The 69,437-nt window shown below is 41.6% G+C and overlaps 5 protein-coding genes across 9 annotated transcripts; 4 read left to right on the forward strand and 1 right to left on the reverse strand.

Annotated features, from left to right (window-relative positions):
* Window positions 1-2,592: 2,592 nt before the first annotated feature.
* Window positions 2,593-10,403, forward strand: LOC124862368 (ER membrane protein complex subunit 10-like). 2 transcript variants are annotated; one of them, XM_047356241.1, is made up of 8 exons: window positions 2,593-2,750; window positions 2,880-2,946; window positions 4,103-4,215; window positions 4,386-4,499; window positions 4,678-4,862; window positions 6,147-6,240; window positions 9,532-9,629; window positions 10,098-10,403. In XM_047356241.1, exons 1-7 carry the CDS (start codon window positions 2,613-2,615, stop codon window positions 9,616-9,618), a joined length of 798 nt encoding a protein of 265 aa, XP_047212197.1. In that variant the 5' UTR covers window positions 2,593-2,612; the 3' UTR covers window positions 9,619-9,629; window positions 10,098-10,403. The 2 variants fall into 2 exon arrangements, with proteins under 2 accessions (XP_047212197.1, XP_047212196.1); XM_047356240.1 differs by lacking the exon at window positions 9,532-9,629.
* An 11,842-nt stretch (window positions 10,404-22,245) lies between these two features.
* LOC124862508 (tripartite motif-containing protein 16-like protein) lies at window positions 22,246-29,633 on the forward strand. Of its 3 annotated transcripts, none has more exons than XM_047356463.1 (5): window positions 22,246-22,546; window positions 27,004-27,030; window positions 27,134-27,196; window positions 28,565-28,704; window positions 28,910-29,633. In XM_047356463.1, exons 1-5 carry the CDS (start codon window positions 22,501-22,503, stop codon window positions 29,312-29,314), a joined length of 681 nt encoding a protein of 226 aa, XP_047212419.1. In that variant the 5' UTR covers window positions 22,246-22,500; the 3' UTR covers window positions 29,315-29,633. The 3 variants fall into 3 exon arrangements, with proteins under 3 accessions (XP_047212419.1, XP_047212420.1, XP_047212421.1); XM_047356464.1 differs by lacking the exon at window positions 22,246-22,546 and adding an exon at window positions 23,277-23,313; XM_047356465.1 differs by lacking the exon at window positions 22,246-22,546 and adding an exon at window positions 26,216-26,879.
* A 1,297-nt stretch (window positions 29,634-30,930) lies between these two features.
* Window positions 30,931-39,541, reverse strand: LOC124863471. Its single transcript, XM_047357853.1, has 6 exons — window positions 39,399-39,541; window positions 36,760-37,446; window positions 36,413-36,674; window positions 35,687-35,770; window positions 35,424-35,599; window positions 30,931-32,817 (listed from the first exon to the last, which is right to left on the reverse strand). Exons 2-6 carry the CDS (start codon window positions 37,150-37,152, stop codon window positions 32,680-32,682), a joined length of 1,053 nt encoding a protein of 350 aa, XP_047213809.1. The 5' UTR covers window positions 37,153-37,446; window positions 39,399-39,541; the 3' UTR covers window positions 30,931-32,679.
* A 4,267-nt stretch (window positions 39,542-43,808) lies between these two features.
* Window positions 43,809-55,550, forward strand: LOC124862196 (TBC1 domain family member 17-like). Of its 2 annotated transcripts, none has more exons than XM_047356017.1 (17): window positions 43,809-43,953; window positions 46,174-46,269; window positions 46,345-46,422; window positions 46,513-46,624; window positions 46,708-46,891; window positions 49,291-49,399; window positions 49,484-49,651; window positions 49,742-49,867; window positions 49,944-50,047; window positions 50,120-50,214; window positions 50,321-50,437; window positions 51,532-51,632; window positions 51,831-51,930; window positions 52,155-52,252; window positions 53,044-53,160; window positions 53,254-53,340; window positions 54,959-55,550. In XM_047356017.1, exons 1-17 carry the CDS (start codon window positions 43,840-43,842, stop codon window positions 55,109-55,111), a joined length of 1,959 nt encoding a protein of 652 aa, XP_047211973.1. In that variant the 5' UTR covers window positions 43,809-43,839; the 3' UTR covers window positions 55,112-55,550. The 2 variants fall into 2 exon arrangements, with proteins under 2 accessions (XP_047211973.1, XP_047211974.1); XM_047356018.1 differs by having other exon boundaries at window positions 43,810-43,953; window positions 49,291-49,396.
* Window positions 55,551-62,765: 7,215 nt separating this feature from the next.
* Window positions 62,766-66,631, forward strand: LOC124863462 (G1/S-specific cyclin-D1-like). Its single transcript, XM_047357838.1, has 4 exons — window positions 62,766-63,838; window positions 63,936-64,151; window positions 65,852-66,163; window positions 66,244-66,631. Exons 1-4 carry the CDS (start codon window positions 63,572-63,574, stop codon window positions 66,391-66,393), a joined length of 945 nt encoding a protein of 314 aa, XP_047213794.1. The 5' UTR covers window positions 62,766-63,571; the 3' UTR covers window positions 66,394-66,631.
* The last annotated feature ends 2,806 nt before the right edge of the window (window positions 66,632-69,437 follow it).

Below are 69,437 nucleotides of genomic sequence, written 5' to 3' on the forward strand. Positions count from 1 at the left end.
CATATCAATTTAGCTAAATTTAAATAGAGTATTTATCACATCCATCCATCGTCTATCCGCTTATAAGGGCAGTGTGCTGGTGCCTCTCTTCAAAGGTAATTGGCCAGCCAGCACCCGACAGGCCGCCAGTTCATCACAGGGCAACACAAGGACACACAGGACAAACTACCATGCACACACACTCATACATAAGACCAACTAACCTGACCTGCATATTTTTGGATGGTGGTAGAAAGGTCGAGTAGGGAACCCATGCATTCAAAGGGAGAACATGTAAACATGCAGAAAGGCTCTTCTCAGGAAGTAGAGCAAAAGACTTGCTATAAGACAACAGTGTTAACAACTGCACCACCATGCAGCCCCGTTTTTCTTACATTCATAGAGATGTTTTATGATCTCATAGTGTAATATTTAAAATACAGTATCATGATCTTTCAACACGTGCAGCTTTCATCTGGGTGTTTCATTGTCTTGGTAAATGTGTTAAAGTCTATTATTTTGTGCTGCAGGAATAAAATAGTCACGATTTCCCACAGTAAGAGAAGTTATTTTATCCAGGCAATAGAGCTGCAAAAGTCTCTTGGGACAGATGCCAGATGTGCACAGCTGTTCTTTCCAGCTTAATGTGAACATGTCACAGTAACACTCTCATCCAAGGCTTGGGATTAAAGCAGCTAAAGCCAGGAGCTCAATCAGCTTGAGTATAAACTCACCCCTTGAGTGTGACAAACTAAAATGTTGGCACAAGCAAAGCACCGAGTGCTGACTAATGGATTTTAAAACACGAATAACTTTCCTTCCAACAGGACATAAATATTTAGTATTTCTTGTGAAAAGGGCCCTTGGAGCAGTGAGGGGTTGAGAGAAAGGTTGAGGAGGTCTTTTCTGGTCTGTTAGCAGCCTCTGCTGGTTCTGGATGTGTCTGTGCATGCAAATGCAATAAGAATCTCCAGGTTTGAACTGATAGGTATATTATCATGGATTTCACAATATTAATCTTTATTCATACATCATGACCAAAGTAAACCTTTATATTTGCCCATTAGGTAAATATTCTAAATATTCCAACCTTTTACAACAAATTATTTAGAACATTTACAGTTGCACAAGTGCAATTTATTCTAGTACGTTTTAATGTTATACACTCAGACTCAGATTCAAACCCTGTTACACTTCAATCCAAATATAATACAATACAGTAATGCTGCATGATTTATCCACTCATAATCGTGATCGCAATATCAGCAGTACAACACGGCAATCACAACGCATGGATGCCGCGCTTGCTATTATATTTCAAGTGGGGCTCGTTCAAGTTCTGCATCACAATAATATACTTGTCCAGTGGGATGGATTTTCCTCACTGCCCTTGATTTCCAAAGCCAATCGAGATTTTAATGTGTGAGATGATAGGTGGGGGGAACACCAAGAAGACAGAAAAGATAGAGAAGATTAAGGAAAACATGGATTAATTGCAGCAAATATTGTCATATTACTACTGGACAAAAGTATCAAACTTTTATGTTGCAACATCTCTTGATATTTTGCAGCCCTTAAAGTTTTAGTAAATCAAATGCCAAATACAAAAAAATGGATTCTCAAAAGAAAAGAGATGATTGCAATCTTCGCTTTAATAAGACTACATCCTAATAAAGCATGTGGTGACAGTGGAGAGGAGCCACTTGCTTGTAACAGGAAGTGACTGCTAGTGGAACCTGACTCTTTAGAAGAGTCCGTCTTTTATGACCAGCAGAGGACTGACAGGACTAGAAATACTAACAGACAAGCAAAGAAGTTATCAGCCAGGTTTCAGATTATGTAAAAAAAAAAAAGAAAACTGAGAATAAATGTGGTTAAAGGCCTGAACTCCATCTAGAAAAGAGACACAGCTAAACAGAGACATCTAAACTGGGTAGACTTTATATGTGAAATTAAAACAGAGCACATCAAGTTAAAGGCAGCAAGTACTCCATCAATGGAAGACAAGGACCACCTTGTGTTACAAACAGAGTACATACAGAACAGCAACAGCTCTGTCTGTGACAAACTCTCAACTAAGCAGTACTCGCTGTCCAAAAGTACTCCTGGCACCTGAGTAGGCCTACTTTCTTTGGGAATAGTGTGGACTATTATAAAGTTAAAAGCAGCAATAACTGCTGGTAGAAAGGAAAGAGAGTAAAAAGAGGAGAGTAAGGTAAAGGTGGCCCTTTCTCTTCTAACCTATAGCAGCATAACCAGCTAGATAGATGGTCATTATGTCCTAGATAGCTCAGGATAATCTAAACCATTTTAACTATCAGCTTTATCAGACTTATCCACATCCACATTTATTTGAACTTGAGTATGATATTTTTGATAACTGCAGAATAATTTTTCTTATGTTGTAAATTTGCCTTTACTATACAGTCTCTTGCTTCTCATTTTGTTATATTATATTTTACCAGGTGTGAATCTGCATGCCAGATACTTTGTTGCAGGTATACCTGAATTTCCCCACTGAAAAATAAAAATAAAATGTAAAAGTAAAAAAAAAAAAAGATTTACCCTCCTGGCCGGGGATCAAATGTGATCATCTAATGCACCGCTTTTATTCTGAAAATCCGGATGTTGCTATGTTGCTACATTTCAGCCAACTTCCGCTATCCACATTTGGCAAAATGACTCGTCTGTCACCGTTTAAAATTGCTCTTATTTTCATGGTTTTGTTCGTCGTATGCGCAGATTTTGTTTGCTGTAATAACGGCCGAAGGGTAAGAGTTAAATAAGTGATTATTCGGAATATTTTTTACAATAAGCCAAACAGGTTATTTTATTTTTGCTCAGGCTTTAGCATTAGCACTGAGGCTAAACGCAGATTTTTGTTTTTTTACTATTTTCAGGTTGGTGATCCGTTGGAGACTGAGCTGAGTGGTTTCTCTGTGCCTCTTGAGCACTCATTTGAACTCGGTGAGTAAATGTTTTAATTGTGAAGGTATATTATGTAGATCATTGCTCATGCTAATTTGCTAGATAAGCAGCCTTGTGCTCATCAAGCTAACACATTCCATCTTTTATTTTTCTAGATATGTTTATTACCCGGGGTAAATCAGGCATTATTTTCAGGCTTACCTTTGGGTTCTGTAATTTGGGCGTGTAAGAAAGTCGTTAACTTTTGTCTTTCTTTTATTTCACATTTACCTATTAAATTGATCTACACATAAATCAGAATACATTTAAGTTACTTTAATATAGCTTTGCACTTAAACTGCTTTAAATACTTTTAAAGATGTTCAAATTAGTGGACCACATAAATGAATGCCTGTATAGCTGCATGTTTGCCACTGTTATCTGTGGGGCCACCTGTAGTTTTGACAGTTTGGAGCAAACAGGTGTCTGTTAACACAATGCCGAGGTGTTAGTAATTAGCAGTTACCTTAGAGAAAGGACAGCTGTTTCCCATCAACTTGAAAGGGTTTAATGGGACAAAAAGTCCTTTATTCTGCAGTGAAAAGGATTATTTACAAGCAGACAACATTTAAGACAGCTGCTAATCTTCCCAGTAGCGGATATGACAGCAAATTCACACTAAAATTATACAACACTCAAAGAAACAAAAAATAAACCGTTTAATTTCAGACTTTACTGTTAGCCTGGTAAAAGTTCATGACTGAACAAGTATGTCTTGTTTGGAAGAGCTGAAGGAGAAAGCATCTTCTCTCTAAAAATAATATGGTGGCATGACTTTGGTTTGCAAATCTGCATCTGAACGAAAGACGAGACTTCTGGGACAATTTGTTTGGACAGACTGGACCAAAGTACCGTTGTTTGGCTATAATGCATACCACCACGTTTGGAGGAAATCAAACACAGCATATCAGCTCAAACGCCTCATGCTAACTGTCAATCACGGTGGTGAAGGGTTGATGATGATTGGTTGGGCGCCTTGCAGTCGTGGAGTCAATCATGAACCCTTTGTGTGAGTCAAATGTGTTGAGAGGCAGATAGACAGAGAGCTACCGTTTAAAAAGTAGTAGCCTAGGGAGTCTACAGAAAGTTTATTAATTGTACTGCTTGCATTTTAGTTATTTATGCTCATTGTGTATAAGGCTTTGATTTTCTTCAGATGATGTAGCAAAGTTTGAGTCTCGTGGATCGTTGCTGTTGAAAACGGGTCGGGAGCCGAGCGTCTCTCTGACTCAGAACCAGCTGTCAGAGGAGGACAGAGCCAAACTGAAGGTAAATCAGTGATCTGAAAACAGCAGACTGAATGGCCAAACCCACTGATGTTTCACAGAAATCTTTAGGCGTGGAAAATGACAAAACGTTGCTGGGAGATATATATTTTTTAAGCGAATGGTCTTACAACAGAAACATGGATTTGTGACATGCTTGATTTGTCTCCTCAGGAAGTGGCTGCAGTCGATGGTCTCTACAGAATCAGAGTGCCTCGAGTTTTCCTGCAAGCAGACAGACAGACGGAGTGGCAGATGGAAGGTCATCTCACAGCATTTGTCAGAGCTGTATGTATTTAACTGCTCATCTTCAAAATAGGATCAAAAATGTTGCTCATTACTCAAATAAATCGAGTAGGGTTTTTTCTATGAAAGACTTTATCAAAATGGAGATTTAATTTTATGTTTGAAGACAAATGGTTCCAAGGAAATGAAGTAATCAATCTGTTTGCTTTGTGGTTCTCAGTGTGCGATGGTTGAGTCCCATCTAAGCGACGTGATCACGCTTCACAGTGACGTTTCTGGATACCTCATTGGTGTCTCCATTGTGACTTTACCTGGAGCCTGCAGAGGCACCGAGGTCGAGGACGAAGTTGATCTTGAGGTTTTCAACACCACTCTGAGCATCATTGCTCCTGTAAACGCACCAGGGTCAGTTTACCATCAGTGTTTTCTCTTTTTCTTGTTTACAGCTGATGTGAAGCTTTTTGTGATTCTCGTTTAGAGATACGTTTGTTATTTAGAAACGTTTCAGACATATTTAGTGTTTATTAACGTCTTTGTAATCAGTGTGGTTCTGATTTGGCTGCCTGATGGCTGTAGCTAAAAGATAAATATTGTTCTTGCTGTTAACTGTTAAGGTGACAGTTAGAAGACTTTTTCCCACATGTTGCTGTGAGCTGTCAGTCAGCTGGTCATAGGAGAGGAATTTCATGAAGCTACGACACTATTAAAACATTAGTTTTAACACACTTACGACACGGTTTGGAATTTGGTGTCATTGTTTTCACGTCTGAAAACTACAAAAATAGAAGCATCAGAAATATTTGTACTTTATTCTCTGTCCCATTGTCTAAAACGTATGTCCTACTTCTTTCCTTTTATACTTCCTGTGTCCTTACTCCCTTCCTTCTATACCTCCTTGTTTGCTTCCTTCCTTTCCTTGTTTTATTGTGTCTATTTTTGTTTTCTTCTTTCCTTTCCTCGTGTTCCACCTTCCTTAATTGTGTTCTCCTTCTGTCTTGTATGTCCATCCTTCTATCCTTACCTTTGTCCTTCCTTTCTGTTCCCTCCCTCCTTTGGGTGCTTCCTGTATATTTCCTCCCTCATGCCCTTCCTTCTTTCCTCACTTGTGTCCTTTCTTATTTTGTCCATGTCCTTCCTTACTTTCCTTGAGTCCTTTGTTCCTTTCCTGCTTGCTTCTCTACTTATGTTTTGTGTCCTCCTCTCTTCCATCCATCCATCCAGTTTTTTTTTTTTTTTTTCAGCTCACATATTTAAAACCTGCCCACCATTGATAGTCGACTATTAGGATCGGGATTTCACATTTTAAATTACTACAAACGCAGCTGAATCTGAAAAAGTATGTCAAAAAGTTATGAGGACCAAAACTTTACAACACACCATCGTTGTCTGGACAAATTAGCATTGTGAGGACATTTTGTCCAGGTTCTCAAAATGCAAATCGTGCTAATGCTTAGATTTAGGACTAAGATGTGAATTGATTTTAGGTTACGTTAATGGTTAGCTATGTACCCATGACCTTAGGTTTACGGTTAGGGTATAAAAACCAATAGAAAATGAATAGAAGTCAATACTACGTCCTCACAAAGATATATATATATATATATACCAAAGTGTTTGTGTGCAGATTTTGGTTTTTACTGTTTCAAGCTTTTGTTTGAAAATTTATTAATTGGATTCTTTGTCTTCCAGACCAGAGACGGCTCTGTTCCTGGAACGGATGGAGCTAGAATCTGAGAAGAAAGGGAAGAATACGCAAGAGCAGAAGTCGTTCTTTGCCAAATACGTAAGAGCATGAGGCCTCTGAAGCTGCTGATGAGGCTTGGAGGTTGAACCCGAAGTTCTGGGATGTGTTTTAACTACGCATGGGGTTGTAAAAGCTATCAGGGTTTATAATAAGGTTAATAAAACGACGGTTAATCAGGTCAAATGTTCTGGCATACCATTGTTAGAGTTTAAAGTACTGTTAATAAGAGCTCGGAAGAAAGTGACAAGGTTTTCTCTGGATCATGAAGTAACGCACGTTGCTGTGCACTGCCGGTCTGCTGGCTGACACAAAAAGCACTTGAGAACTATTAAAATTAGTGTTAATGATATATTTTCAATTTATTTATATAGCGCCAATTCACAACACGTCGTCTCAAGACACTTCACAAAAGTCAGGTTCATTTCCAATTAATCCTAATCATTGAACAGTTCAGTCAGATTCAGTTATTTATTCAAATTGGATAAAATGTTTTTCTATCTAAGGAAACCCAGCAGATTGCATCCAGTCAGTGACTTGCAGCATTCCCTCCTCCCAGATGAGCATGTAGAGACAGTGGACAGTCACTGGCGTTGACTTTGCAGCAATCCCTCATACTGAGCATGCATGTAGCGACAGTGGAGAGGAAAAACTCTCTTTTAACAGGAAGAAACCTCCAGCAGAACCAGGCTCAGTGTGAGCGGCCATCTGCCACGACCGACTCTGGGTTTGAGAGAACAGAGCAGAGACACAAAGAGAACAAAGAAGCACTGATCCAGGAGTCCTTTCTATGGGAAGGAAAAGTAAATGTTAATGAATGTAGCTCCTTTAGTCGTTTCACCTAGAAAGAAAGAACAGATAAACTCTGAGCCAGTTTTCAAGGTTAGAGTCTGAAAGAGAGCACATATAATTAGTTACAGTAAAAGCTCAGTCAATCGCCATGTCTAGGAGAGAGAAAGGGTTAAACACTAAAAGACAGGGCCATGTGGATCATCAGTAGAAAGTGAGCATTAAGTTGTTGTCAGCAGAAGCTTGGACGATTCCCCTCTCCAGAAAGGTGTCACAGGTAGACACAGAGTCAGGCCAGGTGTAGCTTCTAGGAAGAGAAAAGAGAGAACAAAGTTAAAAGCTGAAATAACAGCAAATAATGCAAAATTGGAGAGTAGTGTGAGAATGTAGTGAAGAGGGTGAAAGTGGTCATTATGTCCTCCAGCAGTCTAAGCCTATAGCAGCATAACTACAGAGATAGCTCAGGATAAACTAAGCCACTATAACTGTAAGCTTTATTAAAAAGGAAAGTTTTAAGCCTAGCCTTAAAAGTAGACAGGGTGTCTGCCTCACGGACTAAAACTGGGAGCTGGTTCCACAGGAGAGGAGCCTGATAACTAAAGGATCTGCCTCCCATTCTACTTCTAGAGACTCTAGGAACCACCAGTAAACCTGCAGTCTGAGAACAAAGTGCTCTGTTAGGAACATATGGACCAATCAGATCTCTGATGTATGATGGAGCTAAATCATTAAGGGCTTTATATGTGAGGAGGAGAATTTTAAATTATATTCTGGATTTAACAGGGAGCCAATGAAGAGAAGCTAAAATAGGAGAAATATGATCTCTCTTTTTAATTTTCATCAGAACTCTTGCTGCAGCATTTTTAATCAGCTGAAGGCTTTTAACTGCATTTTGTGGACATCCTGATAGTAAAGAATTACAATAGTCCAGCCCTGAAGTAACAAATGCATGGACTAGTTTTTCAGCGTCACTCCTAGATAGGATATTTCTAATTTTGGCAATGTTCCGGAGATGAAAGAAGGAAATCCTAGAAACCTGTTTAATATGGGATTTAAATGACATGTCCTGGTCAAAAATAACACCAACGTTTTTTACTTTATTACCGGAGGTCAATTTAATGCCATCCAGGTTAAGTGATTGACTAAGCAGTTTCTTTTTCAAAGACTCCGATCCAACGACGACAACGTCGGTCTTGTCTGAATTTAGAAGCAGAAAATTTAAAGTCATCCAAGTTTTTATATCTTCAAGACATGCTTGTAGTCTAACTGGTTGGGTTCATCAGGATTTATGGATAAGTAAAGCTGAGTATCATCAGCGTAACAGTGAAAATTTATCCTATGCTGCCTGATAATTTGACCTATTGGAAGCATATATATAGTAAAGAGAATTGGCCCAAGTACTGAGCCCTGTGGTACTCCACAATTAACCCTGGAGTTTAAAGATGATTTATCATTTACATGAACAAACTGGAATCTGTCAGACAGATAAGATTTAAACCAGCCTACCGCTGTTCCCCTGATTCCTACAGCATATTCCAGCCTTTCTAAGAGAATTTTGTGATCGACTGGATCAAATGCATCACTGAGATCTAACAGAACCAGAACAGACACAAGTCCATTATCTGAGGCCATAAGAATATCATTAGTGACTTTCAGCTGAGTTGTTTCAGTGCTATGATGAGCTCTGAAGCCTGACTGAAACTCTTCAAACAGGTCATTGTTGTGTAAATGTTCACACATTTGATTAGCAACTATTTTCTCAAGAATTTTAGATAAGAATGGAAGATTGGATATAGGTCTGTAATTTTTCAAGTCATCTCGATCAAGCGAAGATTTCTTAAGTAAAGGTTTAATTACAGCTAACTTAAAAGCTCGTGGTACATATCCATTTACTAAGGATAGGTTATTTTTTCAGGTAGATTTTCACAAGTCTTTGTATCAAAATGCCAAGAAATAAATGTTATAGTTTACACCAATACATCAACATGTTATTTTAGCAGCGGTGGGAACATTTGTTTTACTTTTCTTCTTTTAAATAAAAGGGATTCATTCATTTTCTATGTTCTTGTTTTAAAACTTTGGTAATACCTTGAAACCGTGATTCCATCTTATTCTTCTTCAAAATGTCTTTCCCGTGTGGAGCTCGTGCAATGAAAGAGAAAGCATGAAACACATGAAGTGTTTTTGGCTGAAATAATAAAATGCTTTCTGTTTTTGGTTCTTAAGGCCATCTTATTAATCTGGGCTTCCATGGCACTCAAACAAAAACAAAAGATTTTAAAACCAGCTTTGAGCTGCAACATTTTCCTTCACTTGTTTTTTTAATTATTTCACTTCTTTCACAATTAAATTTAAAGAAAACAGACATGTTTGTTTGTCTGCTACATTTTGTAGTAAGGTTTTTCACTGGGGTCACATTCGTGTGGTCCGGATCGACTCGGTACTGTGTCCTCTCGCTTGGCTCGTCTGGATTCTGTTCGTGTTGTTCTATGCTGTGTTTGTGCCCTGCTCTGTGTCCAGTGACTGTGTGTTGCTGTGTTCCAGTGGTATTTGATACTGGGAGGTGCCATCTTCCTCATGCTCACCAATTCGGCACAGCCCCCAGCAGGGGGCGGCAGAGAGCAGAGCTGATTCCCACTGAAGTACAGTTTCCTTACTTGTGGCTCATTCTGTCCTTCCTCTTCTTCTCCTCTTCCTGCTCCTCCTCCTCTCTCTGTTTACTTATCAGCCAGACTAACTGAAACAATCTGGAGTTTTTCACTTCCTTCTTCTTTTTTCTCTATGAAGCCTTCTCAGACGTCGAATACCAAATAATTGTTTTGGCTGATAGTTTCTAAAAATGAATTGAATCCCAACATTTAGAAAATTAGTAAAGCTCAAATGTGTTTGGTGTTTGACCTTGAGACCTCGACTATGTAGTCTCTCACCCTCCTGAAGAACGTTAACATTTTCTTCTCTTCTGCTGAGAAAAAAATTTGACCTAATCTGGGATGAAATAAATCAACAACTTTTTCCAAATACATTCAAGTGATGACAGTTAATTCTCATTATTTAAATTATGAATTGTTGTAGTTAGTTATGTATCTTTCATTTCATTTTATGTTCTGCAGTGGATGTACATCGTGCCTCTCGTTCTTTTCCTGATGATGTCTGGTGCCCAGGACCAATCAGGAGGCGGCGCTGGCGGTGGTGCAGCCAACGGAGGAGGTCGATGATCAACAGTGGTGTTTATTTTTTTTCCTGGTAACGCTCACCAAACAATAATGCTCAGATTTGACCTGCTGTACATAATCCTATTTAAGGAAGATAAATATTTGTTGTGCATCTTAAACCTGTACAGTAAAAAGGAGACATTGTGACCCGCAGACGACTGCACTTTTATTACTAATGTGAGAAATAAAGTATTTATTACTTTACTTGTTTGGGTTTTTTGCTTGAATCAACAAAAACAAACAAAAAAAACGATGTTAGTCTGTTTTCTAGAGACTTTAATGTAACGTCATGAAGATGTCATCTTCAGGACGATGCTGTTCCAACACGAAGAAGGTTTTTAAGATTCACATTTAAATGGTTGTTTTTCAATATAAGTCTCAGTTCAGGTGTTGTCAGCCTGTTTTAAACATGCAGTTGTGCAGCCTATGTCTAAAACAAAAAACCTAAGCTTGACTCATCTGTTGTTTCACATTTAGGCCCATTTCAAACCTTCCTATCAGAAATTCTGGAGAGCAAAGTTATTTGTGCAGCTGCAGAGCTTTTTAATTTCACACAATATTCTTGAAAAGTTTTGGTCTCTTTTTAAAGCTCTTCAAAGCTCTTTGAATCTCACCACAGTGTTCACTCTCACTTAAACAGTCAGGAGCACCAAGCTAAATTTCTGAGGTTTAAACAGTTGGAAAAACAAGCTATCCTAGTGTGTCTCCAAGTTGACTTCATTGGGACCATTTTTGAATGACAGCTAACTGGATCTGTCTCTGTATTTTAGGCATGAGTCAACCTCCCAGCATCACAATCCCTGTGTCAACATTACATCACCTCATTTTCCTGTGTCCAGCTGTTTTTAGTCCACACCTCTAACTGTGAGGAACATCCTTTTATTTTTGGGAGGCTCAGTGTTAAGCTTCAGCAGCGTCTGTTCTGATCATCAGAAAGATCCTTCTCAGAATGACTCGCCCTGTTCCTTATGCTCCTCCGTGACGGTTTTCGTTCCCGGCTTCTGCTGCCTGCTTGAAAAACATGAGCTATAGGGCTGCACAACAAGCTGAGAGAAAGAGATTTGGACTGGAATGAACTTCTCTCTGTAAAGAAAATTTAAAACAGAGGATGAAGTTTGGGTATTTATGCAGTTAAATTGTTTGTTGTATGTTTCTCCTAGAATGGTTTGAAGGAATTTCTTAAGCAAAGATGTTCGTCTAAATGCCTTTAAGATTAGAAAAATGACAAACTAAGCCAAAAACGGAATAAGTATGTGGAAAAACCAACTACCCCTTTAATGTAGTGGCTTGTAGATTAAGTTTAACCTTTAAAAGCAATATCTTTCAATAACCATCTTCTGTATAACCTTATCAGTGTCATCATTGCTGAGGAATTTGAGGCCACTTTGTTTTTACAATGTTGCTTCATTTCATTGAGTTTTCTGCTCCATGTCCCCCCACATCATTTTTATCCAGCTGAGGACTGGGTTTTGACTGGGCCGTTGCAATCCTCTAATGCTTTTCGTTTTTCACTTGTGAAAAATTCTAATGATGGACTTCTCCTAGATTGACGTGCAGCAACAGTTGCTCCCCTAGGGTAATTGTGGATTTTGTAAACGCACCCCTGCATCCCGGGAAGCAAATATTTAAGTCAGTTTTTCTGCAGACTTGAGAACTTAATATCTGCACACATTTTAAGGTCATTAGATAACAAAAGATAAATAGTGTGACTTGAGATGTAGAGAAAGGCGAGAGACATGCAGGCTGCTGCTTGCAAAGCAGCAGGGTGTCATAAATCACTGTTGCATGGAGACCAATGTCAGCATTTGTCAGACTGACCCCCCTAATACACACCTCTCATTTGACATCTCATGCTTAGGAGGCAGTTTGAAGGTTTATGTTTCACTGAAAGTGGGGAAGGGGGGTTAATTTGGCCTGTCGTTTTCACGCTATAAATCTGCCCATGTTGACTACAGAGTTTAGTTGGAGCTGATCTGAGATTTACAAATAGTATCTGAGCTTTATTAGACCAACCTCACGCTGAAAGCTATGAAGTTGCTTAAAGATCAGTAATGAACTATTGTTCGTTCACTCAAACTAAAAACCAGGTTTTATTTTAAGAAAAGTCACCCAAAACATTTTACCCAGAGTAGAAATTAAAGCTAACAAATCAAAAATTGGCTACAGAACTACTGGGTATTGCATCAGATTTAGTAAAAGTCACAAACTATTTTGCAGTTAAAAAAAGGGTGAGGGTCAAACTTTGCTCAGTTTCTATTGCTACACCATGAGCTGAGTTTTAATTAGTCTAAAGCTTGATCATGCTGCTGCAGATGAGAGCTGTGGGTTAGATAGAAAGTGTTGAGATATTTCCAGTCTTAACTTAAGAAGTTACTTCAAATAAAATCCTGACATAATATTCAGCAAATTATTTAAAATGTAGAAAAAACTCTAAAAGATTATTTTACACTTAAACACTGACTCTAAAACACTGTTTTACTTCAATAAAGTTAGTCCCCAGTCTGACCCCTGGGTTTAGACTTAAAAGTCCAAAATACTGGACATCAAATTATGAATTTGAATTATAAGATTTAATCAACCTGATCAAAAAACCCAAAATTATTCTGATATAGAAGATTAAAAAATAAGATTTAAATCCACAGGGTGGTCGGACACTCCCTTAGAGATAGGGTGAGGAGCTCTGAGTAGAGCCGCTGCTCCTCCACATCGAGAGGTCCGCTCCCCTGGACGCCTCCCTCAGGATGTGTTTAAGGCATGTCCCACAGGGAGGAGGCCCAGGACACGCTTGAGGGACTATGTCTCTCAGCTGTCCTGGAAATGCCTCGGGCTTCCCCCGGAGGAGCTGGAGGAGGTGTCTAATAAGATGATTGTCAATAGGAGCAACTTCTTGAGTTAAAAATAGACATAAAACTTCTTACATGCCTATTAAAATAACTATTAACTATAATCGATACGGTTATTAAAATTATTAGAAACATTGCTCTCCTCCTTGAACCGCCACCTTAACGTGGTGGAGGGGTTTGAGTGCTTGAATGATCCTAGAGGCTATGTTGTCTGGGGCTTAAATGCCCCTGGTAGGGTCTCCCATGGCAAACAGGCTCTAGGTGACGGGTCAGACAAAGAGCGGTTCAAGAACCCCTCATGGCGACTCCGAAATCGAGGCACGTGACGTCGCCCGGTACGGCGGGGCCGGGGTCCCACTCTGGAACCAGGCCTGGGGTCGGGACTCGTCGGAGAGCGCCTGGTGGCTGGGTTGCTCCTCGCGGGACCCGGCCGGGCCAAGCCCGAACGAGAGATGCGAGACCATCCCCCAGTGGGCCCACCACCTGCAGGGGGAATCGTGAAGGACCGGTGCAAAAGAGGATTGGGCGGCGGACGAAGGTGGAGACCTCGGCGGCCCGATTTCCGGATGCTTAGAATGGCTCTAGGGACGTGGAATGTCACCTCGCTGGGGGGGAAGGAGCCTGAGCTTGTGCGGGAGGTTGAGAGATATCGACTAGAAATAGTCGGGCTCACCTCCACGCACAGCGTGGGCTCTGGAACCCATCTCCTCGAGAGGGGTTGGACTCTCTTCTACTCCCCGTGGGAGTGGCCCACGGGGAGAGGCGGCGGGCTGGGGTGGGTTTGCTTGTCGCCCCCCCAGCTCAGCCGTCTAGTGTTGGGGTTTACCCCAGTGGATGAGAGGGTCGCATCCCTGTGCCTTCGGGTTGGGGAGAGGTCTCTGACTATCATTTCAGCCTACGGGCCGAGTGGTAGTGCAGAGTACACGGCCTTCTTGGCATCCCTGTCGGGGGGGCTGGATAGTGCCCCTCCCAGGGACTCCATTATTCTGCTGGGGGACTTCAACGCCCACGTGGGAAACGACAGTGACACCTGGAGAGGCGTGATCGGGAGGAATGGCCTCCCCGATCTGAATCCGAGCGGTGTTTTGTTATTGGACTTCTGTGCTAGTCACAGATTGTCCATAATGAACACCATGTTCAAACATAAGGGTGTCCATCAGTGCACTTGGCACCAATGATTGACTTTGTTGTCGTATCATCAGACCTTCGGCGGCATGTTTTAGACACTTGGGTGAAGAGAGGGGCTGAGCTGTCCACTGATCACCACCTGGTGGTGAGTTGGATCCGCTGGGGGAGGAGAAAGCCGGACAGACTTGGCAGGCCCAAGTGCATAGTGAGGGTCTGCTGGGAACGTCTGGCGGACCCCTTGGCCAGGGATGTATTCAACTCTCACCTCCGAGAGAGCTTTGACCAGATTCCGAGGGATGTTGGAGACATAGAGTCCGAGTGGACCATGTTTTCCGCATCTATTGTCGATGCTACTGCCCGTAGCTGCGGCCGTACGGTCTGCGGTTCTTGTCGCGGCGGCAATTCCCGAACCCGATGGTGGACACCGGCAATAAGGGATGCTGTCAAGCTGAAGAAGGAGTCCTATCGGCTGTGGTTGGCTTGTGGGACTCCTGAGGCGGCTGACGGGTACCGTGGGGCCAAGCGTGCCGCGGCCCCACGATTCTGGCAAACCGTCTGGCGCCTCAGGAGGGGGAAGCAGTGCTTCGCCAACACTGTTTATAGTGGGGGTGGGGAGCTGCTGACCTCGACTGGGGACATTATCGGGCGGTGGAAGGAGTACTTCGAGGATCTCCTCAATCCTGCCATCACGCATTCCCTGGTGGAAACAGAGGCTGGGGACTCGGGGTTGGACTCTTTCATCACCTAGGCTGAAGTCACCGAGGTGGTTAAAAAGCTCCGCGGTGGCAAAGCTTCGGGGGTGGATGAGATCCGCCCTGAGTACCTCAAGTCTTTGGATGTTGCGGGGCTGTCATGGTTGACACGCCTCTTCAACATTGCGTGGCGGACGGGGACAGTGCCTCTGGATTGGCAGACTGGGGTGGTGGTCCCCCTACCTAAGAAGGGTCACCGGAGGGTGTGTTCCAACTACAGGGGGCTCACACTCCTCAGCCTCCCTGGTAAAGTCTACGCCAGGGTATTGGAGAGGAGAGTCTGGCCGATAGTCAAACCCCGGCTTCAGGAGGAGCAGTGTGGTTTTTGTCCCGGCCGTGGAACACTGGACCAGCTCTATACCCTCTACAGGGTACTTGAGGGTTCATGGGAGTTTGCCCAACCGGTCCACGTGTGTTTTGTGGACCTGGAGAAAGCATTCGACTGTGTCCCTCGTGATGCCCTGTGGGGGGCGCTCCAGGAATATGGAATCGGGGGCCCTTTACTAGGGGCCATCCAATCTCTGTACAAGCGGAGCAGGAGTTTGGTTCGCATTGCCGGCACTAAGTCGGGCCTGTTCCCATGTTGGACTCCTGCAGGGCTGCCCTTTGTCACCGGTCCTGTTCATAACTTTTATGGACTGGAGGGGGTCTGGTTTGGGGACCAGAGGATTTCGTCTCTTCTTTTTGCAGATGACGTGGTCCTGATGGCCCCCTCTAGTCAAGACCTACAGCACACACTGGCGCGGTTCTCAGCTGAGTGTGAAGCGGCTGGGATGAAGATCAGCTCCTCCAAGTCAGAGGCCATGGTACTCGACTGGAAAACGGGGGCTTGTCCTCTTCAGGTTGGAGGGGAGTTCCTGCCTCAAGTGGAGGAGTTCAAGTATCTCGGGGTCTTGTTCACGAGTGAGGGAAGAATGGAGTGGGAGATCGACAGACGAATCAATGCGGCTGCCGCAGTAATGAGGGCGCTGTGCCGGTCCGTTGTGGTGAAGAGAGAGCTGAGCCGAAAAGTGAAGCTCTCGATTTACCGGTCGGTCTACGTTCCTACCCTCATCTATGGCCATGAACTTTGGGTCATGACCGAAAGAACGAGATCCCGGATACAAGCGGCTGAAATGAGCTTCCTCCGCAGGGTGGCCAGGCACTCCCTTAGAGATAGGGTGAGGAGCTCGGCCATCCGGGAGGGGCTCGGAGTAGAGCCGCTACTCCACATCGAGAGGAGCCAGTTGAGGTGGCTCGGGCATCTATACCGGATGCCTCCTGGACGCTTTCCTCGGGAGGTGTACCAGGCACGTCCCACTGGGAGGAGGCCCAGGGGACGGCCCAGGACACGCTGGAGGGACTATGTCTCTCGGCTGGCCTGGGAACGCCTTGGGCTCCCCCCGGAGGAGCTGGAGGAGGTATCTGAGGAGAGGGACGTCTGAGCATCTCTGCTGAGTCTGCTGCCTCCGTGACCCAGTCCCGGATAAGCGGAAGACGACGAGTACGAGTAGAAAAATTGCGTATTTTAATGGACGTTTAGCAATTCTATAGTGCATCCTTTTTAATATGTTATGCAAATTAGGGTTTTACTATTAAATCAGGGATTGACTGTACTAAAGAAAACACTTGATTAACCGATCAACATCTGCCTGACCCGCTCTGCAGCATACATTGGTGTGATAGCACAATGCCATGATGGAAAGACATCAGCATTGACCATTGAGAAGCAGCAGTTGCTGCTGGTCACTCTCTGGGAGGGGTTTAAAGACCCTTTTCAGACTATTTCAAGCTCGTCAGTTGAGAATGAGACAGATTATTCACCAGTGGAAAACATTTATGACAGCTGCTAATCTACCCAGGAGTGGACTCCTTCTCAGACTCTACAGGCCTCCGTTAGCATGTTAAATGTCAAAGTTCAACAAGGGAGAGGTACAAAAAGACTGTAAGGAGTATGGGTTGAAGAAAAAGCATCTTCTTATCCTTTGGACAGATGAGTCCAAAGTTGAGGTCTTTGGTCACAATTAGCAATATCATGTTTTAAGAAAACCAAAAACAGCATGTCAGCATAAATATTCTGTTAAGTATGGAAGGGGAGGGCTGATGGTCTGGGTTTGTTTTGCATCCACAGAACCTCTACACCTTGCAGTCATTGAGTGGACCATTTGCTTTCCAAAGTATCTTAGGTTCAAACATGGCCAGCAGGACCATTGATCACAGTAGCAAATCTACAGCAGAATGGCCAAAAAACTAAAACAATTAAAGTCTTGCAACGGCCAAGTCAAAGTCCAGACCTTAACCTGATTGAGATACTGTGCGGAGAGATCTAAAGAGAGCTGTGCAAAAATAAATACCTCTTGACCTTAATGAAGGAAGGATGTTAAACTTTTGTCCAAGTGAGACAATGTGGGACGCAGTACAACATGCACTGAGAAAAGGCCAGGCGATCCATAACCAACTGGAACATCTGGCCTACCAACAACTGAATCTGTTTCACTTAAAATGTGTTTAAAAAACACTAAAAGACAAGTGAGAAGGTGAGTCTGTCTTGTTAGTCATGTGAGAAAGAAAATACAAGACATCTTATTGAAAGCCTATTAAAAGCATTGCAGCAGGCCTCCTTCGCCTTCCACACATTGTATTCCCCTGCGTGCAGCGATGTCTTTCACCAGGGCCTGATGATATTAACACGTAATAAAGTAGGGGTGTTTAAGGTTATGCAGCAACCAGTCTGGGCGGAAAAGTTCACTGTGATTGTTGAGTGTGTAATCCAGCTCCCATAAGGCTCCGACACAAAACAGCTTGAACTAAATTGCTGACAGCAGTGAGAAGCTGGTGTTGAGATCTCTTTTCATGCCTCACATGGAGGGCATGTTATAATTAAAATGATTCCTCTTATGGTAAACAAGGCACCTTCTGATGAAGCCCAGAAAACGGGCCCAACAACAATCAGGTTTGTTGTTGCCGGGTAATAAATTGGTGTTTTGCTCCTCCATATTTTTCATTTCTAAGTTTGTGCTTTACTTTTTATTCCAAATGTTTCCACAGGTCCAGAATGTAGTCACGAATTGTCAGTTTTATTTGATCATAAATTAATAAAAACAAAGGAGGAAGCATAATGCAATTTTTGTCTATGACAGAATTACATCTAAAGGTGCTTTAGATATTTTACACAACACTTTTATGCTTCGCTACTCATCAGATTGTGACAGTCCTACAATCTCCAGGACCTCCGCGACCATTGGAATGTCGCTGGATCACAACAAATTTGAAAAACGTAATTCAGTGTGAAGGCAGCAATGATGCTACTGTTTGCTTTGAACTAATCAGTTCTCCCTTTAAATATGGGGGGTTTCTGCACCTTCACCATCAGCTTCAGTCTTGCTTCAGAAGAGAAAAAACATTGGCATTTTCATTAACGTTTGGACAAGTGTAGACAGAAGGAATCCTCCACATAATGTCTTAAGTCTCTGTATTTTGCAGTGAGCCCTTTAAGTTAATCACACTGTGGCTCCGAACCCTAGTTTAGTTTTTTCACTGTGACTATTATAAAGTTATGTTATAAACCCTACTGGTGGTTGCTTATGCATGTTTCTTCTCCTCTCTCATCCTCACCAAATATAACACCAGGACTTCTCTTTGATAGTGTCACACATGCATTTGGACTTCCCCCTGAAAAACTCAGATTTCCTGTTGTCTCTTAGCAATCACCCTATATGTGCAATTTGGATATGTATGCAATTCTCCCTATGTGGGAGCAATATTCCATGGGAAGCTGAACTTATTTGAGTAAGTGGCCTGATTCATTGACATAAAGATTGCTGATTGGTGACAATCTCGAGGTTGTGGCCTTGGCATAGACCCAGCATTCCTAGTCTTGCTTCACGTTCTTTGATCACCAATCTACACCTACAGTATGTGCATGGGCCACGTGTTACATGATAAGGTACCACTGCTGCTACCAGACCCCAACACGCTCCACCTACATCCCAGACATGCAGACACTATGAAAATGAACCTCCACTGTATCACATCAAAGGTTTATTTGATTCTGTGCGTTCTAATTTCTTCTCCATCTTTTGGTTTTACTCCTTTTAAAGAGTCTGAAGTCCAATGAGTTTTAAATACTCTCGATAGAAGCAGATCTGCAGATCCTGAAAGGCTTGACCCACTTTTTCTTAAGGATGCTGCTGATGTTATTGCAGAACCATTTATTTTAACTTTTAATTTATCTCTTGCCACCAATGTGATTCCAGAAACATGGAAAGCCGGTGATCCAGACCAATTTCTAAATTGTGTTTTCCTAGCTACAGTCCTGTAAAAGCTTTTTTTAGATTTAAATGACATTGTGTCACACCATCAGTCTGGTTTTAAAAAGAAGCACAGCTTTTGAATCTTTAGATGATAAGAAATATTGCGCTGCTCTGTTTACTGATCTCTTGAAAGCCTTCATCCCTTTAGACTATAATATCCTTGTCAACAGGCTTTCAGAAATTGGATTGTCTAACCAGGCTGTGGGCTGGTTCAGAAACTACTTGTCTGACAGAATGTGGTGGGTCCAGTTTAGAATATAGTATCTAGGTATCATTGCCAATTATCACTGCTGTGCCTAAATCAAAACTTGGTTTCTTCTTTAGGAACAAGTCTTGTTTTTCTCAGCAAGTTAGAGATTATTTAATATCATCAATGTTTAGACCTCTACTGGATTATGGAGACATGTTTTTGATGCATCTGAGCAGTATTTAAAGATGTTAGACTCTGTATATCACTGGGAACTGCATTGTATCACTGGCTGTGGTCACCGTGTCCACTGTTGTCTCTGCTGCTGGTCATCCTTTATTGTCCATCTGCAGACGCTCTCAATGGCTGCTCTTCGTCCATAAATATATATTGAGGCTACTTCCTTTTTATGTGACAACCTTTCTTATAAGGTTTTGATTATTACTTGTCTGTTCCAAGAGTGAGAACTGTTGGGGAACTCGAGGCACTGGTAAAAGACTGCAAACAGGAGATACTTGCTTTTAAGTATGTCTTATATTTTTAACTTATTTTATTTTTGACCTTTTCTGCCTTATTTTATCATGAATGTACTTGTTTGTATTGTAGCTATAAATCATGTGTTTTTTCCCGGTCCCTCTTGAAAAATTTATTTTATTCTCAATGACTTTTTTTTACCATGTTGAATAAAGGTTAAATAAAATAAATAAAAAAGTGAGATGTTTTCATATAATACACTAGCTGTTTTCAGCTCCATCCATCCTACCATCAGTTAATCATCCCCAAGGAATGGTCTGAAGTATTCACACCCCTTGAATTAATTTACAATTTGTCATTTTACAACCTCAGACTTCATTATATTTTATAAGGATTTTATATGATCAACACAAACTAGAGTATAATTGCGAAGTGGAAGAAAATAATACAAGATTTTCAAAATCTTTTATAAATACAATTATGAAAAGTGTTGCATGTATTTGTATTGTTCTTCTTAAGTCAATACTTTATCGAACCACCTTTCGCTGCGATTCGAGCTGCATGTCTTTTGGGTTGTCTCTATCAGCTTATAGATCTACTAACCGGAAATTGTATCCATTCTTCTTTCCAAAAGCTCAGGCTCAGTCAGATTGGATGAAGAACATCTGTTAACGTAAATTTTGAAGTCTTAGCACAGATTCTTAATCGGTATTAGATTTGGACTTTGACTGGGCCATGCATATCCTTTGATGTAAACCATTTCATTGTAGCTCTGGCTGTATGTTTAGAGTCATTGTCCTGCTGGAAGGTAAACTTCTTCTCAAGTCTAACTGGTTTCCTTCCAAGATTGTCCTGTATTTAGCTCCATCCATCCTACCATCAACTCTGACCAGCTTGCCCACAGCATGATGCTGCTACCACCATGTTTCACAAAGGGATAAAGAGCAATAGGTGTGAAAGTTACATTTTTGTCTCATCTGACAAGAAGACCTTCTTCCACATGTTTGCTGAGTCTCCTACATGCCTTTTAGCAAACTGCAAACTGGACTTCTGAAGGCTTTCTTTAAACAGTGATTTTCCTATTGCATTAATAACAGACTACAGATTCTCCTACCTGAGCTGTGGATCTCTACAGCGCCTCTAGAAATATCATGATCTTCTTGACTGCTTCTCTGATTAAGGCTGTCTTTTCCTGACCTGTGAGTTAAGGTGGACGTCCATGTCTTGGTAGGTCGGCAGTTGGTCCATCCTCTCTCCATGTTCAGATGATGAAGCAGGGCTCTGTGGGATGGTTCAAAGTTTGGGATGTTGTTGTAGAACCTAACCCTGCTTTAAACTTCTCCACAACTTTCTCCCTGACCTGCTTGCTGTGTTCCTTGGTCTTCATGATGCTGTTTGTTCTCTAATGTTTTTTAACAAACCTCTGAGGCCTTCGGAGAGCAGTTGTATTGTTTACTGAGAATAAATTACAAACAGGTGAAGTAGTTTTTACTTATTAGGTGACTTGAGTTAGTTTAGAGACATCTGTGTTAAAGGGGCAAAATCCTAATGCTTGACACATTTGTGAATTTTCATTAGTTCAGGTGGTTGTACGTTGTTCATTTAAACAGAGAGGTACTCTGTGTAAATGTACGTTCTTCTTATTGCTGTTCGTAAGTGCTACGCTTAAAGCCGGTCCTTTATAATCCTGATCCAGCACCAACATACATCTCTAATCCTTGTAAGTGCGGTTTCTCCCTAAAACAGAATTAAAATCATGCCAGGCCCACCAGACTTTTTGTTTGGAAATGAAAATACTTTAAAGTAATCTGTGAGGAATGCCTTTAAACTCTAAGTATTCTATTTGATAAGAGCACTAAATCTGTCACAGTTACACATTTTCAATCAGAAATGCTAGAAATGCTCATCGCCCAACCCCCAAACTTGTCCCTGTTCTTGGAAAAAGTAAAAATATACGCTACATGGTTAAGATAAGGCAGAAAGCTGATCTACAGCACTCCACAAACAGGACAATCCACCTGGAAGGTGGAGACCAGCATCCAGCTGTTGACTCCACTATAACATCTACTCACATTTGCACCTCCAGTTTGGTACACTTTGTCCCCAGTTATGTACCAGGGCACACCAGCAGCAGCTACTGATTGATGGGATCTAGGACCGATGACAGCTCCCTGGTGTGAAGCTGGCTTCGTTCTCACATAGTGACGGCTCACCCGCTACAAACAGAAAACAACCCCATAACCCACCGGCTGGAGTCAGGATCAGTTTAATAGTTAGCGGCCATTTTTTCTCAGTTAAAAGGACTCCAAAGGTCACAAGGCTGCAGATTTGTTCCCTCATTTGTCATAAGAAAAACACAATCTTATCATTTCATTAATATGATCCATTTGTGTACCTCCTAAACATGCTCAGGCAATGTGGATGCAAACATGCTAGAATGGTAGGGATGTCCTCCGTACTTCCGTCTGATTCCCATTAGAAAGGATCACGAGTGTCATGTGGCAGGATCATTCTTTTGGAGGACACAAAAAGGGCTTATCAATCCCCCCCACCACTCATCTGGAAGGTAATAAAAGGTGACCCCTGGAGCTACCACGGATCACTTTGACCAGAACTCCACGCCTGATGCCAAACAACACCAACAGAACCATGCCTGTTCCCAAGAAAGCAGGTAAGCATACAGTCCTATCTGAACCAAGCAGGTCCTCCATGCAGTGAAGACTGAAAATATTTCAGCTTAGAGCAAGATTGAAACTCACCTTTTTAACGTAGTTTTACTTGATCTCTGCTAATTCTTTATGACTTTTGTCATCACTTTATTACAGATTTTATGTCTGTTTTTGAATCACTTGGGTCTTTGCATTTTTTTATTTAATCTTAATGCCTTGTTATAATACATTTTTTGTCATCATAAATCAAATGTCATTTTAGTTTTACCTTTATGTGTCTCATGGTTAAACTACATTTAGGTGTTTTAATGTTTATTTTAATGTGTTTATGTTGTTTAGATCAGTCTCTGATGTTTTCTCACCTAAAGCTGTGATTCATTTCCTCAGTTCAACATTTATAAGACTATCTATTCTAGTTCTTAATATTTTTATTTACTTAATTTAGTATTCCCTGGTGTATTGTATGCTTTTTCCTTTGTTTTTAACTTCTGTGAAGCACTTTGTGTTACATTCCCACTGTATGAAAACTGTTCTATGAATAAAACCTAATTGACTGATCAGAATCTGTAATTTCATGGATTTACTAATTTTTTTGTTTTAAGCTCATCAAGATATTTTTCTCAAATTAGCTCAAAACGTACTTTTATTTTGTTTTCTTCATGTCGCATTATTGAGTGACGGTTTCTGATATGACTCTCTGCCCAGGTCGTCATGGTGTAATGGACACCAAGAGCCAAAACAGAAGTAATGTCAGTGGTGCACCAAACAGGTTACCAACTCCTTTTTAAATAGAAATAGGAGCCCCCCCCCCCCCCTGTGGTGTGCTTGATGTAACCACTGTAAGAAAATGTGACCACAGATTATACTTGAATTGGTATCTGATTCACAGCTTAGGAGGGTTATTTCTGTGTTTTTTTGTTCCTGATTGCTTTTTTTAACATCTTTAACATTTAGACAAATCAAACTGGATTATTCGATACTAAAATATATATGAGACATTTATTCTGGGTATGAAAAGGCAAAAAGAGTATTTAAAATCTTCACAAGAGTAAATTAGACTGGGACAGCGATGAAAAGCAATATAAGACCAAATTTAACTTAATATTTCTGTCTAGATCAGTTTATACCACATCAATATTTCTGGTTCTGATAAGTTACAAATGTGTACGGTCTGAAGGAGCCACTGGCCTTATTTGTGCACCTTTTCAAATGAAGATCTCCCAGGTAGCATGTCACTGAGATGTCTTTGTTTGTTTGTCTGGTTCTAACCACTCCAAGTTCACCACGTGATTTACTGCTCATCACTTTGTTTTATTACCAGTTTTATTACACTGTTTATGTGCCGTTATTGAATGTCCTCCTGCTCGCCGTCCCCGTAGTCCAGCTCTGAGTCAAACATCCGTCCTCACCTCCGATCCTGTCAGTGTTTCCCAGGACCATTAATCATGTCAACAAAGTGCTTGACTTTGCTACTGGGAAACTACCCCCCTCCTCCGCCGCCGGTGTCCATCTCAGTATCACATCCCTGAAATTCAGAGCTCACATTTTTATCCGTCTTCTGTTTCTGGCCTGTTGCAACCCATTGCATTTTTAGATCCTTTCTTTGAAGATCTTTTGTTTCTGTTTCTTCTTATTTGGAATATATATTTCCAACCCAAGCAGTGTAGCTTACATAACCCACGCCACCTCCAACCCCTGTTGTTACTAATCCCCTCTCTGGCTGCTGCAGCAATGAAGTGTGAAACGCTTCACAGTAATTCAAGTACAGAAATGCTGAAGCTCATATTGGAGCTATTCATGGCTGTTTGATTGAAGCCAGATTTAACACAAAATCCTCCTTAAGTGATTTATGGCATCAAAAGTTTGCTTTGTTGAATTAATTAATGAGTCTGTCCGATTGATGAAAAAAAATTCAATGTGGAAGTTTTTCTATTTCTCCTTAAAAAGCTCCGGATTTAAGTCTTTTTCCAGAATCCTTCATCTTCAGTTCTCCTTGCAGTTCATAGCTTTCTCCATCCTCTGATGGACTTCAGCCAGGAAGATCTGACACCCGACAGAAGCACCATTGGATGAGCCAGGATCCCCCACCGCATGTCTCTATCCTCTGATCTTGCAGTCTCAGCGGGACGTTTTGAAACTGATCTGCCGAGATAATGTTGCTCCATCCCACTGAGATGGGAATCTGGGAGAGGAAAGAGCCCACTGTCGTGGCTGTCCAAAACAAATAGTTGCCATAAATCATCCCAAGATCTATGGCTGACCTTTCAGCTGCACTGTGCTGACTTGCTGATTCTCTTGAACAAGTGTTCTGACTGATTACTGTCAAAATCCCTCAAAAACACTGTGAGGTCAGAACGTCAAACCTTTTTTATTTAACCAAACTTTATCCAACACAGGTCCTTTTTAAATGTCCGGTGCCCCCAAATATCTTTATCCCTCCACCTCAGTCTCGCACCCAGCCAAGTGTCCTTCATGTCTCTATTGCTGCAATGCCAGGTCATCAATCACGTGGACTACCAGTTTATCCCGGCTGGGCTTCCCTGCTGTTCTGTGGAAGATTCTGGATATTTCCAGTCTTCCAACTCACCACCGGCTTGACATCTCACTCCAAAGCCACATGAGGTGTTCGCTCTTTTCCTCTGAGAAATAGGCTTTATTTTTGCATCGTCTCTGTTAATGAATCCAAGCTGAGAGGGTGGATAAGTAAAACTAATGAAGTGATCTGTCTTCAGCCCATTCTGCTGTCTGCTTGCCCATTTTCCTACTGCCTCAGAGCTTCATATTCTGCAGCCAAACCCATCAACCTCGCCTCATCTAATGTTGAACATTATGTACACCATGTTTGTGCACATTCTTTTAATGCTAGGGATTTATGAATCAAGTAGTTTCTGGTTAGCTTATTTTAAAAGTTTGCAAACATCACCTCAGATGAACAAGAACACATGTCAGATTACATTTCTGGATCACTCTTCTTTACAGCATTGCTTCAGTATATTGATGTTTGTAGATATTTATTTTTGCACACCTTTTAACGCTTCATTAACGTTATGGACTTTGATTCTTTCCTTTTTTGTTTGGGATCATTGTTCTGTTGATAAACCAGTTTGGGCCAAGCTTTACCTTTCAAACAAATGCCTCCGTATTTGCCTCATAAAAACACAGGAGTTTATGGTCGACTTAATGACTGCAAGGTGTCCAGTTCTTGTAGCTGCAAATCCTGCCTAAATCATCACCCATCCACCACCGTGCTTCAGACCTGGTACACGGTGTTGAGCCTATATGGTGTTTCTGGTTTTCTCCAAATATGGGTGCTGTGCAGGATGCTTATTCAAACGCAGCTTAGCAAACCTTAGCCATGCTGTCATATTCTTTTTAGAGAGAAGATTCTTTCACCTACAACCCTTCCAACAACGTTGTCCTCGTTCAGTTTAATTGTACAGTCATGAAAATTAACATTAAACATATTAACTCAGGCCTGTCAAGTCTGAGAAGGAACTCCTGGGGTTTCTTCGCAACTTCTCTAATCAAAGCACATCTAACCTTGGGCTGATTTTACCAATCTTGTGAAGATTGGCATCCATCCTAACAGCTTTCTGCCTGTGAATGATTGTTCTTGCTGTAAAATGGCTAACTTCAAATAGTTTAGAAATGGCCTCCTAACTCTTCTCAGGCTGATGGCCACCAGCAGTTACTTCTCTAAAATCATTGCTGATGTCTTTCCGTCCAGGCATTGTGTTAATATACGCAAACTCTTAAAATCAATGCTTGAACAGAGGTGGACATACTGCTGAAGATCAGTTAAACAAACTGAAATGAACTTCCCTGAAAAACTGCCGATTAAAACCACTTTAAAGAATTACAATGAAGTTTGACTGCATGGAAGCAAAGTATAAAGAAGAAGGCTTAAAAGTTCTGAGACTGTAAAAGAAAAGCGATTTTGTAAAGAATTAGGGTAATTTGAAGCAGATGCAGGGATCTTACAGCCTGATAGACAAGAGAGAAAGCCGGGGAAATTGATCTCCTGGAGAGACACTAACCTAAGCTCGGTTGATCTTCACAAATTTCTCCGAATGCTAGAAGGAACGGTGACTCAGACAGTGGCTGAGAAACAAATGAGCAGATTACACACCCACCCTGAGTGAGAAAAACGCCCCCAGCTGAGTGAAGTGAAGAGAAGATCTCCTGCTGACAGCACAGCACTGCGTGTTCTTAAAGTCACAGAGATCTCAGGTTCCTTCTGTTGAAACATCAAGTTTAGGAGGGGCTTCATGGATTGGTGCTCCCCGACTGATCTGTGCTCTGCTTTTTGCTGAGAGCAGCAGGTCCGGCTTTAAAGTAACCAGCAGAGCCGCCCAGAGTGTTTTACATCTAACTTCTTTGTGATATAATCCAATCTCAGATATAAACTGTGTCGTAACTGATGGCAGTATAATACAGTTTTCTTCTTTAAATTTTCCAGGAAGAAAGGGAAGCAGTGTTGCAGAAGGTAAATCACCAACCACTGTTTATGTCTTATTTTGTTTTAAACCACAATGATTGATTCTACCATGATGGGAAATGTTCATTATTTCCTTTTTGTCTCACTTCAGAAAAGCTGCCAGCGTATGAGCCAGATATCCCTGAACCAACTACCAGAGCTGACTTCATGAAATGTAAGACTTCCTAAAGTTTTTAAGTGTTTGTTATCTTCACCTAAAACCAGGTATTTACATATGCTGCTGCCTCCTAAATGCACTAAGGAGCATTATCACAGGTCTTTCCTCCCAGCAGCTGTTAGGCTATAATTCCTGTCATTCTTTGCACGGGTTTCCATATCACTGTAAATAGTCCGGGCACCAATTAAAAGCACAATTTGTACAGTTTTCACATTATTTTCTTTTACTTCCTGACTTTAGGATGCTTGGTTGATTTGTGCACAAACATTCTTGTTGGATTTGGCTGGCTCAGTGCATTGAGTTAGTCTTAAGAGGGGTCTTCTTTGCAGTCAAATGGTTGGAAAGTTTTATTAGAAGGTCTTACACAATCTGACATGTCTGCTTTGAATGTGACCCTAAATATCACTGACCATCACACATTGAACCTTTCAGTTTATACTTGATCTAAATGTAACAATATGACTTCGGATTTCGGGCAAATCTACAACAAAAAAGGCTGTAAAACATTTCAGTTCATTCATCCTGAAGGAGGTGGTGACAATAAAGAGGAACAATTCCCTTTTAGCAGGTGTTGAGAGGTCAGAATGGAAACACAGAAAGTAACCCAGAACACTGAGTCAGGAGTAGTTTTTATGGGGGAAAAACTGTACAGGAAGGTAATGGCAGCAACAGTTATGTCAGGGTCTGTGTCCAGGAAACAAATACTGCTAAAAACAGGAGGACTGTGCCGGATGTACTTTCTAAAGAAAGAAACAAACATAGAGAGCACTAAGTTATTGGAAGGAATAGCATTAATAATGGCTTTATTCAAGGAAATAGACACAACTAAAGCTAGAAGACCTGGGCCAGGGGTACTATCTGTGGAATTGAAAAAACGGATAAAGAACATAAGGAATTAAGGCATTAATACCTCCAACAACTGCTTCATCGAGGGAAGAGACACAGCTAAAAACAGTATCCCTGTTCCAGCGTACGTTCCAGAGAAAGACAATAGCAGCAAAACCTTCAACAATTACTTCTTCCAAGGACAAGATACAGCTAAACACAAAAGGACTGACCCAAACACAGAGAGAACACAACGTTAATAGGAGCAATAATTCTGAAAATGTATTCATACAGAACAGAAAAACCCAGCCTGGACCAGGCGTACTTTCTATGAAAAGAAAGAAAACAGTTCTAAACTGTTCTCATCAACATATTGTAAGTGGATGTTTTTTTTTTTCACATATCCATCAACAGTTAATATAAAAGAATAAAGTGCCACCATTTGCAAGCTGGTCTCCTTGCTCAATGTGGGCCTGGTTGCAAGGACTTGCATGTTTTTAGTCTCATTTTTACACCTCGGTTCTACTCTGACCTTTTCAGACTGGTTCCCCATCTCTCTGGATGATAAAACTGCGCAGAAGCTGTTGTGGATTTCTGAGGGCAGCTCCAAAGTGGCTCGAACATCCGATGCAGTCTGCCCCTATCCCAACAGGCCTGAAAGATATGAGGACTCACCACAGGTAGGCCTGGGGCTCAAAGACCAACACTGCTGGTAGTAATGAAAAACCTTTACAGTGGCCATTAGAATTATTGGAATTAATTATTACTTTATGATCACTCTGTGGTCTGTGATGCCACGTAATCACTTGTAAATAGTCATCACTGCATTGAAGTTCATTAATACTATCAAGGTTTGCAAGGGGATTTTTTGGTCTCCTCTTTCAGGTGCTTTGTAAGGAGGGCTTGATGGGCTTCCGAGGCTACTGGGAGGTGGACTACGATGGCTGGGTGGTGATTGGTGTGGTGGCAGAGAGCGCGCCCCGGAAAGGGCAGGAGATGCCCTGCGGTCTCGGGGAGAACAAAAGCTCCTGGGGGGTCGGCTGGTCGGGCTCCTGCTACCAAGTCTGGTACAACGGCGAGAACATCGACGTCCAGCTGCCGTCTTCCTCCACCTTGGGGGTCTATGTGGACCAGCCAGCAGGCGTCATCAAGTTCCTCACGGTGGAGGGAGACTCTGAGAAGGAGGTGCAACTGATCCACAAGTTTAAAGCTGAATTTGGGGAGAGAGTCTTTCCCGGGTTCTGGATCGGCACAAACTCCTTCTGTCTTATCCTGAAAAAAGATCAGTGACACCAAGGAGTTGGCTTTTGGGGATGGAGCAGTGGTGACAGCTTAACAGAAAGTGTTGTGTGTTTGGAGGCAAAACGGGGAGCTCTAAAGCAGAACTGAACACGTGGTGACATCTTCAAAGTTTCTCTGGATGCATGAAAACACTTTACAGAGATACAATCAGACCTGAACGTACCTTCAGACTTTCATTTGTTTTTGTTAATTTAAGTTCGAAAAGGCAAAGTTTGGTGTTTTTAATACTCTCAAATCGTTTTACTTTTGAGTGCTTTTTATTTGATTGAATGTAGTCAATAAATTCTTCTTTTCCGTCTCAATGCCAGTCAGACGTTGACATCCTGGGCTTGTTCATTCAGGGTTTTATTCCAACTGAACTTGTGGTTACGTTGGAATGACTGAGCAACCTTCCACTTTACTGATTTTTCCTAACTAAAATTGTGTGCACAAGTTTGAAAGTATGATAGGTTTCCCCTATTTGACAGGATCAAGGGTTATACAATTTAGATGCATGTTTGGGTTCACTGTCCTGCTGGATTGTCTCCACGTTTCAACCACCGAGCTTAGAGGTACCCAAGTCCAGGCCTCTAGAGCTACTATCCTCCAACTTCGAGATGCATCCCTTCTCCAATGCACCTGAAGGTGAACAATTTTCAGATTGTCCATTATTTCACCACAAGCAGCAAAGCAGAACCCTGGCTTTCAAATTTATGAACACCGTACCAAGTGTCAAGCATGTTGGTGGGAGCATCATGCTGTAATGTTATTTAGCTGCCAGTGGCACAGGTCCACTGCACCAAGTGGATGGAATAATGAAGGTAGGTGGTAAAAAACATTTTGTTTTTTCAACATGATCCATAAACTGAAACATGTCAAAACTGGTTTTGTCATGGATAGAGGAGTCTAACATTATTTTCCTCCCCAAAGTCATGACTTCAACCCATTGAGACTTTAAAGCTGAGACAATGCCAGGAAACCAACAAATTTAAATGAACAGTTCTGCTGGATAAAAGTTGTCTGGTTGAGGTGCACCTTGCTGAGTATTTGTCAGATATTAGCTGGGGGGTATGTATAGTTTAGCCCTAAATTATTTAAACCGTGTTTAAAAGTATTCTTTTAAATTTACCAACATGTTGACTGGAGGTAATATTAATGTTTTGGATTGGTCCAGTCAGAGGACCAATCCAATGAATCTAAGGAGGGACCTAAGGATTAGGGTTATGGGAAGGAGGCATTCCAGCCTCAAAGGATTGGAGCTCATCATCAAAGACAAATCATTAAAATACCAGTGGAAACATGGAAACAGCTTTTAGAAAAAGTTTGGTTTTCTGAACTCCAATGATTATTAAGAAGGGTATATAACCACAAACTTTTGCACGTAGTTCTTGTATTTAAACATCGTTGCAGTTTTACGTTTCCACCTTGGAAAAAGAATAGTTTTTTTTTATCATTAAAATCCCCAAATTAATAAGGCATTAATGCCATGAGTAGCTGTAAACCTCTGGCCAGGACTGAGGACGCCTCATTAATTCTCCTTTCACATTGTGTCACCGCCCCCTAGTGGCAAACAAACACACGACATCTTACAATGCTGCTAAAAACAGAAACACAGAGCCGCCTACTCTTGGTGTTGCTCCTTTATTTGAAACATAAAAGGATTTAATGGAACATTTATTTTTTGAAATATCCGAGATGTAACGTGTTAACATCTCTTCTCGCTCGCAAACAAAGTCACTTTCTCTTTCATTCAGGCGTTTTAACATATCCAGAGCAAACGGGGGAAAAACAATCAATACCATTCCCCCTGGAACATAAAGTAGATTTACAATCATCCCATCGATCATCCATTCATTGGTGAAATAAAAAAATATGCATGTAATGAGAAGGTGCTGGTGTCCTCTGCTCACATTTACAAAAACGCTACAAGCTTTGTGTTAAAATCTGGTTTTTGCTCTTTTACATAAACAGGAGGGATCGTAATGAGGCTGTTGGTCATTTCACTTGGTAAATGATAAGAGCTAATGAGCAAAATAATTTATTAAAAAGGAAGGTTCTCATTCTTCAAAGCGGTCATGTTGAAATTAGAAATAAAGCTTTAGTTTGTTGTGAAATTGATCAGATTTTCCATAAAGGTCAAGAACCAAGCCTGGACTTTAAGATCATTGTAAGAAATGTTAGAACAGAGGTGACATTTTTAGGTTTATTAGGCAGCAAACCTAAAAACTACACACTTGGCTGCATTTGCTCTCCTGTTTAGACCACAGTGAAAGACGTTTCATAGAAACAGTTTTGAAACTTCGTTTGAGATCTTGCAGGAACTTTCCAGATTGCACCCTGATTGTCCCAACATTAGTAAGCTGATCTGAGTTTCTGGAGCACCAGATGCAGCACTTCCACCCATTTCACTTGCATGGTTCATCATCATGGTTCTGCAGAACAATCAGCAGATCCATTCGTTTGAATCAAGCAGCAGGACCAGGGTAAAAAATACTGACAAAGCCATGATTATGCCCCTCTTTAGTGTTCAAAAACCCCTTATATCCCCATCATAACACGTGCCTAAAGCTTAGCAAATACACATTTAATGTGTTAAAGTTATCACAGATATTAATGCAGCAATTTCAGGAGTTTCATGAAGCACTAATTTCCAATGTCAGCCTACGGTATTTTCTGAGTGAAATCCTAGCGCTGGAGGCATCAGTTAACCCCAAAATGAGCCGAGGTGATCATCTGAGAAGATCTGAGATAAATCTAGGAAAAGAGAGAGACCTATTATGCTCCTTGTGGACTATAACTGTCTGAAACATCTCTGTGGGAGTGTGTCAGGCAGTCAAAAATCACTGCTGCAACTAATCCTGAAGTGATAATGCTGTAAAAAGTCGCACATAAGCAGGACCTTGTTCTGTAAAGCAGATTAAACGGAGTTTTTTCATCAGTATTTCTATCCAGATTCACCATGTTTCTCAGACATAAAACAGGATTTTGCTTCATAGATGCTATTTAAACCAATATGTGTCTGCTGATGGGTTTATATCAACAATCTTATCACTACACAGGTAATTGGACCAAACAGCTTTCCATAGTGACACCCTGCTATCTCCTCTGTGCAGTGCTGTGGGTCAGTAAGCTCCCAACCATAGTGTCGTATGTGTAGTACTGTGAGATGTTATTGAGGGGGTAGCAATAGTAGTGGTAGTGTTGAAGATGTTATTAGTGTTCGTAACATTTCCTCACGGCCGTTTTAACCCTGTAAAGGGTTTGCAGTTAATTTTGGTGAGTGAAACAATAAAGAGAGATTCGAGCTTTTACACCGATTCACACATTCCAGGGTTTCCCCTTCCTCCCCGTTTCCGTCCCGCTCTCCCACCCTCTCAGGGCTTGAGCGAGAAGTCCCCCGTGTTGAGGCGGGGCCGTGGCAGGGCCCCGAACATCTCCGTCCCGTCGGTGGCTCCAGGGACCAGCAGGGCCTTCATGCTGGCAGCGATGTGCTCCAGGTCGGCGCAGCCCGGCTAGGACAGAAACAGACATAGATGTTAAAATAGCGGGAATAAAGTGTTGCGTTACCAAATGTCAGATGACCTTTTGCACTTTTACGCTCACATGAGCAGCAGGAGCTGGATGTTTGCAGCTGAATAGTGTCTTTGTCTTCAGAGACCATAGCCTTTAAAACATTATTCTTCACAGAGATAACGAAAACACATGCTGACTTTGCACCTGTAGGACGATTCCAGGATATAATCGGGAAAAAATTAGAACACCACATGAAATAGGCAGATCTTCAAAAGAAATCTTAATATGGCGATGACTAATCTTATTTTTTTTTTTTTTAATCTCTGAAGAAATTTTGTTTAATTGCATTTAATCAGCTTAAAATAACCTTGTTTCACGCATTAAACAAAAAATAAAATGCGCTTTCTAACTGAGGAAAAAGTTAGTACACCCTACCCCCTAACAGCTACTGTTACCCCATTTACCCATCTACCAGGCCCTTCCTTTCTGCTGTGGGGTGTTTAAGGGGTTTCTTACATGTTCGGCCCGTTTCAAGTAAACCCACAGCATCTCAGTGAGATCAGCAGCAGGGCTTTGACTCTGCAATATCAGGACTTTCCATTTTTTTACTGCTCAACCCGTCCTTGTTGGATTTACTGGTATGTTGTGGGTCATTGTCTTGTTGCAGGGTCCATTTCTGCTTCAGCTTTGACTTTTTTACAGATGGTCCCACGGTTTCCTCAAATCCCCTCCTTGGTGGATTCTATGATGGTGAGCTGGCCAGGTCCTGCTTCAGCAAAGCCTCCCTGAACATGACACCTCCACCTCCATGCTTTACACCTGGTAAAGCTATACCTCATACCAGAGGTTCATTTCCTGGGATGCTGTAGTTGGTTTATGCCAAACATGTCCTCTGTTCCGGTGTCCAAATAATTCAGTTTTAGACTCATCTGTCCAAAGAACATTATTCCAGAGGTGCTGGTCTTTGTCTTCTTTCTCTCTGGCACACTTCAGTGTCTTGTTGTCTCTATCTGAATGCACTTTCATATCAACAGCAACGAGAGCCTGGTGTAGGTCACTGATGACATTTTAGGGTTTTTTTGGAGACTTCTCTTAGCATCTTGCGATCTGCTTTCAGGGTCTACTTCTTTAAATCCATTACCAGTCTCATAAGCCTTGATGATCTTCTTTCTGAAGACCCCTGACAGCTCTTTGGATCTTACCTTGATGTTCACCGTCACTTCACCGGTTAGGAGACCACCAAACTAAATGTCTCAGGTATAAACAGATCAAACCTCCTTCATACTGCTGAGTAACGATGAACTCCTCTTGTCAACTCATGTAACGGGAATAAAATAGGTTTTATTCTATAAATTTTATAATTTACGTAAAACTTTGAAACATCTCTTTTTCCGTTTTTACTGTTTATTTATTTCTTAATATAGTTCAAATTGATTGGGGCTGCACGGTGGCGCAGTTGGTAGCACTGTTGCCTTGCAGCAAGAAGGTCCTGGGTTCGATTCCTGGCCAGGGCTTATTCTGCTTGGAGTTTGCATGTTCTCCCCGTGCATGCGTGGGTTCTCACCGGGTACTCCGGCTTCCTCCCACAGTCCAAAGACATGCCTGTTAGGTTAATTGGTTTCTCTAAATTGCCCTTAGGTGTATGAATGAGTGTGTGCATGGTTGTTTCTGTGTTGCCCTGCGATGGACTGGCAACCTGTCCAGGGTGTACCCCGCCTCTCACCCATAGACTGCTGGAGATATGGCACCAGCTCCCCCGTGACCCACTATGGAATAAGTGGTAGAAAATGACTGATTCGAAAAGTCCACTCTACCAAATCTGTTTCATAATGTTCTAACAGGGCTGTATAGTCTTTTAGATTTTTCATGTTACATTTATTTATATTTAAAAGATAATAAGATAATTATAAATATTGTCCTATATTTTCTATGTTACAGCTCTGTGCAAACCTCTTAAACATGTTCATACTTTCCTTCCTCGCAGTCACTCTTTCTAAAAGCTTTTTAAGGGGCCTTGATCAATAGTTTCCTGAACCGTTTAGGAACCTTTTCCAAGAACCAGGGTACTTTTTGCCTCCAAATGTTCCCACAGCATCTACAGGGGTATAAACTATTTACCCCAGAGAAAGGGTCTGGAAGGGAGGTAGACATTTCAATATTACACTGAACCTCAGGGTTAGAGTTTTGTGGAGAGGGGGGAGAGAGAGTTAGAAAGTTTTACCACTTTTTAGGCTCAAATAAACCTCAACGCCTCAGGAAAGTGGATCAGATTGTATGTTTGAAAGAACCCGGGCTGCTCTTGTTTAATAAATACCAACATTGTGCAATCTGTTGTGATTTTGTACACTTGAGGCTGAATTTAAATGATCTCTGAACCTTGTAAAGGCCAGGTCATTTATATGATGTCCGGACAGAACTGAAAGAGGATGTCCCATGATGTGGTTATCTGTCGCAGACATGAAACTATCAGCTAAAATCAAAGCTTTCTGAATTTTGCTCTTCGATAATATTCACTTTATAGAAACCCTGTTCCTAGATTCTGTGGCTGATTACTTCACTTGTTCAGAATAAAACCTGAGCAGACATGTTTGCACCAGATCCTCACCCGTTCTCCGCTGTTGTTGTCTCCCAGAGCGGCTCTGCTGCTTTTGCAGCCCCACACCGGCACGGACACGGGCAGCGAGCGGGCCAGAGCCGTGGGGTGGGCGTGGCGGGACGAGAACGCATGTTGCCCCATGGCCAGGCCGCGCGACGGTGGGGGGGCGTCCTCGCTCAATGAGCCTGGTGCAGATGGGACAAAGAAGGAACATTTAACTGAAATGTGCTAAAATAACTATGAGCTTTCATGCAGGGTGATAAGTCTCGTACCATCAGTGCTCTCCTCCTCTCCGTCGGACTCGAAGAACGGCTCACAGTCCCGAGAAAGAGAGTCCTCGTCCATGGAGAAAACACCTGAAACCCAATTACAATCAATGAGACTGGTCCACTTAGGGAAGCCGTCAACAAAGAGAACATTTAGTGTGAACTGTATGTACAGTACCCAACAAATATTCAAATTTGATGTTTTCTGCCAAATGAGACAGACTTTCTTTGCTTTTTCACTGACTTCCTGTCTAGTGTTTAAAGAAATGAGAAGGGATGTACCGATGTGAAAATTTGGGCCGATATCAATGACCAATATTGATATTACTGTTATGGCAGATAACCGATATTACACATATATATATATATATATATATATATATATATATATATATATATATATATACACTGCTCAAAAAAATAAAAGGAACACTTAAACAACACAAAATAACTCCAAGTAAATCAAACGTCTGTGAAATCAAACTGTCCACTTAGGAAGCAACACTGATTGACAATCAGTTTCACAGCTGTTGTGTAAATGGAAAAGACAACAGGGGGAAATCTTTGGTGATTAGCAAGACTCACTCAATAAAGGAGTGGTTCTGCAGGTGGGGACCACAGACCACTTCTCGGTACCTCTGCTTTCTAATGGCTGGTCGATATGGCAGATGCCTCCTTCCGCCTAAAAAAAGCTTCACTTTTGCACAGCAGTGAACTGAAAATCTGCCTCACCTGCACTTTCGTTTCCGTAGGGTCGTCTCTCGTCCATGTCCTCCTCCTCTTCCACCTCCTCTCCCTCCTCTTCCACAATCCCAGCCCTCTGTCTCCCATGCTCCACCTCCAGAGCGCTCCTCTCCTGGTCCCTTTCCCTGTTGCCGTTCAGCCCCACGCCCTGCTGGGTCGTGCCGTCCGGGCTGTATATGGACGGGTAGTTCTGGGAGTACTGTCTGCTGTTGGGACTGACACCGCCTATCACGCCATCGCCTGTGAAGCTCTGGAGAGTCAACAGAGACAAAAACAAAGTTTGTATGGGAGCTTTTTTAAAGAACGGTTAGATGCGGCACAAACTGCCAACTTACCCCTCTGTTTCCAATGTCTGAGGTCAAATCACCCAATAGCTTGCCCACTTGGTCTCTGCCAGTTTGCCTCGTGTGCTTCTGAGCCGTCAGCATGGACGTGGCGTGCAGCACGCCGATGTCATCCATGTAGCGGCGCGCCGACTCGGCCAGAAAACCCTGACCCCACACGCTGTAGGAGAATTCACACTCCTTAGGAAAGCCAGTCCCACGCTCCCGCTTCTTCCCTCCTTCACCTTCCCCGGCTGTCGACCGGAACTTCTTGCAGGCCGTGAGAATGGCCAGGTCACAGCCAGACTTTTGGCAATAGGTTTCTGCAGCGGAAAGTAGAGCCAGCCAGCTCTCTTTGTGGTTGTCTGGGATCTCTGGCTCAGATGAGTGGGTTAGAGAGGCCATAATGGTGCTTCTTTTAGTGTTTATGAGACTGGCTTGATGAGATCACTGAACTAACACGGCTTCGGGGATTAGACGAATCAAAAAATGATCTAAGGGGGCCAAACAAAATGAAATACTGATTTTGGTAGCTGGAACGAGTCCAATTTTACTTTGTTGATGTCGTTCAGAGACAGTTTCTGCTTTGGTGAAGATGAAAATTTGAACTAATCAGGTAAAGAGGCACGAGGTGACTTTAATGATGGGTGGGTGGTGGTGAGAGCCAAGGGAGAGATGTCACCAAGTTGCTGGTGATGCCTGGAAGATATTTAAAAGAATATTCAGTCCAGTCACAAGTTTACATCCACTCATGGGCATTAATGTCATTCATTCTGGAATTATTATGATTTATTTCAACTGTTCCTGGAAGCATCGTATGATGACTCATTCAATAATTTTTAAAACAACAACAGAGGTTTGAATTTATCAGGAATTTAATCCAAAGAGGAGAAAAAGAATTACACACAGGCCTAAATATGTATATAAACACCATCAATAAAATTAGCAGGTTAGCACCTTAACCGGCATAAATCTGACTGGATATCTGACCACTTGGAGGTGGTTTAAATCAGTTGGTTAGCTGGCACATACCTGGCTTTAAGGCACAGATGACAGATTTTCAATAGAGTTGAGATCAGGGCCATTCCAGAAGCTTAATGCTAGCCTGCTTTACCCACTCCAAAACCTGTTCAGATGTGTGTTTGTGATCGCTGTCTTGTTTGAACTCCCAAATATGACCAAGTATTAACCATTTATATGATGCTTTCAGGTGAATTTGAAGAACTGGCAGAAAAAACAACCCCACGGCAGGATGCTGCCACCACCATGCAATGTTTTTTTAATTTGAAAGCCTGACGCTGATGCTTTCCAACATACTTCTTCTCCGTTTGGCCAAACATCTCAATCTTTGTCTCGTCTGACCATAAAACGGCTTCAAAATCAACACCTGAAATGTCTCGATGAAGACCCAAACTGCCACCTTCAGATGAAAGGAAACTAGTTTGGATGTTCATGGTGGTTAGGGTGTTCAGTAATTACTAGATGTCAGCCTGGCTGTGAACGGCAAACTGCTGGAAAAGCAATGTCACCTTCCACAGAGAAGCCAGTTTTAAATCATCCTGGACTCAGAGGAAGGAGACCAAGAAAGAAGTACCTGCTCCAAAATCAACACCTTAAAGCTTGACTGAAATTTGTAGCTGGCTACATGGACAAGCCCGATGACTTGTGGAGAAGAGTATGGTGACAAGACGAGATAAAAACGGGGCAGTTTGCTAAGAATGATCCGAAGTAGGCTTGCTACAGAGAAGGTGAGGCTTTCAACCCTAAGAACACTGAACCAGCTGCCAGGCATAGTGGTGGCAGAATCATTCTGTGGGAACCTATTGCTACCCCTAGCACAGGTGGATTGAGTGGATAGAATAATGGAAGCAAAGGACTGCTTCAACTTCACCTCCACCTCAAATCAATAGCTAAATGGCTTAAACCTGGACACAGTTCAGGTTTACAGCAGGACAATAATCCCAAACACACATCAGAACTGGTTCTGGAATGAATAAAGCAGACTAACATTAAGCTTCTGGAGCTCGGCCCTACTGAAAATGAGGGTACTAAGCCGAGGCCAAGTAGAAAAACTATCCCAATCCAAGAGGACTGGTCAGAAATTCAGCCACATTGATGCCAGAAGCTTACTGATAGGACCTCATATCAGTGAGGGGGTCTAAATATATTCTGACACTCCACAGCAGAGACTTTAGCTTTTTAATAATTAAACCTTGTTGTTGTATAATCGGTCCAAACCGTCCGAACCATTCAGTGTTTCTCTGTAGGGAAAGCTGTGCCTATGGATCGGAACTCTTCAGATATGTGCAGCTAAACATATAAAGTTGCAGTTGTTGTGACGGTCGCAGCCTCCTCCACCTTCACTTAGCAATGCTAACTGTAGCTCCTGTTAGCAATGCCTCCGCTCTTTATAAATCCTTGCCAAAGACAACGTTATCTCCGGTAAAAGTGCACGACTTGCCCTCATCATCGCGGCTGCGACCGCAGCAGCAGCTGTTGTTGTTGTTGTTGTTTATCTAGTTATTCAGTCCAGTGTTGTGTGCAGCCAGCCTCCTGCTGATGAATCCACATCTCTCCTCCGTTTTCAGGCTTTAAGAGCAGCCCTAACTTGGCAGTAATGAGGTGGAAAGTAAGAGGACATCTTCACTTACCTGTTCGGTCTCTTTCTTCACCGCTGCCAGGTGTTAACCGAGTTTAATCTCTGTTTTTACCCCACGCTTTCTGCCCTTCTCCCACGGTTTCTCTCCCTAGCCTCGACACCAGCAGCAGAAAGTTAGCAAGCAGTAATGCTAGCATATCCGGTAATGGCTTTCGAAATAAAAGCATACAAGCCGATTATTATTATTATTATTATTATTATTATTATTATTATTATTATTATTATTATTCATCCATGTCTATACCTGCTTATCCCAGTCGTCAAGGGAAAGTAAACTCTGAACACGTCTTTTTATTTATTTATTTGTTTTTTTCATTTATTTTTTTATTGTTTTATTTATTTATTCTAATTTTTTAAGCTGGTACATTTCATCCAAATAATGACTTTTTTGGTTCCTGATTACAGGAAAAAATCGCATTGAAACATCTTATAAATAGTAATTACATTGTGGCATTTAAAATATTTTCAATTCAGTTCAATTTAATAATCAAGATGCCGAATTTACAGGTTCATCTTGATGAATGAAGATATATTTAAAAATCTTATTTATTTCAGTAAAAATATTCAGAATTGTCTATATTATACAGATTAAATGCACACAGAGTAATAGATTCCAAGTATTTATTTCTGTTAAGTTTGATAGCTCTGGCTTACAGCTAATAAAAAGCAGAAAATCAATTTTTCTGAAAATTTGAATATTACATAAGACCAATGAAAAACAGATTTTAAACACAGAAATTTGGTCTTATGGCCAACACAATCAAGAGCAAGACTGCTGACTTGACAGTTGTTCTGGCCGACAGTAAGGAGAGTAAGCCACAAAACTCTGTTGTCTAGTTAGAGTGGCTTAGGCTATCTTCCTTATTTTTCACCTCCGCCTTCCTACCTCCCTGTTGGATTTAGTAAGGGGGAGTCAGGTTTAGCCTAAACCGGCTCAATTATGGTTGAGGTGCAAACACACCCTCCATTTCTGATACCTGTATGACCCCTTCTCTTTTCCAATGGTTATGGTCAATCTGACAGAGAGAGGTATCCCAATCCTTGTGGTTTTTAGTATAATAATGGCCATCAGTGGGCTTTAGATGGACAAACTTTGTCAGTTTATTATTTAACTTAGTGCCCATACATATGGCCCGTTCTGGGGTGGCCGGGCTCTGGCACTCGGTGGTTTGGTCTGGCCTCACCGGCGGCCCCGCGCCATTCCGGACCCTTTGTGGGGTGCCTTGAGACGACATTGTTGTAAATAAGCGCTATATAAAGAAATAAACTGAAACTGAACCTGAAACTATCTGTGTAGTTATGCTGCTATAGGCTTAGGCTGCTGGAGGACATAATGACCACTTTCACCCTCTTTGCTACATTCTCACACTACTCTCCAATTTTGCATTATTTGCTGTTATTTCAGTTTTTAACTTTGTTCTCTCTTTTCTCTTCCTAGAAGCTACACCTGGCCTGACTCTGTGTCTACCTGTGACACCTTTCTGGAGAGGGGCATCGTCCGAGCTTCCGCTGGCAACAACTTAATGCTCACCCTCTACCGATGATCCACATGGCCCTGTCTTTTAGTGTTTAACCCTTTCTCTCTCCTAGACATGGCGATTGACTGAGCTTTTACTGTAACTAATTATATGTGCTCTCTTTCAGACTCTAACCTTGAAAACTGGCTCAGAGTTGATCTGTTCTTTCTTTCTAGGTGAAACGACTAAAGGAGCTACATCCATTAACATTTACTTTTCCTTCCCATAGAAAGTACTTCTGGATCAGTGCTTCTTTGTTCTCTTTGTGTCTCTGCTCTGTTCTCTCAAACCCCCAGTCGGTCGTGGCAGATGGCCGCTCACACTGAGCCTGGTTCTGCTGGAGGTTTCTTCCTGTTAAAAGAGAGTTTTTCCTCTCCACTGTCGCTTCATGCATGCTCAGTATGAGGGATTGCTGCAAAGTCAACGCCAGTGACTGTCCACTGTCTCTACATGCTCATCCTGGAGGAGGGAATGCTGCAAGTCACTGACTGGATGCAATCTGCTGGGTTTCCTTAGATAGAAAAACATTTTATCCAATTTGAATAAATAACTGAATCTGACTGAACTGTTCAATGATTAGGATTAATTGGAAATGAACCTGACTTTTGTGAAGAACCTTGAGACGACATGTGTTGTGAATTGGCGCTTTATAAATAAAACTGAATTGAATTGTCTTTTTAATCTGTTAGAGAAGCTGACTGTGCTCTATTCAAGCATGCTATTTGGAATTATTGTTATTATTATATTACCATTGTTGTGTACATTTGTTCTCAAACTCAAATTTGCCACCATTAAGACAAAGAACAGAGACATGATATCTTGCTGTCCAAAACAAAAAACATGTACTAAAAATAAATCTGAACATCCACTCTCTTTCGGTTTTGTCTCTGACTTGACGCACCTCTGACGTCACCTGTTTACCGACGTGACCAGTGTCTGTGAACGAGCACGTTCTCCCTATTTGCTCATGCAAGAGGGTAGGAGCACTTTTCGTTCATCGTGAAAACTGCAGCCCTGTGAGCTCCAAACGTTGTTGGTGTCGAGAGGTTAAAGGTGAATCAATTTTCAGTGCACAATATTTCTGCATTAATTGAAACTTTGCAATAATTGCATTTCATACACCCGCTGGCCACTTTATTACGCATACCTGTTCAGATGTTTGTTGCATAAATGTTGACTTAGCCAATCACATGGCCGCAACTCAGTGCATTAAATCATTTAAACGCGGTGAAGAGAATTTGCTGAAATTCAAAGTGAGCATATAAAAGGTGGAAGAAAAATGTTTGTTGGTGCCATAGTATTTTAGAAACTGCGGATCTAGTTTCTTGTATTTTGAAAAGAAGTTGTTTGTGTTTATTCTGTATATGTGTGCAAGGCTGTTTGACAATGCCAGTCACTCCATCTATTGTTCTTTAAAACCACTCCTCACCAAGCAGGAATTCATAAAACAATAACTCAAAGAAACTGAGAGCTGATTGGCAATTATTTCCTGATAATAAAGTGGTGCCATGACTTTGTAATTTTTATTAATTGTTTTTGATTTTTTCCTTTGACACTTATTAATAGTTATTCATTGTCAAACCTATTGTTGCACGACAACACAAAGGCAACAGTAGCTCAAATAACCATTTGTTTCAGCAAAGGTATGCAGAATACCATTTCTGATTGGACAAAAACACGTTGCACCTTGAAGAAGATGGGCTACAGCAGCAGAAGACCACACAGGGTGCTACTCCAGGTAGATTTCAAGCAGACTCGTCATAACTAGACAATAACATATTGGAAAAACTGCTGGGTCTAATGAGCCTCGATTTCAACTGCAAGATGTAGATGGTATGATCACAGGGTTAAATTGTGGATTTTATCTATCTGGTTTTATTTGCATGCTTTTAATTTTAAAGGTATGCGTATTTCCATTTTACTTCACCCTGTAAATTATCCATGGATGAGGGATGCCTGGTGACTTAAACAGTCGATTAGGAGATAATTGACCTTGTAAAAACAACCATCGAGAAGATGGCAAGGAGAGATTTAAATGTGGAGCAAGAGGAACATAAGCTGCAGCAGGAGCACTGTGTTTCCTTCTCAACATGAATCAGAAGAACATGAAGAACAACAGGCATTGATCCATCCTGCCCTGTATCAACGGTTCAGACTGGTGGCGTTGGTCTTATGTTGTGGGGAATTCATTTTGTTTGGCACACTTTAAGTGACCTAGTACCGACTGAGCGTCATTTAAACACCACAGCCCATCTAAGTAGTGTAGATGACCATGTCCATCTCTTTATGACGAGTGTACCCATCTTCCAGCAGGATTTTGGACCATGTCAGAAAGCTCAGATCAAATCTAACTGGTTTCTTTAACAGAATGAGTTTATTGTACTCCAATGGCCTTCACATCCACCAGATCTCAGTCCAGTTATGCTCCTTCAAGATGTGAAGCTGACAAATCTGCAGCAACTACGTAATACAATCATGGTAACATGAACCAAAATACTTTAAAGAATAATAAATTAATAAAAGAACATAGTTTATTGTTAAAACCTTTCACTGTAAAATCATGATGAGGGTAAAATATTTGTTGGAATATCATTTAAAGGGCTACGAAAAGTAATTCAAATGGATTTTAGGTTTCTGTTTTCATTACATACATTTACATCTTTTATTTTAATTAAATTAAGTTTTTATTGAGGAGAACGTGTGTAATTTTAATAGAGAAGTAGAGCCAACAGATTCTGCATTAATGACCATAACGATAAAGAACGTCTGCTGCCATCTAGCGGTCACTTTGTGGAACTTGACCAAAGCTGTGCTTGGTCATATAACGGCTTTCCATATGACGTCTGCGTGACATGTGTTATGAAATCGTCGGCTTTTTAGACATGCCTGGGAATTAATTCAGTCTGATTGGCTCTCATGTCACGTGATGCCGTTCGGTGGGCGGAGCTTTCCATGAGCAGGAAGCGTGACGTCACATTTGTTTTGGAAGAAGCGAAGCAAAAAATGGAGGAAACCGTGAAAGATTACAAGGTATTTTTTATATATTTCTTTTATAATTTCTCCTCAAAGCTTCCCCAACTAATCCAGCTTGCTAACAGCGAGCTGCTGATGATGTTTAAGGTTAATACAATAGCTCAGTGACGTTGAACGCAGGAATCCAGAACATTTTCTGCTTCACTCTTGACTTTGGGCTTCAAATAAAAGATGGAAACCTGTCCTGTCGTTCGGCCATAGCGGTGTAATTAATTCGGTTGATATTGGAGCTCGCTTGTGAAGGGAGTTATTTAAAAACTGTAAAGTATATCCGAGTTTTTCTTGGACCTGTTGTGACTGACCTGACAGATGAGTCACCCCAGTCATGTGATCAGTCTCTCATTGCTCTAAATGTTGCTTTCTGATGTCTAACATATTAAACTGTTTATATTAAAGCATTTTGGTTCCTGCAGCAACGTTAAAATGTTCAAAGTTCAGTTTAATTAATCATGTAAATGTTCCAGGTTTCTGTGCTGTAAAAAACAATCGGAGCATAATGAATAATTTCACCTTTTTTTTTTTTCCATATTCAGCGTTACTTTTATTCTCTGCAATTCATCGAACAAACAGGCAAATATTTTAGTGAAAAATAAAAAGCAAAAAAGTGCAATAATCTGGTTGCATTAGTGGGCTCAACCTTAAAACAAGGATGTCATATTTCTGAATGGGCATTAAACCTGTTTGTCTTGTAAAGTACATTGAGGTGACATTTTCTGTCAGGTGTTCCTGGTCCCACAGGGACAAATCAAATGACTGCACTACCTCCTCAGCCTTCAGTCAAGTTCTACTGAGTCCTACTGACCTAATTGTTATAAGACATCAGCCCCAATCAGAGACATTTTCTATCTCATTCTGGGTGCTTTCTAGTGTTTTCCAGGTCAAACAGGATATATAGTCCCTGTAGCACGTTCTAGATCTGTTTCTAGGTCTGCTACTATAGGTACATGCCCAGAATACCTTAGAAAGGAGGCAGCCAGGAGGCATCCTGATCAGATTCACAATCCACCTTAAGACGCTTCCAGTGATGTTTAGGAGCAGCAGCTCTACTTCGTGCTCCTCACTGGATTTCATCAGTTCTAATCATGGCTTTGGATGTGTGTTTGGACTCGCTGTGATGCTGAAAAATAAAATCTTGCAACTTTAGCTTTCTAGCAGACACATGACACGTTTGCTGGTCCAAAAGTTTAAATTTTGTCCGTTTAGACTGTGTCTTGTAGCTCTACTCCGTAATCCAGACATACTCCATATGTCTGGATAAAAACCACCAGTATCGACCATAAATTCAAGTAGCTCCTTTAGTGGTGTTGTCACTTGGAGCGTCCTGGACAAGTTGAAATGCTGTGGAGTTTCTTTGGTGCCCATTTTGAACCATTTGTAACAGGATTTCAAGGTGTCAAGAGACCATTTAGCGTCTGCAAAATAAGGCTGCAGCAGATAGAAATAAGCAAATGCAAGAAGACGAAATCCTGCTATACTTCATTTAAAGTTAATCAGGTTCACTATAACTGATGGAAGGTATGAACTCAAGAAGACTGACGGCTGACAGCGGAGGTGCTTTAAGAAGGTATTAGTCCAAGGGCTTGCAGTTACGCAACCACAACATTGGAGCTTTTTCATTTTCTATATTTTCTGGGCCCAAAAGGTTTGTTCTTCTATTGAATTGTAAGACAAGGCAAGTTTATTTCTATAGCAGCATTTATACACAAGGCAATTCAGTGTGCTTTACAGGACATCAAAGGAAATACATAAAGAAAATAACAGAGCAAAGCATAAAAGATAAATATGTTAAAATACAGGTATTAAAGGCATACAAGTTTTCCAACAGTTCATTCATCAGATTCTTTATTCAAAAGCTGCAGTAAACAAAGATTAAAGTTGGAAAAAGTTTTAAAATGATTGTGAGGTTTTAACGGGCGTGTGTAGACTTTGGTAATCCTCAGTAGGAGTCATTGAGACAAAGACCGAAATCATTCCCTGTGATTAGCTCATTGTTTCCAAGCGTTGTCACATGTTTGATTAACAAGATTATCTCCCTGTTTGGTTGAACAGCGCCTAAAAACATAAAGGTCATCTTAGACTTTGATTAATCCCATGCCCTTTCTGCATATTAGATAGGTCATAAGTTTAAAACTGATTTATTTCCAAACTTTGGTCCAGTCAGTATGGCCAGATATGGCTCATTTCAGACTTTTAACTGAGGATTTGTCTTCTTCTCAGCTGATTTTTGAGAAGGAGGGAGTTTACCTCCACACAAACGCCAAGAAGACTGTTCAGGAAACCGGCATACCGGGATTCATTCGCATTGTGGAACGGGTAGGCAAGTCTGCTGAGAAAAAAGCGAGGATCCAATAAAGCACAAGGATGAACAAATCATTTCGCTTTCTATAGGCTGGAGTGCCTGCTTTGGAGTGGAGCCCCCTGGAGGATGAAGGTCACAGCGCGCCCGCTGTCCTCTACAGCAGAAAGGTCGGCTACCTCTGGCTGTCTGCTTCCTAAAAAACTTTAAAATGTTTGTATTTCTTCTAATTCTCATTGATTTCATTGTTTCATTGTCAGGATGGGGAAGGAGGCGAGGAGGACACAAACTTTGACCCGGGGTATGAGCCTGACTGGGCGGTTATCAGCACTGTGAAGAAAGACCGCGAGCATGCCCAAGTTAAAGATTCAGGTTTTACTTCCTGATTCCTACAATCGTAGCCAAGAGTTAAGTTAAAACAAACAAAATAACAAATACATGTATTTATCTCTTAGGTCAGTGGGCTTTCTCTCTGCCCCTCTCGGAGCTGTACTCTCTCCGGAGGGCCCGCTTTTCATTGGGTCGGAACTTCATGGTGCTGACGAGCAGAGGGGGCCACCCACTTCCTCCTCTGCACTTCCACAGAGGGGGAACCAGGGAACTTCTGAGGGCTCTCCAACATTACATCATCCTGGACCAGTGAGTGACTGCACTGACTTTACTTGCGGTTTATGGCCTGTTTACATAACCACCATCCAAAAAAATCACCAGTGCCACACCTACTGGCCCCCCTGCTGTTAGACACTTTGTACATCCCCCTCTGACAGTACTTAGTCCTCTCTTATAACACCTTACAAGCTTGGATCTTTGTCCATTCCTCTTTGCACAGCCTCTCATCATCATGCAGAGTTCTGGGTCCTCTCTTATTCACTCCTCTCTTCAGCTCACCCCACAGGCCCCCCGGTTGATTTGGGTCTGACACTGAGATGGCGCTAGAAGAATGTTGATTTTTGTTCCTCTTCCTCTTTCTGTGTTACTTTGAAGAAATGTTTTGCATCATTATCCTGCTGATCGATGCCATGACGACCCAAATCCAGCCGAATTTTATTTTCAGCCTCCTGGTATTTCAAGGAGCCCATGATGCCATGCGCTCTAACAAGATTCTCATAACTTTTAGAAGAGAAACGGGCCCTCACCATCACAGATCCTCCACTGTGCTTTACCGTATGCTCCTGCTTCACCAAAACATTCTGTTCCAATTAAAGTCCCAGTATAATCAGGCAAACCAATGTTTGTTAAGGTAGGACAGACTCCACTTTATTTATAAAGTACTTTAAATTGATCCAGAATAAGGTAGTTTGCACTAAAACCAAATATAAGAGACAAATCTGAGAATAGCAGTAAAAGTTAAAAAGGAATAAACAGAGTACTATCAGGCCAGACAAAAATAGAGTTTTAAAGAAAGATGTGGAAATTAATTGTGAATTAGATGTTTTTAAATGAACTAAACATGGTCTGTTTAATAGAAGAGGAAAAGTAGTCGATGGATGGATCTCTAATTCATGTTAGATCTGAAATATAAAAACGGTCTCAAACTTTTGCCTTATTTATAGAAAGGCCTATCATTTCTGAAACCTTTTGAGTCAGCTAGTAAAGGTCATTCTCAGTAGGATACGGATCTCTTTCTTCAGAAATGTTTACTCCACCTCATCTGTCTGTGCTGGTCGTCTGTACTATTCTGGAACTGCAGATGGGGCCACAAATGCATCATTTCCGAGGGCCACACAAGGCCCCCGGGCTGCACTTTGGACACCCCTGCTTTGGACTAATGATGTGTGCTTGAACTCACTGCGATGCTGAAAAATAAAACCTTTCTTCATCTTCAGCTCTCTTGCAGACACCTGAAAGTTCTGGGTATGAAAAACTGGTATTTGGAAATATTCATATTTTAATTCACCTTGATTAAAATCCCACGTTTATCTGGAAAAAAATGTAATCCCGCAGCATGATGCCACCACCACGCTTCACTGTGGGCACAGTGTTCTTTCTGGTGATGTACTCTTTTGCCCTCCTGAGTCAAGACATTTGGAGGCAACATAAGTTTGTTGTCACATGTAGAGCACAACCAGTACTGACCATAGATTCAAACAGCCTGGTGTGTCCTGGTCAAGTTAAAAACCTACTGAGTTATTTTCAGAAAGACATAATAGCACACAGGTATCAGGAGATCCTTTGGTCCTTTAGCCTCACTGCAAACTCTGGCTTTAGGTCAACTTAAGTTTGTTCAGGTCAAAATCTCATTGTGGGTCTAAAGCCAGAGAGTAAAAGCGTGCTATTAGATCAGACATGAAAGAGTCTGCTTTGCGTGCAATGTTTTGTTGCTGCAACATCACTGAATTGGCTTTGCATCTTTGTAAGCAGTGATGGGATCTGTTCTGCTGCGCTGAAAGAATGAGACAGCACACACTGACAGCCTTAAACTCAAATAACAAAATCTTAAAATGATTCCTAAAATGAAGTGGAAGCCAGAGTTGGGTTAAAAACCTTACCAGTGGTTCAGAATCTACAGACGGCAGCAGCGTGTTGTAGTAAGGAAACGGGAGAATGATTGAGTCCTGGTATTTCTACGACCGGTCGGCATGTACATGTATGTAACGGTTGTCATGGAGACCGTGACCTCCAAGATGCCCCTCTCTGCTGCTGCTCTCCAACAGTCACGTTTGGATATTGTTTGACCTCCCCTACCATCCTCCTCACCGTGTGTTAGCGAGTAAAACATCCAGCCTGGTGCGCCACCAGCTCCAGCTTATTGCTCTGAATGAAGATATCAGGAACTTTAGGTGGAAGGCTATCTTCCTGACGCCATTTTCTAACTCATGAAAATGAACACAGAACATACATCTATCTGCCTTAGTTGAATTTTAGGAATTTAATCAAATTAAAGGTTGGGTTTTTATGAAATTTTCAGTTTGAGATTTTGCAATAAAGGATGAATTTATTCTATGGCTTCTAACTCCTCTTGACCAGAGGGGGCAGTAGCTGTACTGTACTTTGCAGCTCATAATGCCGTTGATTGGTGGTTTCTGTTTCATCATCAGGTCACCCGTTGACGGACGCCTCTTCCTAGCCTACCCACGCGACTCGAACTCCGCTGCTTTCCCTCAGCTACAAATCCTGGAAGACGGAGGCTCCGATATCGTCTCGGTAGTTGTAGGATAACCTCAGAAGTTGCACACCGAAACATTTTGTCCTTTTAGTAATGTTCCACAACATCTTGTCCATCTCGCACAGAGATTTATCCACGATCCATACGCCACCACATTTGGGGGATTCTCCAAAGTCACCAATTTCTTCCGTGCCGCCCTCCGCCCTCCTGAGACCTCCGTCACGCGGACCAATCAGGGTCCGGGTCTGCCGTCGCAGCCCGACGACGAGCCTGGATTTGAGCTCATCACCTGTGTAAGAAAAAGGATGTAAAAGCAACATGGCAGGGTCATAACCGTGATCAGGGCTGAGCTGCTTATGTTTGTGATTGTTTGTTCCATCCAGGGCGTGGAGCTTGGTCCCAGGCCGGCAGTAACCAGGGGACGAGCTCTGGACCAATGGGAGGAGTTTCTGGACTCTGAGGGACGTGTGAAGGAACCTCAGAAAGTCAAAGAACTCGTGTTCAGAGGGGTAAAACAGGACAAAGAGTAACAGAGCATTGATCATTTGTAAAATAACACAAACTAAATATATATAAACCTTACAGGGTATCACTCCATCACTCAGGAAGGAAGTGTGGAAGTTCCTCCTTGGTTTTTATCCCTGGAAGAGCACCTCAACGGAAAGAGAGGACATTCTTCGAGTCAAAACGTTGGTGCTCACATTCATACATGCTCAGCTTTTCAAGACCATCTGTTGAATAAGACAGTTGTGTGTCTGCAGGGATGAGTACTTCAGGATGAAGGTGCAGTGGAAGTCCGTGAGTGAAGAGCAGGAGATGAGGAACTCCCTCCTCAGAGGGTACAGGAGCCTGATAGGTCAGCTCTGCCATACGCCAAATGACAAAAGACTTGTTTGTTATTTTCTGTGAGCCCTGCAGCAGATGTTGATGCTGAACCGCCTTTGTTCTGCTGTCCTCGGCAGAGAGGGACGTCAACAGGACGGACAGGAACAACACGTTCTTCTCCGGCAACAACAACCCCGGCCTGACTCTGCTGCATGACGTGCTGATGACGTACTGCATGTACAACTTCGATCTTGGTGTGTCTTTGGGAAAGAACGGAGCTGGACTCTGTGTCAGTTTATGATTTATCATGGGAGGAGAAGATTGATGCCACATGTCTCCTGAGTTTCATTGACCACATTAAACCTTCTGAGGAGACAAATTCCTCTAATTTGACCAAAATAAAAGTAGAGACAGTCATGTAAAAAGAAGGTACACCCTCTTTCGACCAAGTTCTCCTATTACTCTGGAGGGTTGCAAACAGTTATATCTGATCAGTCTTAAGGTCTGGACTTTGACTAGGCCATTGCAACACCTTTCTGTTCTCGAGCTCTTGCTGTGGTTTAGACCTATGTTCATCTGTCAAGACAGATGACCTCAAATTTGACTCTTCAGTACACAGAAGAGTTTATGGTTCCCAGTTCCTGTAGCTGCAAAACAAGCCCAAATAATCACTCCTCCACCGCCGTGCTCGATAGTTGGATTGAGGTGTTGGTGTTGATATGATGTTTGGTTTTCTCCAAACATGGTGCTTGGTATTCTGACCAAACCTCTCAACTTTGGTCTCATCTGACCCAGGAACATTGGTCCAGAGGTTCCAAACCAAGTCAAGCTGCCACATTTGTTTTTAGAGAGAAGAGGATTTCTCCATCAGCTCTTCCAAACAAGCCATGATTGTTCAGTTGTTGTTTCATTGTCCTGGGATGAACTTTAACCTGTAACATGCTGAGGCCTGTGGCCTCTGAGATGGAGCTCTTGGGTTTTTGCAATTCCTCTGGGTATTGCAGAATCTGACCTTTGGGGGAATATTCTCTTGTTAAGCAGCCATCTTAAAGGTTGTCCACTTTTAAAAGATCTTTCTCTCTGTAGGACAACAGTCTTCAGATAAAAATGTCCTTGGAAACCTTCCTAAATCCATAGACATCAACTGTTGCTTCTTACAGAAGTGGCAATACCTGCTGCTTTAATAAAGAGCTTTAAGTAGCAGCATCTGGCTGGAGATCATTTATTTCTCCTGATACTCCAAACTCCTTGAATTAAAAGAGGGCGTACTTACTTTTTACTGTCCTTTTTTCCTAACAATCTGAGTTTTTACTCGTCCCTCTAACGTCTTCCTTGTGTTTTTGTCCAGGTTATGTCCAGGGGATGAGCGACCTCCTCTCTCCGATCCTGTTTGTCACTCAGAATGAGGTGGAGTCCTTCTGGTGTCTGACTGGCTTCATGGAGCTGGTGGTTAGTTGAGAACTTCATCAGTAACTAACGACCTCAGAATTTCAGCGCAGAACTGGTTTCTGTAGTTTTCATTTTATTTACTTCTCTCTACCTATAGGCTTGCATTTAGGCCTGGATATTGTTGTTTCCTTTTTCTGTGCAGTTGCTGGAATGGCATGCATCAAGAATCTTATCTTTTTGCTCCTTGTGTTTTTGCAGCACCAGAACTTTGAGGAGTCCCAGGAGGCTATGAAGCAGCAGCTCCTTCAGCTCAGTATCCTGCTGAAGGCTCTGGACCCAGAACTGTGCGACTTCCTCGGTTAGTTCACCTGCTTTTTCTTCCAGTCAGACTCCGTAGTGAAATGAGCCCTGGTCAGCTCTGAGGCAAATGATTCGTGGAAAAGTAGGTCAGAGAAGGAAGAAGAAAGCAGATGAGCGTCTTTCATGCAACCATTTATGCGCTATTCTCAACACTTTGCACATTTTTCTGTCTTTATTTTTGGTGAAAATAAGAACACTGAAAGTCTTATTTATGCCGCTTAGACTCGCAGGACAGCGGCTCGCTTTGCTTCTGCTTCCGCTGGCTGCTCATCTGGTTCAAGAGGGAGTTTTCCTTCGAAGATATCCTCACCTTGTGGGAGGTGAGTGCTTCACAGCAGTGATTTTTTTTTTTTACCGAAATAATCTGAAAAGTGTGGCATGCATTTTTATCCAGCCCCCTTTACCTTAATACCCTGAAATAAAAGGCAACCCGTTGCCTACATACGTCACCTAATAGTACCATTCAACGCATTTTGGCACAAATGCAAACCCACTTAGACAAGGGTGTCCAAAGGGCGGTCCGGGGGCCATTTGTGGCCCTCTGAATGATTTTGTTCGGCCCCCAACAACCGTTTAAGCACAGGTGGTTGATGCAGACGGAAACTATCTTTATTTTTAGGGGAAGACACATAAAATGTCATTAAAAATGTTAGATACAACACGCAGTATTTCTCTGTTATTACCCGTGTTTCTGCCTTCATTTTAAATAGAACCCCAAGCACACCCACACCACAACCCCCATTGATTAAACTTCTCTAAACAGAGCAAACGCTGACCAATGTCCCACTCTTGTTGCTAAACTTAGACTGAAAACGTTTAAAAGAGGATTTCTAGCCCAAAATTGAAAACATTTGACCCAAAACTCAGTCGTACAAGATTATCAAATATTAAACTACTTTGCTTGTTTCATTAAAATCTTTCATGTCATGGCAAATAGAAGCTGTCAAAGGTAAAAGACATAAAGTTCTTAATGAACATCAAGCTCACAATTTAGGTTGAAAAGGGCAGAGTACCACTGAGCTATGCAGCTAACAAGAGACCAGATTAAACCCTAAAACAGTTTGAGTTAACAGCAAGTATCATTTCTCTTTGCACGTCGTCTCCTCCGCAGGTCCTCTGGACTCGACTTCCATGTGACAACTTCCACCTGCTGATCGCCTGCTCCATCCTTGAGTCCCAGCGAGGAGAGCTGATTGGCTCAGACCACGACTTCAACACCATCCTCAAGGTCTTCCCCTATCTTTATTATTATTAATGCATCCTGTAATATGTACATGTGCAGGCAGACATGTTCATCTTCCTCATCATGACTGGTTTGCAGCATATTAATGAGCTGACGATGAAGCTGGACCTGCAGACCGTCCTGCGGGAGGCGGAGGCCATCTACCTGCAGTTTGTTTGCTGTAAAGTGAGTAAAGGTTCACACCCTGTGATTCAGTAAATAGTCGGTGCTGTTTTAGTTGTTCTTGTAGCCAGCAGCAAATTATTCATACAGGTTGGACTTTTTCACATTTTGTCAAATTTTAATGTGTTTAATTAGAACTTTATGTGATAGACCAGCACAAAATTTAATCTGATTCCTCTAAATACAATCAGATTAGTTCATTTCTAGAATTGCGCCGCTCAAGGTGGCAGCAGGTTGGAGTAGCTCTGTTACTTTTGATTCTGATTTAATCTTTTTTGGGAACTATTCCTCTTGTGGTGGATACAGTTGATTTTTTTTGGACGACTGTCCACTCCGGTGTCGGATGCTGTGCAGCTTGGAGGATTTTTCTTAATGCTTTCTATTTTTGGACATTTGTTATGATGCATTGCCATGGCAACGTGGTTGTTTCTTACAACCGGGAGCAGCTGATTAATATCTCAAAAGCTCAAATAATACTTCAGCTACAACCCCAAATCCCTGATGAGTTGAAAAGGAGAAATACATTAGAACAGTTTAGATCAGAGCATTTTCATTTGTTAGAATGGCCCAGTCAAAGTCCAGACCTAAATCCATTTGAGAATCTATTACAAGGCTTGAAAATGTATGTCCACAAATACTATCCATTCAGTCTGAAGGAGACTGGGCTAAACGTTTGTAGATGAGCAAAGCTGGTACCTTTAAAGACCCGGAGCAGAAACTGGTTCTACAAGATGTTGACTCAGGGGAGGTAGATGTAAATGCAAGTTACTGTATCAGTTGTCCAAAATTTTGAGTATCAGCTAAACAGTGACACTTTTTTTTTACCCTTTACGTTGATTGCTGATTTTAATTTTTTCAGTTCTGGGTCAAAAGCTTTGATGATTTTTTCCTTCACAGATATAGAGGAAAAGTGGGTAAAAGCGCAGCCTAACTCTAAAGAATAACTTTAAAACACCTCTAGAAAGCATGAAGAACTATTGGTGAATTGTGGCTGCTTGGTTGCAGAATTATAGAAATTATTTTTAACACTGTGGCATTACTTTACATAGTTGTTTAAGAAACCCCCCCCCCCCTTTTTGTAGGACATCTGGAAATGTTTCTAGCATTTTTCTGCTGTCGTTTCTTTGGCTGCTCGCTTATCTTTGTGTGTTTTAGGGGTTTCTGCAATGACTCTGCTGCAAAAATTGAAAAGCCTTGAAATTGATTCTAGGAAATGTTGAAGAACCCTGTTCTGTGTATAGTGAAGATAAGGATAAGTGGTGAGTTTGTTATTTCGTGAGGCCCCTTCACATCTTTGTAGCAGATGTGGGAAAATGCAGTGGACTCCTTCCTGGAAACATCATCTACAGCCTGTATTTTATGTCACATAGAACATAAAATGTGCCAAACTAAGAGCTCCTTGCTTGCTGCATCTGTTGTCCCTGTCCCGGAGTTGACACATTTTCCATTTATTTAAATAAGTCTGGAGCTCAAGAACCATGTGTGAAATGTTTGTTATGCAACAGGAAGAAAAGTTCTTAAGAGATTTATAAAGCCTAGAAAAACAGCTCGCACAAATTCCTGATTAACCCAGAGCGCTGCCGTAACTTCCCTCTTTCCGCCTTCCTCTTTTCACATTCAGGAGCTTCCCCGCAAAGTGAAGCAGGTGTTGGGCCTCTCTGTCCCGTCCAGCTCCGAGGAGGACAGCTCAGGGTCCCAGAGAAGTGAGACAGAACAGCTCCTCGGTCAGACGGAGGGAGGAGCTGCTTCAGCGCACGTTCCCACCTACCCTTAAATCTCAGTTCAGCTGCAAAATATAAAGTATACATTAACAAAAACAAAGACTATTGTTACTTCTTTTTGGATACAGGGGGCGCTGTGTGACCATTATACCCATACATGCAGTGCTTTGTTCAGTATGTCTTGTTTTTTTGTCCCATGTAGCTGTTGTTCTGTCTTTTCTCCATTTAATGCTGCTCTTTTACTCCTTATTAAATGGTTTACTTCAGTTTATTTCCTTTTAACGAGGTTTATATTTAAATTTTCCTACAGTGTATCTGAAAAGCTATGAAGAAGAAGAGTAAACTGACAGACAGAACCGTGTTATCGCTACATGTTGCCATTCAGGCCCTATGCAAAGTGTTTTGCATGCCTTTCAGTTCTCACTCTGCTTACTTTTATTTTAAAACTAATTATTGCATCATAAAATAAAGGTCTCAATCTTACTGAAACAAGCCAAGGTTTTCATATGTGTACATCTCTACTTATATTTCTTGTTTTTGATATTTGGAAAGTGGTGAACTGCAGTTGTAAGAAGTTTTCTATAAACTCATGATGGGTGTGAATGTTAAGGAGTTTTTGGATGTTCTGGATTTATTTGAACACATCATCTTTTCATGGTGAATGAAGAAGAAGAACCTGCAACATCTAAAGCTCAGCAGGGATCACTTACCTGAGTTAAGGTGTTTCAACAATCAGAAAGATAGACTAGGACAAGATGGGCTCCACGGCAGAGTTTCAAGCCCAGAACCTCTGTGGACCAAAAAGCATCTTGATTCCCAAGATGTTTGGTAATTTATTCATTAGAGTGAGGAGACACAAGTAAAACTTTATGTAAGATGAATGGCACATTACATCTGGTGTAAAACTAACAGAGCATTTAAATTAATTAAATTCTACTAACAGTCAAACATGGTGGTGGTAGTGTGATGGTCTGGGACTGCTTTGCTGGTTCTGGACCCGGACAATCTGCTGTAACAGATGAAATAATGAATTCCAACCATCAGTTTGACCTTACCTCAAGGGTACTTGGATTATGCAGCATCAAAGTGATCAAAGTAGACCAACAAGTCTTCCTCTGAAATGCTTAATACAATCAAATGAAGGTTTGGAGTGGCCTAGTCAAAGTCCTAACCTACATCTAATCAAAATACTGTGGTGTGGTTTTAATTAAGCTGTTCCTGCTCCAAACCCCCCCCCCCAATGTAGATTAAAACACTTCTTCAAAGAGGAGTGGGCCACAGTTTAGCCATAGCGATGTAAAAGATTCACTGTCAGTTCTTAAAAACCCTTGATGCCAGGTTTTGACATCAGGATTGGAACAGCCACTAGGGGGCAGTTACCTTTCCACATAGGGCCAGGTTGGTTTGATTGCCTTTTTTCTCTTAATTAAAGTAATCATTTCAATACTAGGGTTTGCATTTCCTCAGGTTGCCTTTGTCTGATTTGGAAATGTTTTTAATCATGTAAAATATTTAAGTGACAAAAAAGGAAAAACAGAAGAAATCTGTACACTCTCACCTAAGTATTTTAATTAGTAACGCTAAAAGTTCCAGAATGGCTTTTGATTTGATAAGATCGATGCCCATTAACTTCTGGTTACTAATCATGATGGATTGCAGCTGGTAGTTTCTCTTGGCAGCATAAAATGACTTGTTTGGCAGAACCCACTGGACTGAACAATACTCAGAACAACAGGAAAATCCAGTGAAGATTTAAGAAGTGCAGATATAGATTTATGCATGTTGGGGAAACTCTTTTGGAACCATTTCTGAACAACTGCAAATACCAAAAGCATTAGTTCAGAAAATTTATTTAACTAAAATGTATATAGACGTTTTGACACGATCTGAGAGAAAATCCAAACCTTCACCCTTAGTGAAAGGAAATAGGTCAGGATGTTCAGGAACCAGGTACAAGCTGGATATGACGTGAAAACTGCTGGAACACCAGTGTTATTGTCCTCAGTGAGGCAAGTTAGACATTAGCATGGATGGAGAGGGTGCCTGCTGCATAACTGACACCAAGCTCAACTAAAATGTACAGCTTTTAAGATGAACAAGCCAAAGATTTTATTGTCAGACAACACAAAGACTGAGCTATTTGGCCAAAATGAAAAGAAGAATATTTGGAGGAGTCAAGGCAAGGCTTTCTGAGATCATTATACCAAGTGTCAAACATGGTGGTGGCAGCATCATGATGTGGAGCTTTTTAGTTATCAGTAGAACTGGTGTGGACAGGGCGTGGCGCTGGTGGTGTAGGGGGTTATGCGTGCAACCCATGTATGGAGGCCTCAGTCCTCAACGCAGGCTGACGCAAGATTGAATCCCGGCCCCTTACCCCACTCTTTCCACATCATTTCCTGTCTGATTACTGTCAAAAAATACTTTGAAAAAATAATAAAGGCCACTAGAACTGAAAAATAACTTTAAAAAAAAGAACTGGTATGGACAGACTAATGAAGAAGGAAAACTAAATTATTTAAGCTTGCCTTAAAACGGCATCTGGAGGGCTGACTTGGATACACAATTAGGTGTTAAAATGGGACAATCATCCTGAAGACATCTTAATGGGCTTCAGATTGGACAAAACAAGCTAACATTAAGTTTCTGGAACATCCCTGAACTGTAGTCTGTTGAAAATGTATGGATTATGCTTAAAAATATAATCTGTCACAGGAAACTGTGCCAGTCCTGCCAGGAAGGGTGGTCAAACTTTGAGGCAGAATTATGACAGAAGCTTTTAAAAGAATGCAAAAAAACCTGTGGTCAAGCTCGCTAAGTAGCATCCATTCATTGTCAACCCTTGTTCATGCAGGTTCACAGGGGTGCTGGTGCCCACCTCCAGCAGTCATTGGGCAACCATCACAGTCCAACACAGGTTAAACAACCATGCACCCACTCATACCTGAGGGTGACTATTCAATCTAACAGTCGTGTTTTTGGACTGTGGGAGGAACCCGACTGGGATTCAAACCCAGAACCTTCTTGCTGCAAGGCATCAATGCTAAACACTGCACCCCAACAGTAAATTTTAATTTGTAAAACCCAATTGTAGCTTTTAAAAATCCCCGATCTTTGATTAAAACAAAGACACAAAAGTGCACATGAACACCCAATCCTGTAACGCATACTTGTTTATGTTGTGTTTAAACTTGTGGAGTAGTTAAACTCTCGCCTCTCATCCACCACCCCTCTCCTCCCCCAGTGACCAGCAGGTGTCTGTGTTCAGTAAAAGGCTGTGGAGAAAATTGGACCTCTGTTCTCCACTGTCCCGAGAAATGAGCTGGAAAATGAGGGGCGGGATGCCACACCTCCTTCTCAGGACCCGTTGCACTCCTCCTTTGGCTCGTCTCCATCTCCCACCCTCTCCATCCGTGCTGTTTGAATACAGCTGCGACGTATGAATTTAGCAGGCTGCTTAAACAAGCCGGCGGTCTGTCGCTCTTTTACTCCTGCTCCCTCCCTCCAACCCTTCTGGACCACCCCAATCTGACCTCAGTAGACTGACAGAGCCAAACTCACTCAGCCCTTCATTCAAACTCAATCTGCTTTCAGTTCCTGGTCAAAGGCCTTGTCAACAGCTTTAAACCCGAGAATATTCTCTCCCTAATTCTACAACTGACTAAATGTTGGAGGATTATCGTCTCTTTATGGCGTCATTATATAGAAGCTCTTATCTGTGTTCATAGATCTGGTCTCTGTGATGTGATTCTAGTCTGAAAAATGTCAAATATTGAATATATTTGTTGATTTTTATTCAGTCCACCTCAAGAACACCAATCCCGCCCACGTCAGATCCGTTTTGTCTTAAGTTTAAGCCTAAAAGTGAGATAAATTTCACACAATTTGTTACATTTTGAGTCAGTTTTACAATCTGATCTTCAAATTATTGCAGCAGCATAATCTTACTGTTAAGTATTTTAGAAAAATCCAGGTTTTAATCTGAGTACATTTATTCATTGTGGTGGAAATGATCCCACATGAAAAAAATATTGTCTTTAACAGAACTATTTTTTATTCCTAAAAATGTAACATAATTGAAATACTGTTTTAGTTTAAACGTTACTTTTTATGTAGATCCGAGTGTGCATAAACCTTAGTTGGTATGCCACGACTTAATGTTTCCCTAGGGTATAAATATGACGAGATACAGAGGCCCACATCTCTTAGCCACTCTTCAAAATAGGAAAGACATTAGAACATGCCAATTCAAGAAAGGCAGATTTGTGTTGATGTTTTAAGTCAGGCAATGGCTACAAGCTCCAAGCTCCCCTAAACTCACCACTACGATGCCTCACAAAAGCAAAACAACCACAAACTTCAATGTATTTTATCTGTATTTTATGTGATACACCAACGAAAAGTTGCACATAATTGAGAAATGGGAAGAAAAAGAAACATGTTTTTCAAAAGGTTTTAAAAAATCTGAAAATTGTGTCATGCATTTGTTCTCAACTACACTAATGATGCTTAAAGTAAATCCAGTGCTGCCAATTTCCTTCAGAAGTCACCTTATTAATAAATAGAGTCCAGCTGTGTTTAATTTAACCTCAGTATAAATCCAGCTGATCTCCGAACACCTCAGAGAACTCAGAGAATATTACAGGAACACATCAGACAGGTCAGGGAGAAAGTTCTGGAGAGATCAGAAGCACGGTTAGGGTATAAATCAAGCTCCCAAACTTTGAACATCTCATAGAGCTCTGTTATATCCATCATCTGAACATGGACAGAGGATGGACCAACTGCAGACCTACCTAGACCCCACCTTAACTGCTAGGAGAACTTTAATTAGCTAAGCAGCCAGGAGGACCATTGTAACTATAGAGGAGCTGCAGAGATCCACAGCTCAGGTGGGAGAAAATTTTGACACAACTGTTGGTTTTGCACTCTGAAAATCTGGCCTTAATGGAAGTGGGACAAGATAAGAAACTTAGAAATGTAAAGGATGTCTTGTTTACTCCTTGCCATTAGCCATGTAGGGGACACAGAGGGCCTTTAGAGGGTTCTCTGGTCTGAGGAGATGAGATTAAGGTTTTTGAACACTGTAGACACACACTGTGAAACATGGTGATGGCAGCATCATGCTGTATAGATGCTTTTCTTCAACATGGAAAGGGAAGCCGGTCAGAGTTGATGGGAAAGAGGATGGAACTAAACCTGGAAGAAAACCTATTAGAGGTTACAGAAGACTGGGGTGGAAGTTCACCTTCCAACAGGACAATGACCCTAAACATACAGCCAGAGATCGAATAGAACGGACCTACATCCAGAATCTGTGGCATAATTTTAAAGATTTCTGCTGCTAGACGTGCAAAGTTGGTGGAGACATACCCCAAAAGATTTTCAGCTGTAACTGCAGCACAGGGCGACACAATGTTAGCCCAGGGTGCTGAACACAAATGCATGCCACAGATTCTTAACATTTTTGAAAACTATCAGTTTTTCAATTTTAGAATCATGCATTATTTTATGTTGGTCTATTATATCAGTCCAATGAATAACATTGAAGTTTGAAGTTATAACGTGACGAAATATGTAAAATTTTATGAATACTTTTGCACTGTTCAGTCCCTGGTTTTCCCTTTCTCCTACTCAAGAATCACTTGTGTTCACGGTTTCACGGTTTCATGGTTTAAATGCATTTCCTAGTCAGTCAATTATTTAAGATTTTTTCCAACTGCCACACTTTTTGTTTCCATAAAAGCTTGGTGATTCATTTTCTCTATTCTAATGCCTAAAGGTCTGTATTTGAGTCCATTCTGTCAAAGTCTTATGCAATATTTTGACAAAACTGAGTTAAAAATAGTTAAATAAAGGTTTTTTTAATCAGGCCTGGATGTGTTCAGATCTGTCAGACGCTGAAACGATTTGGAGCAGTTTGAAATTAAAAAAACCCATAGGACATAATTTTATATACAGTCTTAAATAGAAGGGCATTATGGTCACTGTGTCCTGGTTTATTTGCATATTTGGAAATAATGTTTGATCAAAAAAGTTAAACATGCTCCTGAATGCATGCATTTTCGCCAAACACAGACAAAAGTAGCCAACTTTGTTCAGACGCAGTTAAAGCAGCGTATCACTGCTTTGTTAAAACAGCATGAATAATTGATCCGTCCATTTAACTCCCGATTGAAACACGAGCTGCCATTGAGGTCCTAAATGTGTGAAAAGCCACCTGTAATGACCATGTCAAATACAATCTGTATCTCTGCTGGTGAGTGTGACCCTATTGTGGCCCTCAGTGGGGTCCCGGGGGAGTGTGTGTGTTTTGGAGAGTGCCTGTTCCATGAATGCGTGAAGTGTGTGCTCAGCCAGCAGCAGGCAGAAGGCCGGGGCCTGTTGTCTGACACTGATTTGTAAAGGCAGACAATTCGGCTCATTGACCTGCCCAGCTCCACTGTCTGTTGCACATACCTCGTTTGGCCCTCTCCTGGGGCTTCGCTGCTCTTTAAACTCGGGCGGCAGATTGTCACAGGCGCAGGGAGAAGAGGTTGACAGGAGACAGGTTGCTTTGACAATGAGAAACACATCAGGAATGAAAAAGGATGAAATAATACATAGAAAAAAATCCCTTTCTAAGTTTTTGGCAGCTTGAGATTCTGTTTCTGCTTCCATCAAAATAGATTTTTTTCTAGAATGTACACCCCTATGGATGGATGGATGGATGGATGGATGGATGGATGGATGGATGGATGGAAGGATGGATGGATGGATGGATGGATGGATGGATGGATGGATGGAAGGATGGATGGATGGATGGATGGATGGATGGATGGATGGATGGATGGAAGGATGGATGGATGGATGGATGGATGGATGGATGGATGGATGGATGGAAGATGCCCATTTTCTAATAAATAATGTTCTAAATGCTTTACACAAAGGGAAGAACATTAAAAGAAGAAGACACATAGAAGACATGAATTAAACTAAAAAGTAGTACAAGAAGCTGTAAAATGCTAATTTAAAACATTAATACCACGTTTATTTATTCAGCACTTTAAAAAACAAGACATGGTTGATCAAAGTGCGGCACAACAAGTCAAAACTAAATACTTAAGAACTGACTGACATTAAATCTAAGAAAACAAGCTTCTACTTTTACCAGAAAGTAAACAATATTTTTTAGTTCTCATTTAAAGAAGCCAGCATTTTCTTTACATCTCAGATATTCAGTTACCTGGTTCCACCGCTGAGGAGCATAGAAGCTACACACTGCCTCCCCTTGTTCAGATTCAGTCCAGGAAATACGACTAAGTAAGTCATGTAGGGTAAATATGATTAAGCCAAATGAAGCATAAAGCTGGAGGGAGTTCTGTGCTCTCACTGATCATACGAACACACTGACTCAGTGACTGTGAGGAACTGTGCTCCAGTTGTCACGCAGGTATATAAAGCTGTGGGTTATCAGAATGTAGGTATGATAAGAGATGCTGCCATACTACATATGCTGAGCTTGACGAAGCATTTTAACCAAAAGTGACCTGAGACCGGAGCTTTGAGGAACACCTAAGGTAATTTTTGTTCACTCTGATTTATATTTGTCAAATGAAACAATGTAGTTTCGACTGCTGAGTAAGATTTGAATACAGTCACTGAAAAAGTAAACAGTGGGTACTTTTCTCTAACAATATTAGCGATATAAAGGATAATATAAAAAATATTAGTTAATTTGCTTTCGTTGCTTCATTAGAAGAATTTGGATCACAGAGATAAAACTGTTGATGAAACATGTGGCAGTTTTTGGAGCAAATGCCTTATTGCTATCAGTCACCTTTTTTTTCTGTGCAGAATTGTCGTTCCTGCAAACTACAAGCTTATTCCCAAACATCTACAAGTTGTTCAGTGTGATAGTAAGAGTGACCTTTATTTGGTTGTTTATTAAACATTTTTGGGAAGATTTGGGAAAATCTCACTCAGAAGCTGAGTGGATTTATCCGGCAGCCGGCTAAGACATCCATCAGTCGCTCCAGTGTTTGACATATTTCTCTTCTTCCTCACGTTGTAAACAAACACCCACCACCTTTTGTCATCTATGCCCATTGTCAGAGTCTGGAGATGACCTTTTCTTTTCTTTTCCTTCCTTCTCTCTTTCACTGTCGACAACAAGCTGTTGCTTGGCCCCTGCGGTCCACTCCCTCTCTTGTCTGCTCCTCTTTGCTCCTCCCCTTGCTCTCCATCTCCCTCTCCCCACCTGTTGAGCAGACCTTATTGTTTCTTCCTATTATATTTTGTCGCTCATGAGGGTCCCCGCCTCCTTTCCGTAGTGTTTTCCTCTTTCCTCCAGGTCACTCCCTCTATTTTTTTCCTCTCCCTGCTGGTATAAAACTCTGAGAGAAAAGTAAGGAGTGATGAAGACCTGTCACATCTGCGGGGATTAACCAGTTTTCCAGCTTCCAGCCTCCTTGAGTGTCAGAGGAATAGAAACTAATCCCTTTCTTTCCCTCTTGGAAGTATATCCCCAGCAGATGGACCAAGGGGTTTCTGTATCTCTTTGGTGTGAGGAGGCAGAGGAGAATCAGAACCAAGAACTGGGACACAGTGAACCTCAACACCAGAGCAACACCAGGGGTTCACTTCAGCTGCGAGCCGCATGGGACCCCTCTGTGTCAGGGCATCGAGTGATCCAGAGGCTGCTCCACGTGGAGGAGAGGTACATGCCTTCCATGCTCTATATCACCCTCATCCAGCGGGATCCACAACGCAGGGAGGAGCTCGCCAAATGGGCCCTGGAGGTGCGAAGCTCTCTGACGTTCCTGCTTCTTGAGTTTCCTCACAGTTCAGAGAAAGTTATTGGATTCCTGCAACTGAAATACTTATTTTCCCCTGCAGGTGTGCTGTGACTGTGGATGCGATGAGGCAGTCTTCCCGCTGTCTGTCTCCCTTATGGACAGGTACCTGTCTGCATATCTGTCCCTGCCTGTTTCACCATACTGCCTGGCTGCTGGATGCATCCTGATCGCCTCTAAGCTCACCGAGTGTGACACCGTGACTGCAGACACCCTCTGTGCAGCGGCTGAGTTCAGCTTCCAGCTTTCGGACCTGCGGGTGGGTTTGTTTTCCAGCATTCACACAGGTGTGGTTAAAAGACCGAGTCATTTTACAGGCAAAGCTGTGATTCAAGGGTCCTTTTCCAAGTGTAGGGTTATTCTCTGACATGTCAGTGAGTGGCAGGGGCGCCACCAGAAAATGTTTAAAGGGGTGGCCAGATGGGGGCCACTGAGGCTATTTAGGTGACCCATGAAAACCAATGGGATTTTCAACATTTTTTATGTTTAATATGCTACCATTATATACAGTTGTTTTCAAATTTATAGCAGTGTTGAAAAAAGAAGAGTAAAGTGTTATGATAGATAGCTTTTATGACCATTCATGCAAATGAATTGGGAACATTGCACATTTTATTTTCAAAGCAAAACATAACGAAAAATATTTGAAATTTGTTCTCTGTCTACTGAAAGTAAGGAAAAAAGGAACATTAGGTTGATCAACAGACAGCGATATGTGTTTTTATAATCACAAACTTAAACATTTATGGTATTAACTGAAAACGGCTTGAAGATCCTGGGAATCACTGAACCAGTATTTAATTGGATAAACTTCTGCTTCTGGGAACTGTTTCACATCTGTGTGCTGCGTGGACCCGAACAACGTCTGCCCAGCCTGGGTCAACTGGCTGCCGCCTGCTTACTGCTGTGTTTTAGGTCGTTATCCTGTGGGCATCTCCTCTTTGGCATAAGGCAAAATGACCTTGGTTTCCAATAAACATATTTTACTTTATAATATATACAGTTCCATATTTTTATGCTCGAGTATCTATGCTTCACAGTGTACTGTGTGTTCGAATTTAGTATTTGGGGTTCCTCTATGCAGCCCAAAAAACCCCACGTGAAACATCTCGCTTTTATCAATCCACAAAATGTTGCCTCACTTCTCTTTATGCCAGTTAGAGACAACCGAGGGCCAGTGGGATGAGAAATCATCTTGCAATCCAAAAGGTGTGAGTTCAGTTCCAGTTTTCCTGCTGCCACATGTTGATGTGCTCCTGGGCCAGGCACTTAATCTCAAGTTGCCTACCGATCTGTGTATTGGTGCATGAATGTGTTTGTAAGTGCAATTTGGTAAATAAGGCTCTAGTGTAACGTGCTTTGAGTGGATGAATGACTGGAAAAGCACTATATAAGTTCAGCCCATTTATTACTCAATGTGTTCCCATTCCATTGTATCTATAGCTTGGCTTTACATAAGCATGTTTTAATTGTGACAGTACTTACAGGTAACTGTGGACTGAGTTGTTGCTGATTTCAAATAGTAGTTTCAAAATTTCTTCCACATCGTTTTGGTTTTGGTTTCTTTTCTAAAACATTTGAGGTCATCATAGTGGAGCAGTCTATCACTTTCTGCATTTCTTTAATTTTTCACCCTCTCCCTCAAGTAAATTATTTGCCACTTAGAAATAACATTTCCACCAAAAATGGTGATCTAGTTGGTGTATAAGTGTGGCTGGATGGACATTTAAAAGTGTGCAGACTTATGTCTTAATATTAATAATCACTGCGGGCATTGCCCCTCAAGAGGAATCTATTGATCTTGAATTAAAATCTGCAAATCTGCCCTTAGCAGTAGAAACTCAAGTCTGATTTCCTTTTTCTAACCCTCTATAAAGGACTTTGTGTTACACTTTGCTGCAGAAAAGGTGCTCTATAAAAAAAGTTTGATTGATTGATTGATTCTGTTCCCACCATCAGGAAATGGAGCGTGTTATCCTGGCTGCCCTGCGGTGGGACACAGCAGCAGTGACTTCCCAGGACTTCCTCCCACATTTCCTCGCCTCCATGGGGGAACGAGGAGAATCTGAGCAGGAGCTGCTGTCCACCCTGAGGCGGCACAGCGACACACTTGCCACCCTGTGTGTCTGTGACGCCCGTTTTCTGGGAGCCCCTCCCTCCCTTGTTGCTGCAGCATCACTGAACTGCGCACTGCGAGGCCTGGGCAGCAAGGGGTCCATTCAGGTGGCTGTCATGAGTGACATGCTGGCTGAGCTCTGCCAGACAGATCCGGTAAGGACACCTTTTACTTCAGGATGATGCCCACGTTCATGGATTGCAAAAGTAATCTTTTTGCATGCCTTACCCTCCAGGCAGTGCTGCGGTGCTACAGCGAGATGATCGAATTTGCCCTCAGACAGCGGCTGAGGAGTGGGCTGCAGCAGGGCCCCACTGAGAAAGATGAGGAGGTGGAGAATGAAAGGCCCGGGACACCAACGGACATGAGAGAGATTGATTTCTAAGCATTTGATCAAACAAACCCTTTAAATTCATCAGTCAAACTGATCTAAATTAATTATGAGCTCAATGTGTTCTAATATAACTTCTTAATTTATTTCATGTCTTATTTATTTGGGAACAATGCATGCACCATGTGCCATACTAAGTTATCTATGTCTGTTCATTTTATTGTATTGTTTTGATGTTATATTTATATCTTTATTTATAACGATGTGCAATTGTTCACTCTTCATTTTTGTGTTAATTTATTACAGTCTGCAATAATTTTATGCTTCTGAGAAATAGAATAAAATGGCAATATATATATATATATATATATATATATATATATATATATATATATATATATATATATATATTAAAACAGTGAACTAAGGGTGGAAAATGACTCTTGATTTAAAGGATACGGGATTAAAATAATATTGGAATAGCATAATAAAATATAGAAAAAGACAGAGAATAGTGCCCAGCAGAAGATAGTAAGGGGAGATTTAAGGATTATTGGGCTGTTTCTATCCTTTGTCCAGGATCTGTTTCAGAGCCGCTGCAGGAAAACGGCTGCTCACACTCCCTCCTTGAACATCAAAGCCAGAACAATCGGACTGCAGCATGGATTTCTGTCTCAAGCTGTTAAAATATTGAGTTGCTGTTTGGATCATTGCCTATATGTGCTTCAGTGGCCAAGAAGCTGGTTAGAACAGAAATAAAAAAGGGAAACTTATTTATAAGGATAAACGTGAACACAATTTTATTGGCTGGAATGATATCTCAGCCGTGACAGGCATTCAGAAAGGATGTAATTCACACATCAGACTAAGTGGACTTAATTTGGACAAGAAAGTAGATGAGAATTTCAAAACTCTGAATCTTAGGTTTTGATAGTAAGGATTTAAAAATCAAATTAACCAGATGAAACAGGAGATCTCCTCTTCTCCACTGTGTGATTTTGTCTTAAGGATCAGGATGTCAGGAGGTTGCTCCGTGGAACTAAAATTAACAAGAGTCCTGCTCTGGGCACTATTTCTGGGCATCTCTTCAAGCATTGTGCAGATTGACTCTCTGGTGCTTCTTTATCACAAGTGGTCTTTAGGGCAGAAAATGGTTTCCAGATAAAAACAAGTGATTTTATACCTCTGGCTCTAACTTCTGTAGTCATAAAAGCTTTTGAAGAACCGATCAAACAGGAAGTTGGTAAGATCTATCGAGGACAAATTAGGCGCTTTACAATTTGCCTACAGGTGTGATAGAAGGGTTGAATATGCAGTTTTAACTCTTCTTGTCTTAACCTTTAAACACACTGATGGCCTTGGTTCTCATGCACACCTGCTATTTTTTATTTTTCTTCTGATTTAAATACAATCCAGCCTCACATTTCGGCTCGTAAATTATTGACTAATTATAACTTGTGCCCAGGTGTTGGATGGCTTTGAGATTTTCTTTTTGACAGATCCCAGCGTGTCAGGGTGAATAGTTTTACGTCATATTAGGCATTTTCCTCCACCTGTTCTCCTCAGGGCTGCGTCTCTCATTTGTTATATATCCTTTACACCGAGATGAGTCTTTATGCAGGATGACACATTTTGAAGTTTTCTGACACAGTAATTGTCAGCCTGTTACAGGAAGAACATGGTTAATCTGGTTAGAGGATTTTATTTTGGTCTGACAACTTCTACCAAAAACTAAATGTCACTAAAACCAAAGATTTGAGTTAAGATTTTTGGAAGTCCAGTCCACCACCTCTAGTTCTCATTAAAAGGGAACTAGTGGATTGTGTTTGGTGTTATAAGTACCTGCTTGTTGTCACTGACAAAAACCTTATATTCAGTGAAAAGTCTGACAAGGTCAGCAAAAATGACATCAAAGATTGCACTTCCTCTGCAAATTAAATAAATTTCAAGGGTTTAAAAAGTCTATGACCATTTTTTACAATTTTATGATAGAATCTGTCCTGACATTTGCTTTTCTCACATGGTTCAGCAGCCTACCAGTAAGAGACAAAAATAGGATGAAACAAATAGTAAACGTGGCCAGAAAAATACCTAAATTAAGGATCAACAGATGGAAAAACTTTTATTACTCAGCCCATTATTCAGGTAAATTTAAAATGTGGTTGGGTGTGATTGCTTTGTCATTTTAGTGCAATTATTTTTTAATTGATACTTTTGGTAGCACTGTTGCCTTGCAGCAAGAAGGTCCTGGGTTCGACTGCTGGCCTTGGGTTTTCTGCATGGTGTTTGGATGTTCTCCCCGTGCATGCATGGGTTCTCTCCAGGTACTCCGGCTTCCTCCCACAGTCCAAAAACACGACTGTTAGGTTTATTGGTCTCTCCAAATTGCCCTTAGGTATAAATCGGTGTGTGCATGGTTGTTTGTCCTGTATGTCTCTGTGTAGCCCTGCGATGGACTGGTGACCTGTCCAGGGCGTACCTGCGACCCTTTATGGAAGAAAAAAATATAAAAAATGGATGGACGGACAGACGGACGGATGGATGGATGGATGGATGGACGGATGGATGGATGGATGGATGGATGGATGGACGGACGGACGGACGGACGGACGGATGGATGGATGGATGGATGGATGGATGGATGGACGGATGGATGGACGGACGGACGGACGGATGGATGGATGGATGGATGGATGGATGGATGGATGGATGGATGGATGGATGGATGGACGGACGGAATTTAGTAGCACAAACTGTGTTTGTGTTTTGTATGTTTTTCTCCTCGCTGCAAAAAAAGTTTCCCAATGGGGACAATAATAAAGTTATACTAATACTTTTCTATTTGAGGTGGTTTTGTGTCATTTATCTATCTAATGATTTCTCATAGTAGTATGTTACAGATATGCTATCTCGTTCTGTTGTATGTCGTTTAATAAACCATAAAATGACAGGAAATCTGTTTGAATTTCATTTGAATTTAAGTACACAAATAGCTTTCCATACATATGATGCCTTCCTGTGATAAATTCAAGGCCGTATTTCTAAAACTCAACATCGGTTCAATCAGGTAGGCCACTTTTGGCAAAACTCTGGTAAAA

Source organism: Girardinichthys multiradiatus, chromosome X (genome assembly GCF_021462225.1).
Source record: "Girardinichthys multiradiatus isolate DD_20200921_A chromosome X, DD_fGirMul_XY1, whole genome shotgun sequence".
NCBI lineage: Eukaryota > Metazoa > Chordata > Actinopteri > Cyprinodontiformes > Goodeidae > Girardinichthys > Girardinichthys multiradiatus.

What these genes read in the sequence shown, in the direction of transcription:
- LOC124862368 (XM_047356240.1), top strand. Translation starts at nt 2,613, where the DNA reads ATGTTGCTACATTTCAGCCAACTTCCGCTATCCACATTTGGCAAAATG. An exon ending in TGAGCACTCATTTGAACTCG is followed by an intron (nt 2,947 to 4,102) that starts GTGAGTAAATGT and finishes GATTTTCTTCAG; the next exon opens with ATGATGTAGCAAAGTTTGAG. An exon ending in AGGACAGAGCCAAACTGAAG is followed by an intron (nt 4,216 to 4,385) that starts GTAAATCAGTGA and finishes TTGTCTCCTCAG; the next exon opens with GAAGTGGCTGCAGTCGATGG.
- LOC124862508 (XM_047356463.1), top strand. Translation starts at nt 22,501, where the DNA reads ATGCCAAACAACACCAACAGAACCATGCCTGTTCCCAAGAAAGCAG. An exon ending in GCCTGTTCCCAAGAAAGCAG is followed by an intron (nt 22,547 to 27,003) that starts GTAAGCATACAG and finishes TAAATTTTCCAG; the next exon opens with GAAGAAAGGGAAGCAGTGTT. An exon ending in GGGAAGCAGTGTTGCAGAAG is followed by an intron (nt 27,031 to 27,133) that starts GTAAATCACCAA and finishes GTCTCACTTCAG; the next exon opens with AAAAGCTGCCAGCGTATGAG.
- LOC124863471 (XM_047357853.1), bottom strand. Translation starts at nt 37,152, where the DNA reads ATGGCCTCTCTAACCCACTCATCTGAGCCAGAGATCCCAGACAACCAC. An exon ending in CTACGGAAACGAAAGTGCAG is followed by an intron (nt 35,771 to 36,412) that starts GTGAGGCAGATT and finishes ATTGGGTTTCAG; the next exon opens with GTGTTTTCTCCATGGACGAG. An exon ending in ACAACAACAGCGGAGAACGG is followed by an intron (nt 32,818 to 35,423) that starts GTGAGGATCTGG and finishes TTTCTGTCCTAG; the next exon opens with CCGGGCTGCGCCGACCTGGA.
- LOC124862196 (XM_047356017.1), top strand. Translation starts at nt 43,840, where the DNA reads ATGTCACGTGATGCCGTTCGGTGGGCGGAGCTTTCCATGAGCAGGAAG. An exon ending in GACATTCTTCGAGTCAAAAC is followed by an intron (nt 50,048 to 50,119) that starts GTTGGTGCTCAC and finishes GTGTGTCTGCAG; the next exon opens with GGATGAGTACTTCAGGATGA. An exon ending in ATATCCTCACCTTGTGGGAG is followed by an intron (nt 52,253 to 53,043) that starts GTGAGTGCTTCA and finishes TCTCCTCCGCAG; the next exon opens with GTCCTCTGGACTCGACTTCC.
- LOC124863462 (XM_047357838.1), top strand. Translation starts at nt 63,572, where the DNA reads ATGGACCAAGGGGTTTCTGTATCTCTTTGGTGTGAGGAGGCAGAGGAG. An exon ending in TCCAGCTTTCGGACCTGCGG is followed by an intron (nt 64,152 to 65,851) that starts GTGGGTTTGTTT and finishes TCCCACCATCAG; the next exon opens with GAAATGGAGCGTGTTATCCT. An exon ending in AGCTCTGCCAGACAGATCCG is followed by an intron (nt 66,164 to 66,243) that starts GTAAGGACACCT and finishes CTTACCCTCCAG; the next exon opens with GCAGTGCTGCGGTGCTACAG.